Source organism: Enoplosus armatus, chromosome 11 (genome assembly GCF_043641665.1).
Source record: "Enoplosus armatus isolate fEnoArm2 chromosome 11, fEnoArm2.hap1, whole genome shotgun sequence".
NCBI classification, from domain to species: domain Eukaryota; kingdom Metazoa; phylum Chordata; class Actinopteri; order Centrarchiformes; family Enoplosidae; genus Enoplosus; species Enoplosus armatus.
In genome coordinates, this window is record NC_092190.1 from 11,271,151 (window position 1) to 11,332,098 (window position 60,948).

The window sequence follows — 60,948 nt, forward strand, 5'->3', positions numbered from 1 at the left end:
TTGGGAACAAGAGTGAGACTTTCTGCACTCAGTCTAGATGCACTTGAATAACACTAAATCTCCTGCGAACTATGTTTTTATGTGAAAAGAACTTGAAATCATAAAAGTTAAGTGAAAACATTTGAAGGTTTATGCTGTGTTAGAACACAACTGGTAGAAGTGCAACTGAAATGTTAAGAAAATTTTCTTTTTCAGTGTTTTTGTACTTTGCAGTTTACCTTGGGGCCACCATAAAATATTCCACTAGATGGCGGCATAGTATAGACTAGTGTAAAACTGTGTTGCCATCAGTTCACTTACTTTAACAATAAAAACAAAAACATACTCGTATACCCACATTTGTCAGTGAAACAGTTTCAAACAACATGTAAAATGTAGCCTGAAACACAACCTTGATCTGCAAGAATGAATCATTTACTGTATGGTGGTCCCTGCCCATGGCCACTGCTGCCAGCCAGCAAATGATGGGAGTGGTGGAGGAATTCAGCAGTGGTTTACATCAGTATTAGGGCAATGTTTGCTTGAGAAGAGTATCCAACCAACTCTGACCCATTTTAACTTCCTTAACATCATATTTCTGTTATCCCCTTGATTTACGTGTACAGGACCGTTTTAACATTCAGCCCACAGCGGATGGTTTCTTCGTGATGCATCCTGTATGCCGTGGAGAGTAACAGAGTTGCAGTGACCCAATTATCTCTGGAGGCAGAGTCACGAGGGTGTGCATAGCTGCTCTTTGTTTTTCCATTCCCAGAGTTAAGTCTGTCTGTTGAGTCCTCCAAATCAGGCCACTCCCAACTCTTTTCCCTCTTAACACCACCAGAAGTCAAGGGCAGCAGATGCAACACAATTTGCAGCACTGTTACTCTGCAGCTGGACTCTGTTTTCTCACTCCATTTCATGCACGTCCATCCACAGGGATCTAACAGTAACACAAGTTTCTTTCTCAAACTCTAGCTTTGTACACATGGGCTTGAGGAGATAACTAGCCTGGATGTAACTTCCTGCCCAGCCCCCAGCCGTGCGTGGAGCTGTTTTGTGACTGCCCTCCGCCTGGGGCCTCGGGGGGCAGTAAATTACATGAGCTCAGCGCTGCTTACATGTTCATCACTCCCCTTGACCGGCTGGCGTCGTTCACCACTGTCTGTTTTAACTCATAAGCACGGGCGATGCGTTGTGTTTGCAGAGCCTCCTGCAGCGACTGACAAACCTACAAAACCCCTCCAGGACATGATGTTTGTTTTGTTAAACTCCGTCAATAACTCACTTAATTAGAGGCCAGTTTCAAGATTCAATAAAAGTTGACATAATCAGAAATGGCCAGTCAAGTTGGGGATAAGTGCAGAAAAACATGGGATAAAAGGTTCAAACACAAACATTGTCCCTGAGTGGCATATGTTTTCAACTTGTAAGCAGGATTTAGTTTTATAGGCAAGTTAAATGGATTAAACTCTTTTGATAGCCTTTTGTGGGTAGTTGTAAACAATATAGTCCCTTTGTATTTTTCCCTGAAATGGCTATGAAACATTATTTTCCACTTCTTCTCAAATACTAAACCAGATGTCAGTTCCACACTAAACCTCATATGTTGTTCACTTCACTACAAGGTCTCAGGAACACTTGGAGTTGTTTGCTTACATTCAAATGAACAACACTCAGTCGGTTTTTGAGGAGGTGAAAATTTTCTCAAACTATTGAGGAGCAACTGACCCTTCAACTTCAGCAATGTTGGAGACAGGCAGTTTTTACCTGAGAGTGTAAATGTGATGATGAAGGGATTCTTTAACAAAGAATATCATCATCAGTTGCAGCCAGTCTTCATTAATAAGCAATAAAATGACACAATGTCCCTGTGACAAAGAATAAAGACACAAAATGCACAAGGATATATTTAAGAATATTTTATCTATGTTTCAACCATGACCTTTCTCGGAAAACTGTTCCTATAATATGAGCATCCACAGATTTAACCACAAAACATTTGAGTAGGAAGGAGTTTGCCTGCACTAACCTCACTGAGACTTTTCAGTAAACATGTGCAGTAGCTAAATATTTGCTGACACATTTCTTAACATCTGTTTACCCTGAGAAAGGTATTTGGAAAAACTAAGTTATCAGTTGAATTATCTTCAGCACACATTCAATACTGGACTGCATATCTCCCGGAAAAGGGATATTTTGTAATGCTTTGTGTTATTTTGAAACTAGAAGCTCTTTCAGGTTGTTTCATCACCACTATGACAAGAGAGGTTTTGTCATTCAAGTTCTGTTATGCAGCATTATGAGCCAACACATTAAAGGACGCTTTGCAGGCCAGAATTGTCTAACCAAGTCGTGTAACGCTGAATCTGATGCCAACTTCACTCTGAGTGTGCTTTACGCCGCCTCTCATTTTGAGCCCATTCACGGTGTCTGCCATTTTCCCAGTGGTTTGTAACCATGGTGGCTGTTGTGTTTAGTACAGCGCTTCAACAGCTTTTCTTTATTTGCAATTAGACGCTGCAGGATTACCTCAATTTGCCTCTACTGCCTGCCGTCATCCCTGTTTCACTGTGCTTATTCTTAATCAGAAACATGACATTAATTAGAACAGAAAAAAAACTGCTTCAAGAAATGTTCGGTCGTCAGCTGTAACTCATTATATTCCCTCTTTGGTAAGAAAAGCACTTAATAAATATAGTATTACCATATCTGATACTTTGCCCATATGAGATATTTGAGATATTAGTTTTCACCAATCAGACACTCAGTAAATCAGTGGGTTGACAGCTCCAAATGTCTTTGTCCAGGGCTTTGTGTCAGTGCTGGCACAACCTGCTAAGTGCCCATTTTTATTCACAAAGTGTTTCCAGAATGTCATTAAAATGGACATTTGCAGTGTTTTTATTTCACCTATTAATTACTAATATACTAAATGGCACTGCAATTATAAAAAATGTGTTCAGATGATAATGCTTTAATTGTGAGAAACACACAAACTAGCTGAATCACAATAAAAAAAAAAAGCAATTTAACAAACTAATGAACATCCTAGGTAACACTGAAGCTTTTCTGCAGAACAAAGTAAAACGTCATGTCCTGGGTGTTTTGCTCTATAAGTGACATGGCCATATGTACTGTGTAATGTCAGATAAAAAAGCTTTGTGTGATATGTTTTGTTTTGCCATGGTCCACCCTAATAACAGTTGCATGCCTGCTGTCTGCCAGCTGCCGTGCCTGCTGTAACAGCCAGCGCAGTGCTGGAATGTTCCCATGCGATCCTCCATTGACACACACACACTGACATGCAGCTCATGTACACCGACAGAAAGAGAGAACTTCAAAAAGCACACCAGAGAGCTTGTTGGACCTCCAGTCTATGGAGATTTGTAATAGAAGTCTCATGCTATATCAAATGTATTATGTACAGTACACCTGCTTACTGTATGTGGTTTACGACAAATCATTTAAAAATAATTGGATACTGGCATTGAATGATAAAATGAGCTTTGAAAAAATACAGATACATTGAATACAAGTGATCAAATGTATTTCTTTATCATGATTGCCACGTTGCCCACTCACAGATTTAGGTCATAATATGTTTGGAGGGCACACTGGTATGATTGGGCATCCACACAAGCAGATTTACAGCTGGAAGAAACACAAATGTGAAAATATTGACTTATTAGACTATCACGGCTCGAAAGTGACATGGAAAGCAAACAAATAAATGTGCATGTGGTGGATCAAAAATAATATATATTTTTTTAAATTAGTGAAAAGGGATGATATTGTCTTTGTAACTCTGAAGTTGACCAGTTAAATATTTGTCTTTTGGAGGCTTTTGTGTTTGCCATGTTGGGCAGATGCCCTGTTTGGCCATGAAACAACCTATTGAGAGTTGCCACTTGGCCACCAGTGAAAAGACTGAGTTGGATTAGGGGGTGCTCAGAACTCCTTGGATACCGGATACCAGCACACTGGACTGATGGTGATTGGCATTGTTTCTCTGAAGGCCTCATCTTTGTGAAAGACTGCAATTTATTCCAGTCCACAGAAGTGCTAATGTCGGACATGAGAGATATCTTTAAAATCAAACACCTTATGCACACATACATATGTGGGTATGCATGCAAGTATGTATGGGTTCTTTCCCACAGACACTGTAAATCTATAGATGTAAATGTATGTAATGTACACGTGTAGATTACTATGTGTACTGATTCATGCAGGTTTGCTTGCATATATGTATTTAAATGGGCACTGGGGCAGAGACGGAGTTGGAATGGGATGTTTTAGGGGTGGGGTAGGAGAAATGATCTGCATATGCATTTACAGTATTATGTAATACATTCTTTCAACATATGTTCATGTGGTACCGTCAAGTTAATTCAAGTTAAATTCAGGTTATTTTGTCCTTTTGAGACTCATATGAGGGCAGCATAATTATTCTAGCCCTGGTTTGGGCTTCTCATTTATTACCATTACATTCAAGTCACAGAGCTAAGCATCTGTTTTTCCAAAAGAATAAATCCCCAGTGATCCAGAAGGCAGGTTAACATTTACCGCTGTTCTGAAGGTATTTTCAGAATACTTAAAGACTCTTTAAACCATCCAGACAACAAATGTGCCATCTGTTGCACAATATAAAAGATCTTTAACCCATTTCCCAAGTTGCAACTGTATTTCAAGGTAGCCTGAATTGACATACTGTATGTCTGTGCTCAAATTGTGTGATGTGAAACAAAATGAAAAAGCTTGATGATCAATTGTATTTGCATATATTGATGTTAAACTGTATTATTTTACATTTTCATTAAAAAATAATGTTTTCTTTCCCTTGTGTTTTGCAATACAAGCTAAGAAATATGACATTTCTGGCTTCCAGGATTAAGAAATATAGTCAGAACTTGAGAGACAGGTTTAAAACCTTTATCATACAGTGAAAGGAATCATTATGTTTTTATCCAGATGGTTAGTCTTTGAGGATTCTGAAAAATAAGATAAAATAAGATAATCCTTTATTAATCCCACAGCTGGGAAATTCGCAGTGTTACAGCAGCAACAAAGGGGATTGCAAGAGGCATCAGTCTCCTTTCTCCCACCACCTCCACTGGGCCGAGGGGCCATCCCAGGACAGAGCTGGCCTTCTCAACCAGTCTGTTAAGTCTCTTCCTGTCAGCCGTCGAGATGCTGCTGCCCCAGCAGACCACAGAGTCAAAAAAGGTCCTTAGGAGTTCCCCCTGCACTCAAAAAGACCTGTGTCTCCTCAGCAGATAGAGTCTGCTCTGGCCTTTCTTATATAGTGCATTTGTATTGTCGGTACAGTCCAGTTTATTATTCAAGTGAACACCCAGGTACTTGTAAGACTGCAGACAACCATGTCGGACTTACAGTCCTGTATCCTCACATACTGTGGTCGATTGGTGGGGTAGTCGGCATGGTGACGCAGTGGTTATCACAGTTGCACGGGAGGTAGCGCAGCATAGAGCGGGTTGGGGTTTGATCCCTGGCTCCCTCCGTCATGTCGAAGTGTCCTTGAGCAAGACTTGAACTCTAAGTTGCTCCCGATGGAGACCAGCACCTTGCATGGCAGCTCAGTTGCCATGTCAGTTCGACACAGCTGAGCTTTAGTCATCTTTATTCTCGACATTGTCTTGCTGTGTGTTTGTGGTGAACAATAGCACAGAGAAACCTTGCTTGAGTTGCATGGTGTAATCTTGATTGAAATCAGTGTATTTGATCACCTGCCTGATAATGTGCATGATAATCCAGACATCTCCAAGTCATGTTCACTGGAGGACTTTGTGCACAGGGCTGCAGGAACGCTTCAAGATAAAAATGGCTCATAATATGTTGAGTGACCAGTGAAACTTCCTGATGAGGGATGATGGGGATGGGGGGGGGGGGGGCTCCCTCCTCCTCCCATCAGTAATCCCCTCTGTGGTGACGTCACCCGGGCTGCCTCCAAAGGGACGCAGCGTCGACTGTTTGAGCAGCCAGGCGGCCAGTGTGCATCCCAGGACGCAACATCAGTGTAGCCGGGGCTCAACTTTCAGCTGATCGCTTAACTTCGGGCGCTTTGGGAAACTTACAAAAATGGGTGAGTTTTTAGCAACAAGTGCTCACAGAGTAGCTGACAGACTCCGTATAAATGTCGCTTTTTCGCGGTGACAGCACGCCTCATACTTTTGTTATTGTCGCGCCCCGAAAGTTGGAGCGACAGTTTACGGTTGTTTTAACTAAACTGATTTGAAGTTCTGCACGTAGTGCTGCAGGGGAAGGGGCTGTTTACCTGACCCGGTTTCACGAGAATCGGTATTAGAGCAGCCTGCTGAAGCAACTTGAGGAAAGCGATTAGAGAGATTAAGTCTATCAGGATTCCTGCAGTCACTCTGTGCGAGTCTGCGGAGGTGCTAAGTCCAGATCAACTTGCTGCCTCCACTGTCTCTCTCTTTCTCCTGCTTCCAGTGGGGCCGTACTGCTGAGCTATCTGGCTGATCCAAACTTGGCTTCTCCTTTCATTATCAGCCTTTATTGATCTGGTCAGCAGTGATTGGTCATGTTTGTTAATGACTGTCATGAAGATGAAAGGTTGCTGTGGTGGTATTTCCTAACCGAGCTGATTAGTATGTTCTGCTGGTAAAGAATGACTAAAAGTTACTGGAAAACAGTGACAGGCAACATGTTTTATTAGTCAGATGCTCCATAGCTGAAGCCCCACATGCTGTGTGTTATGCTTGTAATTGCTATCTGAAGGGCTGAGCTGAGGCTGTCCCATCTTCAAATCAGTCCCAAGTGTTGGCCATCTGTGCGCCAAGCCTGGGGGGGGGGGGGGGGGGGGTGCATGGGAGGAGTGAGGCGCTCATGCCATGGATGCTTAGTAACTTCTTGCTAACTTTAAGGCTTTGAGACTGTGATAAACTGTGGACCAGATGGGATAGCACACAGGAAAAACTCAGCTTTCACTCCCAACTGTTCCCATCCTGCTCTGGACTACATATTTCTTACAGTAAAACGACACAGAATGGTTCCAGTAATTGTAATTCTGCCTCTTTGAGTTTCGAGTCAGTTTTCAGGCAGCATTTATTGGCTTGTGTTGTTTGCCACGGTGCAGCTGAGGCCAGGGAAGAACACTGTGTGCGAATGTGTATCAATGCTCATTAATTCGCTCTGAAGCTCTCACAGAGGCGTCTTTGTGCTCCTAATTTGGAGCTGCTCCTTTGTGCGACTTCAGTGGCTCTTAATGTAGAGAGAGAAGTTCACTGATTTGCAAGTTTCAGAGCGGATACCCTGTGAACTAATTCCCCACAGACCCTCTTTCACTGTCTCGTAGAGGATATTACTCTGCATGGCAATCGACCTTTGTGCTTTGTCCACTTGCTAAAGCGCCCATTTTACATTCACAGATTTTCCGTGGCCCTTTCAGGAGAAATAATATAGCCTGTTGATGCGGGCATGAGTAGATTAATTTGGAGACTTGCTCGTTGCTGTAAAGGTCGCCTTTTGTTGTGTCAGAGAAACGGATATCATACTGCTGTGCTGTGATTTGCCGTGTTTCATGTGAAATCGCTTTGAAAACAGAAAATGGATTAACTGTGTGCATGAAGCCCAAAATAAACAGGAAGTCTTGAAGCTGATTGTGTGTTCGGAGCTGCAAAGTGAAGATGTCATTCAGAGGTTATGTAACTTATGTCTGATTTGATTTTACAGTGACCTTCACCTCGCAGAGGGGCCACATGTTTTTTCAGAGAGCATCTCCTCTGTCCTCGCGGTGAACGGTTTAACAGAGCACTGGCCTGTGTGAAGGATGTGGGAGGATAACTTGGCGTCAGTCCGCTGAGCTCAATTCAGAGAGAGACAGCAGGTCATTTTCCACAAATATCTTGTTAGGTTCTTGGTGTTAGTCCTGTGACAATTACCCACCCAACAGTATTTGGTTGCCAAGAGCCTCCTTGATAACTAAACACACGGGTGGTTTTAGTTTGACTTGGATATTTCGTCACTGAGCCAAACATCTGAAGAGAAAGTGTTGGCCTGAAGATAAAACTGTTCTTTCTTTGCATGTGATGATCATACTGATTTTAGCAAGACAAGCATGACATGGCACTGCATAGAGAGCTTAATAGTTTTTCCTTGCTACAGATTGTAGCCTTTAAGCTATACAGAAGAAATCTGTGAAACATTAGTAAAGTTTATTTTTTATTTTTCACTAAACTTGTTGCTAGTGTTCAAGACACATTTGTAAACAAAAACAGATCAGAAGCTCTGACTCTCATATAGTGTGGAAAATTAACCATCACATTTTCAAGTTCTGTCTTTTTACAGATTCAATTCAATTATATGCTGAACATTTAAAGCTGTCTTATGACAAGAGATTGAACTAATCAAATACAACAAATTATGGACACGACTATGAACACTGTGTCTGTTCTTCTTGGAGCCAGACCCTGATGGCAAAAAAAAGGGGAAAGATTGTTTTTCCTTATGGAAACCCATGAACCTTCTGTTCAGAGTGTTTTGTATTCAGCGTGGTGGTCTTGTGGAAAAGGTCATCAAGGCTGGATGCAAACCAGATCCAAATGTTACATCATTGTTTTTGAGTAATTCAAGAAAAAGAGAGTTAATCACAGCTGACAGTTTTGAATGTGTGTTTAATTTAACATCTTGCTGTAGTTCAACTGCCCAGCTGTTACCGACGTGGTTTGCTATGAGTAGAGGCCTAAACCTGGTGTCAAATGTTAACAGTCTCTTGATTATAGTGAAGACTTCATGTTAAAATCCTGTGATTGATTCTGTTAAATACAAACACAGGAGTTGGACGGTGTCCTTCATAATGATTTTTACATGTGTGTCTGTGGAGTTTCTCTGAGGTGCATTCCTCCTCCTCCTCCTCCTCCTCCTCTCTCTGAACTAGGATGTCTGGAAAGTGTCTGATTATTTAGCTCACACATCAGCATGATCACTGTCACAGACACATGCGGTGGGCTGCATGTGCTGTGACCCTGCATCCTGAGTCTGAGGAGAGGAAAGACCCATGACTGCTAATGCTGCGCCAGCGGAGGTGTTTTTTTTCGCACTTGGAATCAACAACTTGTCAGCTGATGGCCGAGCAATAACAGAGAATCGGATCATTTCCCCTTTGCTTTTAGTCGACTCATGGCGATATTGTCCTCAGAGGCAGACTGTAGGTCATGCACATGCTTCTGTTTCCAAGAAATGCAGAGAAAAACACAGGACTGTGAAAATGAGTCACTGCAGAGATGGTCAGAGGGTGCTGAGAGCGAAACTGAACTTTGCTGTTTTGTGTTTGTTAGAATCAAAGCGTTCCCTTGTTAACTCCAAAACGATGGCTTCCTTCAATCTACAGAGTCTGAAATGCGGTTCAATCTAAATGAAGTATGCGCAAACCTTTTTTAAGACTGACTCCTCATTTTTATGTCACCATCAATAATTCCTAAATTGCTTTTCGTCTTCGGTTTGCGATCATTAATTACACTGAATATCCCCCATAATGAGGTAGCTGCTGTCATAGTTACATGATTTCTGGGCTTCTTTCCATTTGGCATAGGATATGACAGAGCATCTTTGGTAATTATGCAGCAGATGAGGCCCTTACTGTACAGTACTTTTTGCAACTGTGCAGCTCTAAAAAAGAGACCCCTTTTACGTAGTTCAATCAAGACTTCAGTCATCTCCTACTTCCCTTCCTGCTCCACTTTGTTTCCTCTGAAATCTCCCTCATCTCTCTCCCTCTCTGGGTGTCCTTTCCTCCCTCATCTTTGCTGCTTTCCCCTGCCTTTATATATACATATATTTTTTTTGTTTCTCTCCAGCCCTGCAGGTCTGCCAGAGCAGCCATGTTAATTGGTTGAGCTTAATAACTCCTTTGACAACAAAGAGGGCCATTGACTGTTGTGACATGAAATGATAGGAAGAGAAGCTCCTGAGTGGGGATGCTTGTTCAAGCATGTGCCTTGGCCGTCACTTTTACTAAAAGCCCATTCACAGTTGAACAGAAAGGATGCAAGTGTGTGTGCGGGTGACTCTCTGTATATATATGTGTGTGTGTTCACCCTTTTTAGAGAGATGTCACAGTCACACTGCCACATGGTAGAGACGGGATGACATTTAAATATCTGAAAATACCCTATATGCAAAAGACCACAGGCTTTCAGATATGCACAGGCAGCTGAACCCTGGTGTTGTATAAATTATGCCAAAGATACAATCTGGCCATTATCTTATCTGCAGGATTTCAGAAAAACACCCACTATTTTCAAGGTTAAACTGCCAAATGCATGCATAATACGGTCTAATATATTCCCTCAGTTTCACAATATATTGGCATCAGTGCATGTACAGTATGTAGAGTGCAGAGGTGATATTTGCCAGTGGAGCAGCAATCTGTATCGGTGTTTTGTTCACAGTCAGATGATTGTTCCAGAAGGCCTGTGGGGAAATAATAGGTTGGGGAAAGCAAAGAGCCCCTGCAGCAGTTGAACATTCACTCACTCATTCAACAGGCATCCAGCCCCACTGCAGGATTTTATGCTATCCACAGAAAACCACATTACAGCACTCTGTCTGACCACATTTGCTACGGCACCAAAAACAATGCCTATGCCAAGGTTTGCTCTCTCCATATTACATGAGCAGGGGACATTGATTAAATAGGTCGATAATGTTTTCCCAGAATTACCTATTTTCTCTTGCCAGTCGTGGGTAAGCAAGTAAATAGATCATAATGCAGTCACTGTGCCTATGGCAGAGAGGCCAGTGCTAGCTAATAACTCTGCTCTGTGATGGCCAGGATCTGGGCCAGAGGATTAGAGCCATGGGGTGACCACCAGGGTTAAAAGCTGAAGCCAGTTGCAGAAGCTGCACTCTAAGGTTGTGTTCAGACCGACTCCCAGGACAGCTCTCACAACGCAGGGTTGTTAGGTGAAGTAGTAGTAGAAGGAAACCCAAATCTAGGCTTCAGAATCTCCCTTCAGAAACTTTTTGGAGTTGTCAAAGATGCTATGTTGATATTTTTCCACACTCCAGAGTTGTAGGGTGAGGAGGTGTGTATGCCGAAAGGAGAAAGTGCACAAGTGCAAGCATTGTTTGTAAGTTTCAAAAACTTCAATGTAGATAATTATTTAGGAGCTTGATGTGACCACAGTTCAGATGTGAAAGTATTTAATTTCCCTGTAAGATCATCAGTGAGGAGTGAGAGCAGAATGCATTAGTCTGCTTTTCAACTGTGGGAGCCTGTAGGATTGAGCTGTTGGCTGTGTGCCCACTGAGTGTATTCAACCCTCTACAGATAGGTCTTTGTCCTCGCCGCTTTTACGCAGCTGCTAAACAACCGTAAGACAAAAGCATCTGGGGTACCCCGGCACACCAATGAGAAATGTTCACCATATGAAGAGCCGTGCCAGACAGCCTGAGACCATTTGGATGCAGCCAAATGCTACGCTTGGGATGAATTAAGCAGGAATTTAAATGGACACCCATGTAACCCCTTATGACTTTTTCTTTGCATAGATCTATATTCAGGATTATGTGTAAAATCCTACTTGAGACATTCAGAGATACTTTTGTGATAATACTGCCTACTAATGATAAGTGCAGACTTATTTCTTCACAGCTTATTGTGTTGCATGACTCCTCTTTGCTCATGCTGTCGTGATGTGATGTGATGTGGTGTTGCATGTGACACAGTGAAAACACTGGACACTCTCTCTCTCTCTCTCTCTCTCTCTCTCTCTCTCTCTCTCTCTCTCTCTCGCCAGGAATCATTTTCCTGCCCAAGAAAAAAGGTTTCCAAGGGAGAATTTTCATTGTCTGCTTATTATCCTCCAGAGAAAGGCTTGATAGGCAGGAAGAGGCACTTCTGCCAAGCAGATGAAAATCTGCAATAGCTGAGCTTTAATAAAGCGACAGCTGCAGGAAACCCAATAGCTGAGGGAGAGTGTTTGCTTCACAGACAGACTGTTTGGGGGATTGAGAAGATGGATTTCAATTAGACTAAATTGTTGAATGCTGTATTTAAAAAAAAAAAAAAAAAAAAAAAAAAGTGTTATATTCAACTTGGGTTACTCTGAACCCACACAACTGAGTCATTCAGTAATGTGTGATGCTTTTACCATTTGCACACTTTTGTGTCACTTACTGTATGTTCACTTCAGAGGAAAGGAGAAAAATGCCAGCCATCAGCAGCTTCAGGAGAGAGGAAATGCCAGATGTTTCTGTCTGAAAAACAGCTTGACCCCGTAACCACACGCAGACCAGAGGAGGGATCGGTTAGCAGTGTGAATATTACAGCTACACCACTGAGAGGTCTCATAAGTCATCTTAGCTTTTGACCTCTACTCTATTGGAAAACAATACTGTAACAATAGAGTGGACACAGCTGAAAAATGGAAAAGTAATGTGAAGGAACGGAGCATGTGGGATGTCCAGAGCGGTGTGTGTGTGTGTGAGTGTGTGAGTGTGCAGTATGCATCATGTATTTTCATCTATGGAGAATATCCACATAATTTGAATGATGGAGTGTGCACAGAATGCATTCATGAGAGTGTAAATGTTTAGACACAGATAATGGTGTGAGGACTGCATCACAGCAAATGGTGCCTTATATGGGTTCCACTTTGCACAGTAGATGCTCTATAGTGTCCAGTGTGATGGACAAAGGGTCATTATAGTCTCTGCTGTTGGAAAACTGCCTATCAGTGCTTAAAGCAATAAAGTAATGGATTGACCCACTCTCGCTGAGGTCAGCCAGGGGAGAGTATATACCGACTAGAGAGATTAGCTTCCATCTTTCTCTTGTGGTGAACTGTATTTGCCACTTATTGTTAAGCACCAGGTTTTTTTAACCGCTTCCATCATGATTCTGAGGACAAACACATCTCTGCGGGGGTGGAAGTGTCAGGTTCAGGTTATGGCCGACTCCCCCTGCTTCCAGGATCCAGCCGCAGGACGCAGGGCTTTGAGACACGAGAGGAGAGCCTTGAGGAACAATGGCATTAAAGTGATCTCTGTGTCGTCTGCTCTGTTGTCATAGCGCTGGCGATGAATCCTGACTTGGTGGGGTCTGACTGGCTGGTCTGTTGAGAAGCACCGGCTGGGGCTAAGAGAAGGAGGTTTCAGCTCCTTGTAATGGGGGGGGGTTTGAAAAGGGTAAAGTCTTGGGTCAGGGGTGAGAGGTTGGCAGCATGAGGCGGGGAACAATAAGACCGGCGGGAGCAACGCAGAGAAAGAAATCCCAGCAGCTGGGACAGACACAGAGGAGGGTGGGGGCTGTTCATGGGAAGCAACCCCAAGATTAGCTGGAGAGTCTCGTCTGATGTCTCCATGTCTCTGTGCTTCATTATGTCTCTATTGTGTGTATGCCCTGTGCAACAAGTAGGAAAATGAAAGACCCCAGCCCCGTGTTATTTGCCATCCCAGCAGCTGGAGTGTGAGAACATTTTGAGTTGTGGAGATCCTCATCAGTGTACGAGTGACATATGTGTGAGACATCATTGGAAATCTCTTGCTCTCACACACTTTCTCGGCCCCCTGACATGACATGCTAGATTTTCCTTATGAATATACTCGAATTCAAAAATCCATGAACCTACGTCTCAAACGATATGTCTAATGCCATCCATTAATTCATGATAGATTTTACAGGAGCAGATTTTTCAGGTTTGATGTTATAGGTAATAATGAATAATAACAGCATGTTTGTGTTGCTTCATTTGTCAACTGAATATTCATAATTCAGCCGACATATTATGTGCACATCTGTAGTCCAAGATGAAACAAATAACCTGCTAATTTCCTTATGATTCAAACTGACTGCTGACCGGTCGCTCGAGTAGCATAAACTCATAACTCTGTGGTGTTTGTGTTGAGCTAAATATAAAAATGCTTACGGTGATAGGTATTGTATTTAAAGGATTAACACCACTAAGGGAAGTCCCTGTGGGATTTATTTGTGCTCTCAGTGCAGTTTAATGGACCATCATACATTTCGAATGGCTTTTGGGAGGTGCTCTGTGTCAACATGACTGCAGGGTGGGTTCAGTTTGCAGTTAATGTGTTCAGAGAAAGATAGATATAAAGAGAGTAGACAGATTAAATCAGATTAGAAGGACATCTACACCTTAGAGGGAGCCCTGAAGCGGCTGTAATCAATATTTTTATTTACCACTCATAGTGACGAAACTACAGAAAATGATTACACCTTACTTTGCAGTTCTGCTTTATAGATATATTGTTTTGGCTTTTGTCGCTTCCAGGTATTTTCAGTGAAATGAAATCACAGTATGCTACCTGTTCGGCACCAATTGACAGAAAGTTTGCTACTAGCTTGTCAACATAGTGAAACATTTAGCTCCTAAACAGGCAGATATTTCCCTCAGGAGTTTGTGGAGACCAAAACGGAGCTAAAAGGAGAATGAATTTTTGCCTTGCATTCATCAGGTGACCAGTAACATGACTATACTAATAAGCTAATACTCCATATCTGTAAATAGGCAACTTTTTGCTACTTAAAAGGTGATGATATGTCAGTGACGTATTTGTCCTTGTTTCAGCTGCCCTCAGGTGGCTGGAATAATTGCAGGTTTAAGAATGAAAAACAATAAGCAAAATGTTGGTGTGTTGCCTTGACGGGGAGTGCCACAGCAATAGCCATGTTTTGGGGTAATTTCTTTTTCATAACTGTAGCCCTCAGTAGCATTAGACAAGATGATGCGTTGGGTTACGAGGCACATAATAGGCACATGACTCTTTTCCCCCTCGCGAATAATCTCTCCTGAGGCTCGTCTATTCCAGAGAAACTGCAGAATGATGTTTTATCATATGTATGTGTGTGTTTTTAAACCCCATAATTTTCTTACAGACAACTTTTCAGGGGTAGCTGGATATTTTCATTGCCCTCCACTTCTTGGTAAAAAGTATTATTACAATATATATTGAAAAGACAAGGGGTTATTATGTAGCATTACTCTAACTGGAGAGGTGTTTACTTGCAGTACCTCTTGGCTGGCTCATTGGCTCTATAATGTTAGCGTGGCAGACCACAAAGACAGCGAAGCAACTTCCAGACCAGCATCATTAAAATATTTAGTGCACACTGAAAGAAAAACAAACAATTACACAAAGACCTTTACTTTTCTCTAAAATGGCAGAAGTTCATGGCCTGTATGGGGGGTGGTGGGGTACAACTACTATAAACGCCTACTCTCTTTATTACGTTCTCTTTCACGCTCTTCCAGGTTTCAGTTTCCTGGCATTGATTTTCTCTTTTGACTCCAAACTGAAATTATGAAATTCTTACTTTTTACGTTTTGATATTGCATTGGTTTTCAGTCGGGCCAAGCCATAGTGGCAGTTTCCAAGGTACCGTAAGCTAGGAAGCCTGGATAATACAAAGCATCTGCGTCTCTCACTCTCCCTGCAACCACAGTGGCTGTGGAGGTGCCAGAGAGTCAGGGCTGTGAAGCCATTTTTAGAGGAAAAACATGGCTGCCAGGCATCCCTGAGTGGGTGTTGCTCCCTTTCCAGACCTAACACCGTAGTAAGACAAACATGCAATTAGAGTGCTGAGTCAGATACCTTGGGAATTGTTTGGTCGAACACTAATTACTCTAAATTGTACAATGGAAGAAATGCTGAGACATAAATTATGTCTCTATTAGAAATGGTTGACATTGAATAGCAGAGTTGGATTTCCGCTATCGTGCCGCAAGAAGTTGAACAAGAAGAACAATGTGTTGGTCCGTGAGATGATATTTTGCACCACAAACGGATTCAGGGGTTTGTTATAAGATTTTTGAGGTTGGGGGGGATGGCAGGTCATAAGAACGAGGTCTATGGTTCAAATGGTCCTCCAGTAAATATCTGGATTGGTAAACTCTCAGCTGGGTGAGACAATCCTCTACCCGCGACTAGAATTTGGGTGAGTGAGTAACTCAACTTCACCAACTTCTGGTAAAAAAAAAAACTAAATCCGGCGGTGTGGAGTTACTAAGAAGTGAGATCACCAGACCTCTGTAGCCTGCTCCTCATCTCTGCTTGAGGCTAGTGGCTCGAGGCTACATTAGCTGCTACCAGCATAACATACCAAAATCTCAGGCAGAACTGTCAGCGGTCAAGATGCATTGTGGGTAACCTAGGTTCCAGGACTTGACATGGAAGAAGAATGCGTGAAAGAAAAAAGACAATATTTCTGGTTCTGTTGCGTTGATTTTGGTACTTTTTGTATTAAACTGTCGAACATGACTCCAACAATGTTATAGAAGTGCAGAGCTAAATCGGTAGTATTTTAAGAGTTACAGACACCTGCAATAAAAGAGAAACATCCAAGTTCAAGTATAAAGGTTGAAAAGCCTTTTATTTAAGCATGTACCATAAAAGAATGAAATACCGTTTAACCTTCACTCTACTCAAACACTGAGTGTATTGGAGTTTCCTCCTTTTTGATTTATTTGTTTCTGCTATGTACGCAATGATGCCAGAGAAAAAGGGATTTTTCTTAGTTTATAGCTTTTTGACGGAGCCAAAAGAAAGCACAAGTCTCATTATAATTCAGCCCATTGTGGTTTTCCCTCTCACTGTCCTCATGTTTTGCTATAATCAATGTGGACAGTTACCATATTCATTTTTTCCATTGCAGAGAGAAGCTTTTTTTTTTTTTTTTTTCTTAGGAAAAACATACAACTGAAAGGCTCATGTTGGTTGGATTGGCTTGCTTAATCATTGCATGGAAGTATTAGTTGTTTTTACAGGGTGAGTTTGAGTCATAAATGTTGATATATTGACTGTTAAAACAAAATCATATGCTGAATTGTTCAGCAAATGTTGTACAGAGTTTGCAATGCTTTTGTTTGTAGACTCACGGAGGAAAATGGGTCAGCAAACAAGTGAATGGATCTGTAAAATGGGTTTGTGGTGCGGTGCTTTTATAAACCAATCAATGACTTGGATTCAGCACGCCAAACATGAAGGCAGACATACAGAGCAGATTGACCCATGAAGATGCCCTGCATTTAAATTTAGGTCAGCAATGCCACCACAGTACATATGAATGATGTTCACTGACTGCAACAAGTCGCCAGAGCAGTGTTTACAAGAATCTTGGTCTCCAGTGTTGTAATATGCCACTATGACGATCAGTTTGCTTTCCTGTTTTAGCTTCCCTCATACCCCATATGGGCCACCCCACACACCCATTTGGCTTCATCTGTCCTCCTCTGCTCTGGTGTGGTGAGCCTGCTTTCTCAGGCTGTCGCTAGTGTTTGTAAGTGGTGCTTGGGGCCTGGGCGCAGGCCTGCATCCCTGAGAACTCCTTTCCTCAGTGTGAATCAAGCAGGGTGCAGGTCTTCACGGGTGACTGAACACTGAGGAGCATTCAGAGCCCCCAGTCTCACAGCGTGAAAGGTTGACCCACAATGGAGCCTCCTCCATTTGTATGAGCTTCATCATCATTCAGATTGTGTCCTCAAGTAGGGGAGTGGCGCTGTCTCAACACTGGAGCTGAGCATGCAGCACTCAGGCTTTGCCTCCTACGTTCACATGATTATTCCCTCTCAGCCTGTCACAGTATTTTTGTTAAAGCTCCAGTCAGTCTTTCTGCTCTTTATGTGTCTAACAGTATCTTTTTTGCTTCATTCATTTGGTACCACTTTACATAAGATTTTGTCAATAAGTCACATGACTTAAGCTCACTGTTTTGATTTAAGGCCAATACATTTGCTGCATTGTTTAGTTTCTCTGCTCAAAATCAACCCTGTTTCCAGCAGCAGGCAGCTGTTTCCACACAATATGCTACCTGCCCAGAAAGGGCATTACGTGATTTATTATTATACACTGATAAAGTTATGTTTGACAGCTTTTTTATATCTGAAAGAATGTCCTATTATAAAGTGGTATCCCTATATTAGAGAACTCTTCAAGCCCTATAACAAATACACAAAGTAGACATAATTTCATACATTGGATCCCTAGAATTAGGCTTGCATTAGTTAATTCATGCTTCACAATCACTGGCTCATTCATCAGCTGCTTGGCCACCAGCTGACTAGTAATGTCCAGTAGTCGTATTCATGCAGTTGTACTGTGCAGCATGGCCATTATAACTTGACACTTCTCACAGTTAGTCTGCTGATACCTTTGTGCCAGTTGCTGCCGCACTTTCTGCCTCCTCGCCAACCTCCTCCTCCTCATGTGCTAAGATTTTTGTAATGTTGATTTAACTCAAATCTAATGTACATGTTTGTGATTAATAAGAGGTTAGTTCTCCCTGTAAAATCCTTGTTGCTGCTCAGATTCTTCGAGAGCTCCCTTAAAGAGCAGAGCCTTTTCTACCAAAACTAACTGGGTAACCATTTGCTGTAAGTGGTTTTCCTCAACATGAGTATCTCCGACTGAAACAGAAGTTAAGGCCAAGGAGGAGGATATGAACATCTTTTATAATGATCACATGTGTTCGTTTAGTTAGTCTGCAAACAACAAGTTTAACCGGGCTTGATCACATGTTTGGAATTTCCTTTTACATGTGCAACCATCACTTGTACATATGAACTGGAGTCTCTGTTCCCCACTTTACAAGGATGTCAGCTCTCCTGGTGTTTTACTGGGCTGACGGTGAAAAAGCTTGAAGATTAGTGCAGCATTTGTTGTTGTGGGATCCCCGCTAAGTTCACTTCCCTGACCCCTGAGGCTCCCCTCCCCTGCTGACCCCCCCCCCCCCCTCCTCTCTGAGGTCTGGTATCCGTGAGAAGACCCCACTCCAGCTCTGCTCCAGCAGGGCTCTCCCCCCAACGCTGAAAGGCCTTTCTCTCATTAGCATGCCCCTGGGGCTCCTCGGCCTGCTGTTGCCAAACAAACACAGCCAAGATCTTCTTCCCTGTCTCCCTCTCTGTCTGTTGGTCATCTCTCGCTCTCCGTCTTCCTCTTTCTCTGTTACAACTTGTTAAAAAAGTTGTTTCTGACTGTATCATCCTCTTAGCGTTCTCTTATTTCTCCCTACTTTATGAGCGCCTTCGCCCCTCTTAAAGTCCTCATGTTTCTGCCCTTCTAGTTCTCTGGATCTTCCATTTTGACGTGATGTTTCCTCTGTTGTTTGTATCAGCCCAGAGGACGCTCTGTCTCCTTGTTTAGGAAATGTAGATCTGCCTGCCTTTCCTGTGTCCTTTTCATGTGGGATAGAAGCCACCAGATGGAGGGAAGATAGCAGTCAGAGGTTGCTAATGTATGTTGCAGGAGCAGAGGGCATATGGTGCAAATCAGAAGATGAAGGGCTAACCCCCCCAACCACACCACAGCACCACAGCATGCACACACTCACATTCATGCAAAACAGAGAGACGTGAGCCTATACAGCACAGAGTAGGGTTTTCACCCACTGCACCCCCCTCTCTGATATAACAAACCAGTTCTCACCAGGCAGCTTGCTCTGGATTGCTATTCAGGGTTCTGCCTCGGGTTTCTGAGACAGGGACGCGTGAGAGGACGGAGTTTGGATTTGACTCCAAGCTGAATCCCAAAACAGTCAGCGCAAAACACAATAGATGCACATTTCGCCTGTGAAACTGGATATATGACTGGGGCACGCACTGAGCTCAGCCAAATCCCTTCTGACAAGACCTCTGCATCTTTGAAAGGAACTGTGGTGTACAGGGGAGCGGTGCCTTCGTGAGGCAGGACGAGACCAAAAGAGTGAACGTGGAGGAGAGAGAGAGAGAGAGAGAGAGAGAGAGGGGAAACGTGCGGGAAGGAGAGGGCGCGAGAGAGGAGAGAGTAAGGGGGAGAAAGGAAGAGAGAATTTGCTGAAAGGAAGCATTTTTGTTGGATGGGAGAAAAACAACCATGGAAACTCCATCAGAAGAAAACCAAGACCAGAGGCAGGACAAAAGAGGTACCAATGAGCGCTCACAAAGAGCCAGTTCAGTTCTTTTCACTGCTGTGTTTACTGGGGCTTTAACCTACTCCAGCCTGCTTGGTTTCACTTCACACAATAGTTGGGTAGATTTTTCTCAGCAGGGACTTCAAATTTTTAAATGTCAACACAGCATTCTTGTTTCAATGTTTGTATGCACATAAATTGTTGATATTCCAGTTGCGAACTGTGCATCGCTGCGTCTGTCATGCTTCCAGAGTGTTTTGTTTTTCTGCAGTGTTTTTGCTTGCGCTCGTTTTATGATCTAATTAGTTTAAGTATATGGGTTGTTTTCAGCAGACCTCGGTCCTGCAGCAGGAGGGATGCTGTGTCGCCGCCGGTCATCATCATGCTAGTGTCACTTTTAAGGACAATGAGCCTGTTGCAGAATCAACAGCAGATCAATCAAACCTCAGGGTGCGTCTGAGTTGTTCTTTCAGAGGGGGAGACCGATGATTAATGAGGTGGATGAGGGGCTGGCAAGGACAAAGATAAATGAACCAGATATTACCAGTCTCACAAATAGACAGCTCTGTGAGGAGTGTGTACACTAAAGAGATAGAGAGAGAGTCATTAACTTCCTCGCCCCCTTCTAGGAGGAATCAGCAGGAATCATTGATTTTTCTTTTATTCTTTGGTCTGAACATCTATTCCAGGTAAAATATTGAAGATTTAGAGCACTTCGCCCAAGAAAGGCTGCGGTGTCTCTCAGGGTGCTTAATAATGTTATAATCTGCAAAAGTAACTTTGAAACCTCTCTTTCCTTATACTTAATAATCTCCAATTTGTACAACTTCCAAAACTGTCACGTGTATCCAGGGCTGTGACTAAAGATTATTGTCATTTTCAATCTGTCAGAAAATGGAGTAAAGGTATTCATTTTGCAGTGATATAAAATTGAGAAAAGTGGCAAATCTTCACATTTGAAGCAGCCAATGTTTAGTATTTACAGGGGGGGGATAAACATTATGTTGATTGACAAAAAAGTCCAACCCCTTACTAATCCTAGTCCTACATTTTACCTCTCAATAGTACAATAGACAGTAGAGAGCTGACAGGAAACGAGGGGAGAGAGAGATGCAACAAAGGTCCTTAGCTGGACTCCTACTGTGGATGTTGCGATCACATGGTTGGGGCTCAGAGCTGTTCCTTGCCTTAGAAAGCTTTAAGGGCTGGGTCAGGAACCTGTCGGCCTGTGAAGCCCATTGAGACACTATATGTGATATTGACCTATAAACAGAGTTGGCTTGACTCGACTCTCCCAGCATTTACTCACACAGCAACTCATGTTCACATATTTACTCCTCTACTGTACCCAAACACACAGTTTATGAGCCATTACAGCCATCATTGCCTCTTATTGTCATCGAATACATACACACCCTCAGCTGCTTTCACGCACAGCCATGGGTGAGCTGGAGTCAACAGCTATTAGCTGACAGAGTACATGTTTCCCTTGTTAGATAAGTAAACAGTGAGACCACTTTTGACGAATTTGCAGGCTCAGATCTCCTCCGTCCCTCGAGAATGGCCATTATAGCCATTATGGCATTTTTAAGTATCGCTCCTCTCAAAGTGGAAGAGTGTGGAAAATGAGACTGTTTCTCATAAATGGTGCTTTGGCAGTTGCCCCAGTGAAGCAACAAACAACAATACTTAGCATTAGCTGTAAACAGGCACATCTGTTAGCAATGAGGCTAGATGTTAGATTAAAGCTGGATGGCGTTTTTGACGGAGCTGGAAGCCAGTTTGTTGTTTTGGACTCGGGGATGAGATGGACGAGTTGCAATGTCTTCATCAAAAATTGTGTGTGTCCAAGTGTGTTTGTTTATGTGAGTGGGGTTTGTTTGTATATGATATACATACTTTTACAATGTACATACAATTTATTTGTTGCTTGTATGTGTTTTTCTTGCATGTGATTCTTTGTTTGCGCTGGTGTGGGTGTGTCTGTGTTTGTGTCTGCTGCAGACATCAAAATAAAACAATGTTTTTCAAAATGTCTGCTGCTCGCTTGATCACATCCAGTTGGTATTTCTCTACGCAAATGTAGACATTTTTCCACTTTCCACTGAGGGCCCCAGCTGTTGGAAGATTTCAGCTTTGCCGTGTTGACAAGCTGTGTTAGCGTGATGTCTGTTGTTGAAGGATGGAGGGTGGTGATGAAGCAGAGCCAGCTGCAGGGGTCAAGCAAACTGTAGCGATGCATGCACGTGCTGTTGGGCCCCTGTTGCCCCCCTTGTACCAATCAAGTACACAAGTACAGTACACACAGCATACTATAGAAGGCAGCTTCATTATATTTTGCAGACAAACCAACCAACAACCGGTTGCAACGATTGATTTCATTATCGATTAATCTACCGATTGTTTTTTGGATTAATGGATTAATTGTTTGGAGTCCAAGGTGACATCTTCGTTGCAGCTCTAACTCCTGGGATATTACCTGGTTCTAGGTTTTCTGTTCGTAAGTATGTGCTAATTTGACAGCTTTATTTAAGAAATACATTGTGACACAGGGCCCTCTGCATAATAGGGCCATAAGATTATGTAATAATGAGGGACCCAGTTGATATTCTCCTTTTTAATTATGCAAATTCCCTTACAAATTTGCAAGTAATACAATTATCGAAAATCGGGCATCCTGGTGATCTGGGGTTTATGGCACCAATCATGAATTGCAACGTCCCTGGTTCCCTTCCGGCCGGGGGCCTTTGTTGCATGTCATTCCCCCTTTCTCTCTCCTCTCATTTTCTGTCACTCTCTCTAGTGTTGGCTGTCAAATAAAGGTATAAAATGATCATAAAATAACAAAAAAAACACCTGACACTCAGTAAACCTCTGGAAGTCTTGAATGTCTCACTTTGCCTGCTTGGTAGTCCAGCATTGTGGTTACAAGGCTGAGACTGAACCCTTGTTTTTCTTGGTCACTCTGTCTAGCTGTGCCTCTGTCTGTTTGTCTGTCTGCGGGTCTGTATGCCAGCTTGCCTGCAACTCCTGTCGTTCTTAATGAGCCATCTCATTCACACTTTGGATGATTTGAGATGCTTTGACAAACAGGATCCCCCTGGAGTGTGAAGTAGCTGCTGTTGCTCATTGTGGCTAAGCTATGTGTAGTGCTGGAGGGGCACACAGGATGGAGCTCAGCGGTGGGCTTGTCCTGGGCCTCAAGCCTGTGGGCCGGAAGAGCGGGCTGTGGTTCTCTGCCATTCTGAATGGCCCCTGAGAGTCCAGTGTGATGGACAGTCTAGGGCTGCACACACTGGCCCTTTGTATCGGGGCTTCTTGGACTCTCTCTCTGTCTCTATTTTTTTTGGTCTCTCTCACACAATGTCATACGTGCAAACACACACTCCCCCCCCCCCCCCCCCCCCCACACACACACACACACACACACACACACACACACACTCCTTGTGATCCCGATGTGGCAAATGTAGCCGCTGCTGTAAGGCCTGACATTGTCATTACAAACAGTCGCTAACTTGTCTGTATTTTGTTCTCTAGCTCTGTTTTTCATTCTATCGCTCCTCCTCCCATTCATGTACTGTAGCAGTGAGTTGGAGAGTGGAGAGTCTTGAAGTGGCTGGAGGTCTAACCAGGAGTATTAGTCAGGGACTGGGAGCATGTGAAAGTCATCAGAGGGAAAAAGGCCCAACGTGATTTTCATTTATGATGCTCCATTCAGAACAAGCCAGCAAGATCCATTAAGTACAAGCTTGTTGTTGAGAGTCACCAGCTCCTACTGTTATCCCCTGTGGAGGAGGATGGTTTGAGCTAAAGTCTGACCCGCAATATCCTGTGTGCTATGAAATCCCACACAGTACACAAAACAGTCCGTACTGTGCTGCGTGGTAGGTTTACTAATACAGGCTGTCTATCTTATAACTCTCAAATACACGTCCTACAACGTCCTCTATGAACATTTTGACAAGAAGATTGATATCACTCTCACATCTGTCTGATAAATACAGTATGAAGCTCCTGGTGTCTTGTCATCACAATGAGGTTACCAGGCAACCACCTGAGCCTCCTGCCATAAAATTGTACCGTATATAAATACTGTAAAACCATGAATTGAAGTTTTGTTTGAATTATACAAACAAGATATGCGTTTAATTAGTGAGCTTTAAATGTGCTGTGAGCTAAATTTTGTTAGCTTTAGACAGAGACAGGCTAGCTGTTCCCATCTATTTCCAATCTTAATGCTAAGCTAGGCTAACTGGCTGCTTGGCTTTAGTCCTATATTTAACAAACAAATATTATCTCAGCGAGAAAGCAAATAAGTTTCCCAAAATATCAAATTATTCCTTTAACCCTACAGTGCAGCCCCACCTTCCTCAAAAAGAGAACGAAAAAAAGTAAAGCTTTAGACGAGGACTGATTCTTAAACATGCAGCCTTCTATAAAGTATGCAGATTTCATGATAAGACTGCACGTAATATCTCACAGACCCTGCGATTACTTCAAAATCCTACCTCTGCTTTGAATCCATCGACTGAATGAGACTGATTTTACTGTGGTGCAGACTATACTGTTCCCATGGTACTTTGTGCAGGACTACTTAAAAGTGGTGTTGGGCTTTGATGTCATCTCTGTCTCCCCTGATGTCTAATACCAAGACTAAAGCTTTCACAGAGGCCCTTTGTGAACAGAGTAGTATTCCTGAGGTTGCTAATAGTTGAGCCACATCTGTCCTTGTGCCAGTGTTTTTTCAGTCAGCCAGAACAGAGTTATACTAACCTGCCAACATGTCCAGCCCAGCTGTGAAAATACCACCTTGGATTTATTGTGTTATTAAGCATAACAACCAGTAAGTGACACAAGGTTTCTCCATTGATAGAGCGATGTCTAACCAACATGCTCAGCCTGGAGGCTTCAAAAGCAAAACCACTCTTGTGGACTGGACACTAATCAAACAGATGGCTTATCGATTAGATTGGTGGCTTTCAAACATAATGTATGTTTTCTCTCTCTAAGTGCTCCACATTTAGACAAGCATGGCAGAAGCAGATATGTCAGGCTGACCTTCCTCATGTCGGGCTCCAGGATAGTTTGGTTACGTGGTCAACGTGACGTTTCAAAGCATTTGAAGCATTTCATACATTCAGAGACAGTTTTGTTTCCTCATAGCTTTAGACATCCCTATATATCTTCAGACATTTTTCTCCTCGTTGTCAGATCCATTAAAAATTCAGGCTATTAAGGCAGACTAACTGTCATAATGATATCATAGCAATCAGCTTTTTGACAGTTGATCTAATGGGAATAGTGATGCATTTGAAGGCAGGGTTTGAAACCAAACAGACACTTAATGAGTTTGACAGTCGTGTTGATTTTCATCCATGACATGTCACTGTTGGTTTCAATCAAATTAATTCTAAATAAATCAGTGTGACTGTTGTTACAGCCTCTGTCACTTTGTTCACATTTACACAAGAGATTTGGTAATGGAGATAAACTCTAACCACACTTTTCATCTGGAAATATTTCTTCTCTTCAGGAGGGTGAACTGTGAGAGCTAGTTGATTTATAGCAAAGATATGGTCTGCTACTGGATCAGAACTACCTGACAGTTACATCCACTACAAGAGCAGCTCTCCATTCAAATGGACTGTATTTACTTTGCAGCTGGGCTCAATATCCTGTGGAGCTCTGCGCTCTAACTCACAGCAGCCCCCCCCGACATGTTCATCAGAGAAATGTGGGCTGCGGTAGAAGTTAGTGACTCTGCTGTGGGCACACTCATTGGGTTGTGGTTAAAATGCTGCCATGGCAACTCCTATTCACCCACCATGGGACAAAATGGTTTTACCTCCCTGTACTACACAAACAGTCAGGATGAAGCGTGTGACTGCAAAAGTATTGGCCCAGCAGCACCGTATCTGTTGTCATTTTCTTTTGTCACAGCAACGAGCGCAAACACAGATGAACTTTAAGGATTCTCGCCTCGTGGAAGAGGCAAGCAAGTAGTTGGTCCGTTTTCTTCAAGAAAAACACAAAGTTGTGTTGAACTAAGATAAGCTCTGCAGCCCTCATTTTCCTACTACAGACAAGAAAGAGCAGAAATAAGAAAACCCTTTGTGATGGATTCACGAAAAAACATATACAGTATATAACGTCTTAGCCTCTATTTGCCCTATCATATAGATATATACACATACATTATATACTGACAGGAGCACAACATCACAAATTATTCATATGTATAACATGGTCTCATGCTATTGATATGTAACAGAATGTGCAAAGATGTTTGTGGAAATTTTAATCTGATTATTTCTACTGCATTGTAATTGTCTTGTTCCTATTACATATACTGTGCTCGGGTATGGATGAAATGCAATTTGCACAATCTGTTCTGTGAAGTTTGGTGCAGTTCTTTTAAACCCACAACATATTTAAACGTAATTTTTTAATCCTCCAATAATTTATGTTTTGGCCACTTGAAAGCAGTGCAGCTCGCTGACTTGTTAGCAGGCAATTGCTTATTTATGTATCCAGCAGATGGGGAGCAACAATTAGCATTAGTTTTACCAACTCCTGAGGGAAGTATCTGGCTCTGTAGCTGCTAGATGCTCCACTATGTTCACCAGCTAGTTGCTAACTTTGTCAGTTGCTGCTGCTTGATGCTGGGTAGGTAGTGTATCAAGGGTTTATGAGAGCTTAATGGTGCTAATGAGAGCGGTGAGAGTGAACCAAATCAGTAATGTTGCAGGGTGGAAAACCAAAACAATGAGCTTAAAGAGGCTAAATGCTCTGTAGAGTTGAGGGGAACTGTAGAGCCGGCGATAATTCTTTATAGGTTTGTCACTACAAACAACCTCTGCCACATACACATCGTCATTTTGATCCATTGTTAAACTAAAATTATTGATTATAGCAGCTGTAAATACTTTGGTTGCAGTGTGACATGCATGTGAGAGCTTTAAAACATTAACAACCATTGACCTGGATGTCCTGTGACTCAACAACATCCTGTCAGACACATGTGGATCTGATTGGAAGCACACTGTGGTTTGTTTGCGTGCGTCCACAGACAGTGCATTGTGGTGACTGGCTCCATTTCACAAGGCATAAGAACACATTGGATGAGGCAGATCCATCTGGGTCACTTCATTCCCTCATTGTGTGTTGCCATTGATTTCCATTACAGCTTGGCAGACACCCCATTGCTCTGACCTGTTGGATGGCCATTAGTTCCCTTTAAGTGTCGTGATGAATTGTCATATGGTACATTAAAGGCAGTGAGGACTGTAAAGCCTCCGCCTCACAGCAGCAAACTGTACTGTTTCCGGTGGTACTTTGCATCGCAGAAGTCTTGAAAGGAAATGTGTCTGACCACAGACACATTTTATGAAATCTATTTTGAACAGACTTGTCTGCTCTGTCTGTATCAGTTCCTTTGCAGCGTTGAGGATCTCTAAGTCAGTCTGGTGTTCTTTAATCTTGAGTCCTGATGAGTGACAAAACGCCATTTGGTGTTATTGGTTACAAAACTCTATATTGATCTGTTCAGGGTTGTACCCTGCCCCCTGCAAGTGAGACACAATCCCTTATATGGAATTGAGGGCTGATGTTGACTTAAAATTTACTATGTGGCCTTTTAAAGTAAAAAGATCTGGTATAAAACACTGTTCCATGATATCACTGACACAGTTTTTCTGGGGTTTTTTTTCCTGCAGGTTGCTTTGAGTGCTGCATCAAATGTTTAGGCGGGGTGCCGTACGCGTCGCTGGTGGCTACGATCCTCTGCTTCTCTGGTGTTGCCCTGTTCTGCGGATGTGGCCATGTGGCTCTCACTGGCACCGTGACCATCCTGGAAACCCACTTCTCCAAGGTCACCAGTGATCACGCCATGCTCACTGATGTGTAAGTGGCCTCATACTCTATGTATGCACTACATGACAGCTTGTAATGCTTGCCAGTGTCTGAGAAACAAATAAAAGTGATGACATCCTGGTAATATCCTCAGTGTGAAAATGTGTTCTTACATAACCATTGCAATAAAGAGAGGCCTATAGTAAGATAGAAAGCACTTTTAATGAGGTTGACTTTATGTACAGTAGGCTATTTTTAGCTGATAACGTCTCCCACGCTCACCTTATCCTGGAGAACAGTCCTAATATGGACCTTTTTTTAATCCATTAGTCCAGACAATAAAAGAGGAATGACAGGGCAGAGACAGGACTTCACATATGTTTTATGTTGCCGTAGATTTGGAGTGCACTGTTTAATTTAAGATGTCTGCAGAGGGAGTCTGTCTCTCGGCGGATGATTTCCAGAGACATGCATCACCTGTTATCTCCACATTTGGGCTTAGCGTCTCTCTTCACGTCTTAGGGAAGCTGAGCCACTATCTCAATCACAACCATCTGTTTATGGTTACACATGTTTTAAAGATTGCATGCAAAAAAATGATGAATGATCGCAAGCAGCTATTTTCCACACCAGACAGTGGTATGTCTTGCTGCTCCTTTACCTGACACTTTTAGTGGATTTCTCCAGGTGTTAAGTTTGGAGGCTAAAAACATGCGAGTCGTTGATTTGTGCTTACTCTGTTTTTACAGGCACTACTAAGCTCATGTGTGACGTTTCTCTTTAACAGAATACAGCTGATGCAGTATGTCATCTATGGCATTGCTTCGTTTTTCTTCCTGTATGGGATCATTCTGCTGGCTGAGGGCTTCTACACGACCAGCGCGGTCAAGGAACTGCACAGCGAGTTCAAGACCACCATCTGTGGACGCTGCATCAGTGGAATGGTATGGTACCTGATGTTTAAACGCAGAATGCTTAAAAAATACATACAAGGATGAAGACGATGATGGTCATTATAGGAACAAAGTATGACGGAAGAAAGAGGATGAGGAGGAGCGTAATTGTTACCTTTTTACGACTGATTTGGTTTCATGGTCATCTGATGACGCTAACGTTGTGCCACCTCTGTGTCCTCAGTTTGTGTTCCTCACATACATTCTGGGTGTGGCCTGGCTCGGTGTGTTTGGCTTCTCTGCTGTGCCAGTCTTCCTCTTCTACAACATGTGGTCTACCTGTGCTGCCGTGAGGTCTCCCATGGCCAACCTCACCAACATTGACTCCATCTGTGTGGATGTTCGTCAGTATGGTAAGATAATAACACTTTGTCCAAGAAGATGTCTTGTTAGGCATCACTTATTAGTGCACACACTGAGGTGGCTTAGAACCATATATTTATAATATACAATATTCTCATATAGGGGGTACCAACCTTTTTGGCTTTTAATCTCTTAAAACCAAGCAATGTCTACTTGTGAGCCCTCATCACCTGTTGCATATGTCTTTGAATAATTTTAAAAGGCCCAAAGAGGTAAAATTATCCAGTAATTCACAAGTTAAGAGGAAAGTCTTTAAAAATCAACATGATTTTGAAATATGTTATAATATATTCACCTCCATCTTATTATTATAATATATTCACGTCCATCTTTAGTATCACAGTAAACAATACTGATCAGAAAATAACAAGCCAAGTGTTCACTGGGATTTTTTTCATAGCTGTGTGTTCCATAAAGAAGTACTCAAACATCTTACTATTGCACCTCCATAAAGTTGGGGAACTTGAAAGGGACAGATTCAAATAAAAGAATACTCCAAAGCAGCAGAGGTCGTGATACTTCAGACTTTTAGTCTCTACAGGTCAGGCTCTAAAAACACTGGATCCTACATTTCCCATTATCTTTCATTAGACCCTCTCTGACTGATATGCCCAGGATTTTTCCACATGCCCAGTTTGTAATGCAGGCTTTCCATTAAAAATGGATTGACATCATCAGGGGTTATTCTCTCAGACTTTAAAAAAAGCTCAAAAGACATTATATAACTTCTCAGGCTTAGGAGTAGTCCTCATGATGACTAAACTGATTTTCATGTGTGAAATCGGAGCCCTACCCCCTTTTAAATCTCAGTTTAGCAGACATTTTAGCAAAAATAACAACAATCATTTTATGCTTTGAACTCAGTAGACTCTTGACAGGTTTGATCATTATTCTCATGGTACAATGAAGTTGAATTTCTTGGCTTTCAGGAATTATCCCATGGAATGCCACACCAGGAAAAGCCTGTGGATCTACGCTAGGTGACATCTGCAACACCAGTGAGGTGAGAGGTTGTCTTCTATCAGATCTATCTATCTAAGTTTTTTTTTTTTTTTTTAACTGAAGAGTAATCCGTGTTGCTTGTCTTTTTCCAGTTCTACCTGTCTTATCACCTGTACATCGTAGCGTGTGCTGGGGCAGGAGCCACTGTGATCGCTCTGGTAAGCTTCCCTCCAGTCTCTTCCGTCCCCTCCCTTTAGTCCATCTTTGCACGGTTTGTATCAGCAGATCATGTGTCAAGTGCTCCTCTTGTCATTCCCATATGGTTTATGTAACCACACCAAGGAAGATCACACATAGGCTTTTTCCTCAGCTCCAAACCCATTGCTTTTTACCATCTGCTTAGATGCACATGGCCCCGTTTTTATTTTAGGATGGATGGGAGAGGGTGTAGCTAAGGGCTTGCCTTTTGTGCGTCTTTTTCTAAAAATCATAATCATAAGTTTGAGCCACAAAATCTCAAATAGGATATTGTATTATGATCTCTAACATTTGATCCTTTTACTTTTTTTAAACTTTTACTGCTGGAAAATATTCGGTCACTTTACTAACTATGTCACAGTACTAGTGACGAGGAGGTCACCGGCATGTTCTCTTACAACCTTTTCTGTTCTCTTCCACCAGCTGATCTACATGATGGCTACCACTTATAACTTTGCTGTTTTGAAGTTTAAGAGTCGAGAAGACTGCTGCACTAAGTTTTAAACTGTTTTAAGAGCACAGTACAGCATTTGAGGCTGTACTGAGTAGAGACAGTTGCCACTGACAACAAATGAACTAAAAAAAACAAAACAAAACCTGAGAATAGAAAAATCAACATCTCTCCTTTAGTGTAAATAGCTGATTGTATGCTTCCTTTAGCATTTGGTATCCAGGGATATTTGCTTGTCTGAGGACACCTAATGAAAGTGTCTTCAGATTGAGGTGGTGTTTAGTTGACTGGGTTGTTCTGCTTTCCTTGGCACTTACTTAGACTTTTGTCACCATCAGATTTTATAGAAATGTGCACAGCTAGAAATCACAACACAGTGTTATTTATATTCGTAATGTGTCAAGCTGATTCTGACCGCATCTTGAGTATTTCAGATTTAAAAAAAAACAAAAAACCTACAGTATTTAACATGCAGTACCTCACCTTGCATGACAGGACGAGCATCAGTTGACTGCAGTCAGAGCTGAAATGCGAATTTGTGCACAAACTCCTGAAGCACTTAACGTAAGATCCCTGTACAGGTTGTAACACACAATTTTAAAAATGATCTAAATTGAGGTCTGATCAAGACACACACTGCACCAAGCACACGTAGATCTACAGTATAAAGCTCTGATGACAAATATTACAGGTGTTCTCAGGCTTTATGTTTTTCATTGCCAGATTAACAGTTTTGGTGAGACTGAATTCTAGTGATACATTTATAAAAGGACTAGCTACAGTGGCAAAGTGCCTTGTCCTTTATATTTCTTTGGTTTTTTTCCTTAGCCTTAAAAGTTTGGTGCCGACCCATGACACCGCAAAGTGTTATGCAGAAAACATTCAGTATTATTTCTTTTGTCACAAGTTAGACTCTAAACTGAACTAAAAACCTTTCATCAACTGTTTTATTCTGATGAGTATTACGGCGACCAGTTGTGTTTATTATAGATTTCAAAGTGACTGCACATACCTAGCACAGCACACTATGAAGGGTTAGGCCAGTACCAGGGGTATACTTCTGCGTGAGGCCCTAAGCCTCGCTTTCATTTCATGTATTTTATAAAACAAAAAAAGAAATTCTCCTATTTTAGAGTAGAGTAAATGTATATTTTCTATGGGGGCTGACGCTGCTATAGCCTCAGCTATGAAGTTGATGTTTTGTTTCATACATTTTCCTTTATTCTTTCTCAAAGTGCCATTAAAGAGCCATTTGTTTTTATCTTAACACTGAGCCTGCATGCTTACATTTTTTCAGATTCTTTGATCTGTTTATAGTTACTTATACTCCATATTTCATATATTTAATTTTCTCCTAAGTTTTTGAAGACTGTAGCTTTTACTTTCTATATAAAATAAACAATCTTTGTTTACAAAAGTATCCCTATGTGGTCTATTTCTTACAAATCCTACAGGAATATAATACTGAACCTCATATGGAACAGGATCAGATTCATAAAATACAAAAATCTCATGCTTTGCACTAACCTCAAGCTGCATAAAACTTGCACGCACAACCTTTGGCTCTCTTTCTCTTCTCTATTCATTCTCACGCCTTAAAAAAAAAAAAATCTATTTTCGGTAGTATTGCATAGCAAGTTAGTAACGTAACTCCAGTATTAGTAATAATTGTAACAATAATGTTACAATAAGTCTTTTTTTCAGTTTTATCCTTTGCCACCCTTGTGTGTAAAGTCTTTTTAAAAGCTTAACTTTATGTTTGTGTATGTCTGTAATGTACGTACTGTAGCTCTGACTCCTGTAGCTTGCTTTGCATCTTTGACATGCTCACCGGCCATCCACCTCACCCTTCTCTTCCAGATCCACTTCCTCATGATTCTCTCAGCAAACTGGGCCTACCTTAAGGATGCCAGTCAAATGCATGCCTACCAAGACATCAAAATGAAGGAAGAGCGGGAGCTGCAGGACATCACCTCACGCTCAAAGGAATGCCTCAATTCCTACACATAAGGATATTACACGCTCACACTCACAGTCCACGCAAACACACACACACACACACACACACACACACATAGACACATAGACGCTGTGGCCAACCACTGTGGCCCCCTTTGGACCGAGACAATGCTCAGCTAAAATAACCTGCCAACTGCCGTGACACTGTGCAGTACTAACCAGGCTCCTAACAAACTAATGCATCAGTTGCTTTCTGCACTAACTCACCAACAAGTGTTTTGGAACTGCTACTTAAAATTTCCATATATGCTGTTGTTTTTTTTTTTAAATCTTCTATTTTTCTGAAGGGATTCTGAATTGAAGTCTGATATTCATGTAGTGTTTGATTTTCTCTAGCCCTTTTTACAGCCAGTTTTTGCTGGTGAAGCTTGAGACATTGCACTATTCTTACACAACGCATAACAACGTCTGTTTGTTTTACGGTCTTGCTCTGTCTTTCTTTTGAGCAGTGGTGGCCAGTTTCCAACAAAGGGAATGTAACATTTTATTTGTTTGCTCTCTTTCAATCAAAAAGACGGATGAGTTACACACAACATGAAAGGCCTTACATCCAATCTGAGTTAGTGTGTCACTTCTAGATAGAGGAAACATCAATTTATAATGTACTGACACAAGACTGTGGCGTGTCACAAGATGTTTTGCTTTGACTTCGAAGTAGGGACAGAGGTTAAATATATAATGTGGACCCAGTTCTGTTGTAAAAGTGGCGGTAAAAGTATTTAACTGCATCTGAAACTTCGTGATAATCCTAAGTGTTAATAATTGGTTTTCTATTTTTCATTGTACAGCTACTTAAGTCAGAACATTCATGGCCTACATTAACACTACCTCAGTGTGGAACAAACACTTCTCCCTCGTAAAACTATGGTTTGGAAATCCCATTTTAACTGTAAAAAGATGCCTCAGACACATAGTATGTATCAGGGTATAGCTGCAAAGTAAACTAACCATACACACCGGAAGCTCCTCTACATCACAGTATCATAGAATTTAATTTTTTATGCTTAATGCCATACGAATAACTTGCTTGCTAAATGTGGATGGCTGCCAATAATGCGACAGAAGGATATTCAGTGTATTCGATATCTTAAAAAGTTTGGTTCATGTGTATTAATTTATGCAAATGAAAAAAAAAGATCAAGGCTTACCAACAAAAAGAGCTCTCTGATCCCTCATAAATGCTCATTATCTATTGTAATGTCTGATCTTATATTGTAATATCTGATCAAAATTTACTTGATTTTGAAAAATCCTATAAAACAAGTGTGACTACGTCCCATGTGCAATGGTACTTTGGAAAAACCTACAGATCTAAAGAACCTAAGGTGTGAAAAATGTAAAAGTCAGGATTTTGGAAGTGTTTTATTTTTGAAGATAAAACCACTTAATTTTTTTTCTTAATTTTCTATAATTGCACCTGTTTTTGATGTGCAATTGTCATAATGCTGACATAATTACTCATGTAATCTTTTATTTCCATTAGTTGAGTTACAGGGATAACTTGATGTTTCTTTGTTGCATGAAGACAACTGTTTCTGCAGTGACACATGTGATATACAGTCATGTATGCTGACATCAGTAGTAGGCAGTGTTTGCCTGTTTCCTTTTTTTTTCTAACTGAATACAAATTAATCCATTTTACGTAGCTGATTAGTTATAGGTGTTTTTTTAGGTTATTTTATTCAAGTCAAAAGTATATGAGTCTTATATTATTTTGTTGCCTGATAGTATACCTGTATTTTCTATGAATGTCAAGGGCTTCCTCGTGAATTACTGATGCGAAACTTTTAATTCAACTTTCAAATAACAATAAGTCATTTCTAAAATTGTACGGCAATCTAAATGGTAAGTTTAGCCAAAGTATGAGTGCCATTGTGACTCTCTGCCCAGTGTATCGGTGAGATATTGTAGTACAAAACCTGCACAGTTCTCTGCAGGACGTATAGCCACAGGTGTACAGTGGGCAAGGAGAAAGATGACAGATGTCCATGCAGCTAATGTACATCTCATCTTTGTATGCTGTGTTTCCTGTTGAATGAACCAAAAACTAAAGAATAGGCTACCTATCAATCACCAGGAGGACAACAATCCAGCATCCTGTCTGACCCAAACCCAATTTATGACATTACTCAACTGGCCTGTTGACTGTTTTTATGAAAATAAAAAAAATAAATAAAACAAACTTCTCTGTTGTGGTGCTTTTTTTCTTTTGCATGCTAAGAATATGTTGTTGTTGTGTGGTGTACAGTCAATCCACAAAGGAAGAAAAAAAAAATCCAGTATGATTTATTTATACATAATGCAGTTGATGTAAAAAAAAAAGTGTCAAATATACATACTGAAAAGCAAAATCTTAAAATATAAACAAATGCTTCACACTTGTCAAAACAGTACAAGACTACAGAGGCTTGTTCAATTCAGCAGTTTATCATAGCACTCTGGGACGCTTGTCTCACCAGAAATCATCGTCTTCATCCTTGTGTGAATATGCTGCAATGCTGGGAAAACAAGATCAAGTTAATTAGTGAAAGCCTCAAGGGACAGACATAAGAGACAAAGCAAAAACCAAAAATAGTTCAGTATTTCTCAATTAACTAATCATTACCACAACATAACTCCAGAACAAATAACATTTAAAAAAAACAGGAGATGAGAAACCGCAAAATAAATTAAATGTTTCTGGAAGAGGATTATGTGGGCTTATAATTTATTAAACTTTCCAACAGTAACAGCACAGCTTTTGAATTAGAAAACTTGCGTTGTTCCATTTTGTTGTCCGGCCTAGTCAACTGTTTTCAGTTACCTGTCATCTTTCTCCTCAGAGAAACTCTTGGCCTCTGGGCTCGTATGTCCTGTTTCTTCTCTTCCAGGGCTCTGAAAAACAAACAAAAACACACTCAGTTTCACACTTGGAACAGCTGCTACAAGGCAAGTGACAAAAAGCAAAGTTTCACATGAGTCTCAGACAAATGTACATGCAAATCACCTGTGCATGCTGCTTCTCCCGTGCTTCCAGGACCATCTTCATGTATTTCTCTAATGGATTTTCACCTTTAGACTCCTCCCCGTCATCATCTGTCTCTTGCTTCTGCTCTTCATCTCCTCCTTTCTTAATTCCAGTTTCTTGTTCTTCTTTTTCCTGTCCTGGTTGCTCCACCTGTTGCAAAAGCTGGTTAGACATTGATACTGTCAATATTTTTTCTTGGTAGACATAAATATGTAAAGATCATAAAGTAGGAATTTCAGAAGAACTTATAATATGATAACCATTACCATCTCTTTCTCCAGTCTCGCAAGTTCTTGCAGCTCCCTCTCTCTGGCTTCATCTTGCTCCCTTTGCCTCCGTTCTTGTCTTTCCTTTCGCTCTATTTCCCACCTCTGCTCCTCATCCTCTTCATCTTCTTCCCTAGCAGAGTCACCTGAGGTTTGTGGGACTTCTATGAAACATATGGATTGGCATGAGTCAAATCAGTTGTCAATGTGTCTCTTTAGTCTGAAGCAATGTACCCCAGAATGGCTACAATATGAGTGAAATATGAGATTCATACAGTCAGACTGATTGTGTACAGTAGAAGGCCGCCATTCTTGTCATTTGGGGTCAACCAAGAGGATAGGTCAGTAATGGGGGGGGCTAACGACTCACCCGCCTGGGCCTGCAAGTCTTCTATCGGGTCTTCTGGGAGGTCCTGTGGGCGGGGGACAGCAGGGCCGTCAGGGGCCTCCTCAGAGAGAGGGATGGCAGTGTCCAGGAGAAGCTCTGGAATGTGGCCGGGCTCTGGAGGGAGACATGCACAAAGAGATCTTTTATGCTCCACCATAATGCAACAGGGCCAGAGGACCGGCACAGAATACATAATCAGCTGCCCTTCATCTCCACCATTGTGCGCAGCCACTGAAAGGACACTTTGGAGGCCACACTCATTAAAAAACAGCCATTCCAAAATCCAAAACCTCCATACCGGATATATACTCCTATTTGTTACTGGAATTTTGTTTAAATTAATGATAATGAGAAATTCAGTGATTTTGTTTGAAATATTTTGTATGGACAGATGAAGCTACACAAATAGATCACACATCACACTTTTTTAGCACTTTTACACTACTGACATAATGCATAAAGGTCTTCAGTGTAATATAAAGAATATCTTATTTATGGCTGCTCATCCCCGGATGCAGTGAAAGCTTTAAGCTCAATAGGAAAACCTCCAGGTGCAGATTATAAAGGAAGCTAAGCTTTTGAAATGGACACCTAGAGGGCTCGTCATCTCTGCTCCATGTCTTCCAGACAGTAAAACGACTTGCAACTGAACTATAAAGACTATTTTACGTGCCAACATATTAAGAGATCCCCGTTGATCACAGTTCTGCTCTTATATGTCGAACGCAATTACACGACCAAACAGGTTTTCCATTTTTTTTTAGTATAAATCCCACTCCCATGTTGTATTTGCAACTGGAGAAGATCTAAACTGGGTCTCACGTCACCAATCGCATCACGAGAAGAAGGCTGCAGTGCATTAAATAGAATGTAATAAGTTAGTTGTGTTCATTTAAATTGTAGCATAGTTTAAACATTATGAAAAAACACCTACAAATACTAGTTTAGAGTACCTGACAATATCCCTGTGAGATCTTCAAGGCTTATTTTCTCAGGCTCTGGGGAAGACTCCAAGCTGGACAGCTCAGGCTGGTTTGGTGGACTGACAGAAACAGGGGGGCAAACATGAGGGAATAAGTATTCATTATCTCTATGTGAAATTGTATAAGAATGTTGAGATGTCCTTGAAAAAGCGATGCCAGATGGTACCTGGATTGGTCTCGTGCTGTGCTCTTGAGCTGAGGACTCCGAGGTGGACTGAGCTCAGAGGAAAAGTCACCTGAGGTCTCCACCTCGTCGTGGGGGGCGCGAGGGAGCCGTCTGTCAGACGACAGCTCCGGGAACGCCACCGGAGACACAACTGCTTCTATCAGGGGCAAAGACTTCATGACTTCAAAGACTGACTTGAAAAGGTGTGGACTGACTGTTTAGAATGTTTTAACAGTTTTTACGTTCAGGAACATTATTAAAATATATACAGTAAGTGTTAAATGTGCAGTATATGAGCACTGGCAACATCAAACTATTTCTTTACTTTTTTTCTTGAAAGTTAAGAGATTGATGTATCTAATCCCCTTTGAAGTGTTTTTCACAGGATAAAAAATTTTTGAAGGTACCTTCCACAATCTCTCTTTGACGCTTTTTCCTGGAGGAAGAGTATGGTGTGGAGGATAGACGTCTGGATGGAGGGCTGCTTCCATCCTCAGGGTGTCTTAGAAACATGGGTTCAGTCAATGAATGGAGACTGTGGTCAGGGAAAACTGTGGACTGGGGTTGGTTATGGTCTTCTGAGAAGGTCACTCTAGGTTGTACAGGTGGCACGGTGTTTCTGGTGTCATAGAGTGCCAAGGAGGGGGTTCTGGTGGTTTGTGGAGACAGTGGTCTGTGTGAGACCTTTGATTTGTGGGGTGAGTGGGTGTGTGAATGGTGAGAGACTTGTTTTCTTAGAGGAGAGTCAGGGCGATGTGAAGGATGTGCTCGTTGTGGGGAAAGAGGTCTTGAGGGAAGCATGTGTGAGATGGTGGAGCGCACTGCCCTCTGCTGGTAGTTCCTGTAGGCTTCCTCCAAGGTCTCAGCCTCCTTCTGCAGCTCCTGGATGCGAGCCTTGGCATCAGCCACCAGCTCCATGTCGGAGTCTGGAGAGTCACTCCAAGGCGACTTGTGTCCTCTCAAGGGCCCACCTGCTTCACAAACATCATCATAACCCACCCTGGCCCTCAGCAGAGCTCTGTCCACATAGATGTCAGGGGGAACCAGCTTGTCAGCGCTGAGCTCCAGTACTGAGCGATCAACAAGAGAGGGCTTGGGGTTACGCAGCACCTCGTTTTCAAGAGCTGCCGCCATCACATGGATTACACAAAAGAAATGGGAAAGAGAAGGAAAAGCAAACAAGAAGAGAGTTGAACACTAATACAAAAGACCAACCACCATTAAAGAGCACAAATAAGAAAAAGGGTTGCTATAAAGAACTCTTTACATGCATTTACATATAGGATCTGGTTGCTACTACTGTAACATGCTTCCTTTCTTGTTTTTGCTAAGAATATAATTATAGCTATTGAGCAAAAAGTAGAGTGATTGATGCTAAATATTTCCCTTTTATAACATTTAATGTTCAATAGAATATGCAAGAAAGGAAGCCAGTTTATGAAAAGCAGAAATAAAGTTTACTACACAAGTTAGGTATTACTGGTTGTAACATATATGACTACGTACCAAAACCGACATTAAAAACAAGTGACTAATCACACGAAGACGTGGCAGACATGCATGCACAGTCATGCGGTACCTTGTTGAGTTTGGTGAAGCTGCGTCTTAATGTCCTCAATGTGGTTAGTCATCCACTGTGACTTCTCCTCACACTCTATCAACTGAGCCTTGAGCTGAGCACACCGCTCCACCTGCAGAAACCAGAGGACTTGTCATATTGTTTGCACACAGGTATATCAGTATAGGTCACCGGAAACCCAGATTTAAAAAGGACAAACCCCAATTACACAAGAAATGTCCCAAGGTGAGAAAACACTACATGAAAAAAAAAAGAAAAAAGCTGACTACATAGTTTCCCACACTCAGCGAGAGGCTGCAATGTGACTGACCTCGCTCTGGAGCTGTGCCTGCAGCACCTGTTTCTGGTTGTCAGACTCTTCCTCATCCAGTCTGCGGGCGCTCTGCAGCCTCCGTAGCTCCATCTGCAGGGCCAGCTGCTCTTTGGACGGCTTGCCCAAATCTGAGAGAGAGTATCAGAGTCAAAACATAATCTAAAGCTACATCCTTTTTGTCAGTCCAGAATCTGGTGATCCACAGAAGTTGTTCTGATTTAGGGTTTAGGGCACTGTAGTGCTCCAGTTCCTGGTTTTGGCTATATGGATTTGACCATCATGACTACAGCACATGGGACTTGGAACCATGATGCTGCCTTTTGTTGGTGATGAGGAGAGAGGCCCAATGCTCCTCTGGCCCACCCTTAAACAATGTACAGTGACTGTGTCCCTCGGAGAGAGGTAACATTTTGGTTGTCTGCCATGGCCAAAGGGAGCCCTCTGTCTCTGCTCACTGTGCTCTCTGCTCCCCTTCACTCCACTTCTCATCCCCACTCCCTCACTGATTCCTTTTTAGAGACTTGTCTGCAGAGCTACAAATGCTGCACAGAGGCCCCACATTGGAAGGCAAGACACACTCAAAAAGACTCCGCTGAGCCAGAAGCAGTTGGACAGACTAACAGGAATGCTTCACAGTACCCTGCATCTCCCACAGCTCACAATGAGCCCAGACTCGAGCACTCTAAATGCAGCATAGGAACTGGATTTATCTCAGTTACCAAAAAAAGAAAGAATATTTTTGATTTGCTATATTTACATATTATACACAATAACTCTCAGACATTATATTTCCCAGCCACAAAGGAATCAGTTATACATCATTACAGACAGAAAACCCTGATGCTATTATTCCCTTATGGTAAACTGGATAGGGAAATTGCAGCATGCTAAGCCTCCTGGGAGGTACTTTATAACAGCAGCCAATCCTCACCTGCATGGAGAAGCCGGTTCTCCTCTTGGGCCTCCTCCAGCTGTTTCTTTAGCAGTCGCAGCTGCCCCTGCAGCTCTGCTTTCTCTCTTTTCAAGCTGGGGTAGTCACTCATGGTCTCCAGTCTTTCCCTTAACAGCTCCCTCTGTTGAGTCAGCAAAGAAAGCTGCTGCTGTGACGTGTCTAGCTCAGCCTGGGAAACAACAGAAGAGACATGAGACTGGTTGTGTACCATACAATTATCACAAGATCGCAGCACACAAGTTTTGTCTGAATACGAGTGTTCAATTAATCCATAGGACTGAAATATTGTGCCTATTGCCCATTGAAGAGGGTGAAATTAACACTTCCGGACGACTGGGGTTGTGTCGTTTACCTGCAACCGTCTCAGCTCTGAACATGCTCTACTGTGCTCCTCTAATTGGGCATTAATTACAGCGGACTCCTTGTGGATACGAGCAGTTTCCACTGAGAAATAAAAAGAATGGATACACAGTCAAAACTCGGGCAACAGCAAACAAGTCAGTAACCTTCCATTAATTTAAATACTCACCTTTGTTTCTGTTCTCATTCTCGGTTAGTTTTTCTGTTCTCTTGATAAATTCCTCCTTCAACTCAAGCTGATACCTAAATTTATAAAGACATAAGAACAGCAATCAAAAAGAGCTCTGAAACTAAATCAACACAAAATATCTTTGAAATCCACTTGTCTTTTTCCTATCACAGAAGAGAAATAAACTAAACCAGCTGCCATCTAAAGACTTATTAAAGCAAGGTATCATTTGATCAAGTGGATGATCGGGTCCCCCATTGTACTCCACAGTCATTGCTGCTGACAGCCGACCAACCAGTCTTAAGTCTGTATGTTACTATATAACTGCATAAGTCATCGTTTTGATGTAATAACAAATGATGAGCACATTAACACAGAAATTCACCTCATGGAGTTTGGGGTTTTAAATATGTGTAGAGTATCCAATTTAAACGTATTTACTGACATTCATTCAACAATTCACTCTGAGACTCACTGACAGCATTCAAACAGCTGGATCAAAAACATTTTGCTGTAAAATGGAATAAATCTATGACTGAATATTTCGACTTCACCCTACATACAGGCAGGGTGGGAAATTCACTTTTTAAAATGTGAACATCAACCAGCTACTGACAGATAAATGTTCAAATTCACCAGCCACTTAATAGTAAGTCATTATTTTGTGTCTGAAATTGAAAGTTTTACCAACATTTGGTTGGTGCCAATTTCCCACCCTGCATAGAGGATACGGTTTTTACTTTACCCACAAAACAGTAACATCCTCTGGTCACACAATGACAATATCCTTAAGAAGGAGAATAGAATGGAGATACTGTATATCAAATGAGACTGCATGTGTGTAACCAACTGAATGTGTCTAACTGGTGGTGACGTGAGCAACTCAACTCAACATGTTCAACATGAAAATACCTGGAAAGTTCGTTCTTCAGCCTTTGGTCGTATGTCTCCTCCATGGTCTTCACTGCCAGTTCTCTCCTCCTCAGAAGCTCTTCAGTGGTCTTGACCTTCTCCTCGTGAATTTGACAAGTCCTATCATCACAGCACAACACAGCAACAATCTCCATGAACCAGCGGTCACAGTGAGGAAGCATAGCACTCCTTTACTGACATGAATGGGGAAAAAAGCTCTTACTTTTCAAAAGCCTCCGTTCTCATCCTCAGCTCATTTTCTCTGTTGCGCTGTGTTTCAATTTCTTTCAGGATTGATTGTCTCTGCATATACACATTTTTTTCTTCAATCTAAGGAAAAGAGAAATACAAATCACATCATTGATTAGATTTATGCAATTGGAAATTATGCCAATGAATACTGTGAAGTTGAGAGCCTGCCGTAATTTCACATCAACATCATATTAGCAGTAATCTACCTCTTGTTGTTTTTGTAACCGATCAATGGCATTTCTCTCCCGGTCCATCAATGCCTTTGCCTTCATTTCATAGGTCCTCTCCAGCTCTTGCTTCAGCTTATCAAATTCTTTATGAAATTTAGCATTTTCTTCCATCCTCACCTTGGCAATTTCAACATCTTTAAAATGTTGCATCTTAAGAAACAAAAGACACAACATTGACCAGAGGGTAAAACTCTACATGATGAAAGATAAAGCATTTATACCTTTGTTAACTTTGTGTATTGCAGATATGAGCTGTGTTATGCCTGCTCACACAGTTTCTGATTCATTAACATTGTAGGAAAATATATTTACCTTTGTGTTCATTTCTGATTGCACCTGTGCTTCAATTTCTTTTCTATACGCAGCCAGTTTTGATTGGGCTGAAAACCATTTGTCCCCACTGTTATTGAAGCTCTCATATTCCTTATCAATCATTTTCATCTTCTCAACTGTGTATGGAAGAAACAAAACATTAAAAAACTGTGTGCCCGAAGCATGTGTGTGGAATAAAAATGTAAGACTTTTACATACCAAGAGACTCTCCATAACTTGCTACGCTGGTCGTCTGAGTGTCAGCATCATGGCACCGGCCGTGAGCATGATGGTGTGTTAGCTGTGTTAGAAGGCTGATCAGAAACCCTGACAGACAAAGAGAAAATATATCAAGGACAGGCCTTAGGAGCAGAAGCAGTTTTATTAAAAGGGAACATAATGCTGCACATACCTTTGTTAATGTACTCTTTGTTTGAGGACTGTAAAAAAAATATAATAACACTATTATTAAGAGATATTAAGAGATTTATTTCTTATTTCTACTAATTTCATTCATTATTCTACATGCTAAATCACATTATTAATTACCAGGAATCTGTAAAGGGCAGATTCAGGATTAATTTTAAGGAGCTGAAGAAGCTCTCCTTTGGTGGAAACCTGCAAAAATGGATCAGAGACCAAAATCTTAATTTGCAATGATGTTCTTTACATGTTGAGCTACAGTAAATTAAACAAACAGCCATGTAGTCATGCTCACCTTGTCTTTGCATAGGCCACTTTCAGGGTGGAATACAGAAAGGGTGTACTCATACCCAGAGTTGCGGAGATGATCAGCCACTATGCTGTTACAGGCTGAGACCAAAAGGGGTTCAGATTTCACAGGCACTGGTCTGGGAACTGGTTCTCCTCCAGTCAAAGGTGGGTGTTTTAACTCCTGGATGAGCTGATTCCGCAGCTGTGTCTGAAATAGATCAGATGAGTGAGATATCGAGGAGGTTGACGACCAAACCCTTTCTAACGCGTGGGTTAGAGTGGACTTCCAAGAACCGACAGCAACGCAGTGGTATATCTTACTTTGAGTGTGTCAAGCACTCCTTTACTTTTAAAAGTTTGATAGAGTCTTTTCCTCAGCTCATCTGGGGATAACGTGTCTTCCTTGGCCGAGGACATAGTTAACTGTCGAGCGTTGTTTTGTTGGTCCTGACAGAAGAGAAACAAAAGTAGACAACAACACGGTTACGCTGACATGGCGAGCTAGAGAACAAAAACCTCCGTTTTCAACAACTTTTCGACAAGTATTCTTACCTGGTGTTAGACTGTTATCACATTATCTTCTTCACACCTGATAGCCACCTCAAACCACAGAATAATTGATCTAGTTACCAGCCTGACGACCAGAAAGCGTCTCGGCGTCCCTTTCGAGGAGGTGTGCCTCAACATTTAAATCCGTCAACGGAAATTTGCGTTACGGGTGGACCCACAGTTATGACGTAATGAGACAAAGCACCAATTTGTTTTTTATTTTCCACGATTTATCATATATTTAATGCAATACTGCTACATGTGGAGCTAAGCTAAAAGAGTTGTCGTTAAACCGTTTTACAACTGATAACTGATAAATATATTTAGCTAATTGCTAACCATGTCGTCATCTTTATGTGACTGCTCTCCCTGCGCTCCCGGAAGCGAGATTAACAGGTAAACACATAGTCGGTTGTATCAAAGTAATAAGCTTTCCTTCTTGTAATTACGTTGCATTTCATAATCTTTCAAGTCGTAATATGTTTGCTGCAGTCTCACAAGAATCACTTAAAAGCTACACGACGTCAAACGTCTGTGGAGCACTGCAGCTAACGTTAGCTTGCTAGCTGAAAGGTTCACAATCATTTGGGTGATATTGATACTGATATTTGGGAAGATTAAATTGTTCAATTTGTTTCGTCTGGTTTGAATTGTTTTCAGGAGAGGTTGACTTTGCTAAGAAGAAGGGAAAACGATGTCTGGAAGTTTTTATTTTGTTATGGTTGGTCATCATGACAATCCTGTGTTTGAGATGGAGTTCTTGCCATCTGGGAAGCCTGAATCAAAGGTAACATGGCTTAATTAACAACACGAGCATTCATTCCAGTACATCTTGTCTTGTGCAGTAACAGTGGTAAAGAAAAAATGATATGATAGCATAACTGTCAGGATATAATCTATGAAGCATGTGACCACACTAAACTGTCTTTATTGTAGTGGTACATGGTCTTCATATTTATTCATAGGAAATGATAATGTCTGTTATTCTATTATCTTGTTTGATAATATTTGTTTCATTGACCACAGGATGACCATCGTCACCTGAACCAGTTCATTGCACACGCAGCCCTGGATTTGGTGGATGAAAACATGTGGCTGTCCAACAATATGTACTTGAAAACTGTGGACAAATTCAATGAGTGGTTTGTTTCTGCTTTTGTCACTGCAGGACATATCCTTTTTTTCTATTCCATTTGATTCTTCCCTTTTTATTCCCTCACAGAATACTTGTATTGTATTTTTTAGTAATTATGGTAAAAGTCATGGCTAGTATATGTCTGTAGTTTGTATACAATAATGCAAGATAACTGAAACAATGAGTGAACAGCTTTGGTAATCAATGAATCAAATTTTATTTAAAAAAATGCCAGATTCTCTCAATCCAGTTTCTTAAACATAACGATTTGTTACTTTTCTGTTTTATTTCATTGTAGATTGAATATATATGTAGTTTTTGACTGTTGGTTGAACAAAACAAGCTATTTAAAGAAGTCACTTTATTAAAATAATCAACAGATTAATTGATAATGAAAATAATTAGCTGTACCCCTACTGCCATTATGAACTATGTTAGTTTGCAGTATAATGTGAAGTCAGCCACATTGTTATGATACTGATGTCATATTCAAGGAGTTTATTGCTATGGTTGTTATTTTCTTTAATTATTTGCTGTACATATAAGATTCATCATGCTGCATGACGTGCGACAAGAAGATGGAATCAAAAACTTTTTTAATGATGTATATGATTTATACATTAAGGTAAGTTGTCTTCATTATGATTAGAATAACTTGGCATGAGGTAACATTTGGTAATTCTTTTCCCTTCAGTGTTTGATTAAATTTTTTTTTTTTCTGTCTTCCAGTTTGCAATGAATCCATTCTATGAAATCAATGCACCAATCCGCTCCACAGCTTTTGAGAGGAAAGTACAGTTTCTCGGAAAGAAACATCTCCTGAGTTAATCACTTCACATGCACAAAGATTTGAATGCATCTAGTCTATTTGTTGTATATATAATGTACCTACCACACTTGTTTGATGTCTATATGTTTGTCTTTTCCTGTTTGACAAATGTAAAATGTATTCAACTCAGATGTGGATTTTCTATAAAACATTTTCCTATCTGATGTAGTTTTTAATGTAATGTTTGTTTCTTGATCTCTTGCATGGAGGGGCTGTGGCTATGGTTACTGTATGTTGATTATCAACTTTAGACTTCAAGGCATAAAAATCTATGCTTGACATATACTGAAAAAAACATTTAATTAATACACACAATCTTGTGCCTTGACATAGTTTGATACGTGTATGTGTTATCTACCGGTTTAGGCATTATATCATTGCAGTGGTGAGAAAGCACATCAGAATGGTAACATTCAATTCAAACTTGGATAATAAACCGACAGTTTTCAGGCCTCAAAAACATGCTTTAAGAGACAATTCTCAGGGGGTTTATTTATCATTTAGCATACCAGCGGTACAACTTTGAATCTAAATGAAATCTGAGGGAGAAATGGTTAAGGCAATTGAATGGTTCACCATTTTAAATATTAAGCTGTGGGGGAAAAACTTTCAACTGTACGTATAAAAAATGTTAGAGTGCTTTAAAGATCAAAATCATTATTTAAAACAACAAACCCAACAATGAGGAAAAAGGTTTACTCAACCATGACAGCTACCTCATTACAACTCCCTCAAGGAAATATTCATTCAGTGACTTTTAAGGTAAAAACAGTTTATAAAATACAAAAGTCTCCAGAAACCTAAATACACTGTATGCCATGCATGTTAACTTTGCTTTAATATTTATCTTCGGTTAGGGATCTTGTCCCTCAGTGCTTCCAGCATCTAGCCATAATCTATTCACTATGCAGAATGTGCGCAAACAAGACCTAAAGGTGCAATAATCACGACAAGCCTCAATTTGTTAGTTACACAAAGTAGTGCCTTTGCTATACTCAGAAATAAGGTTATTGGGCCGTATAAATTATTGAGTTATGCTGTTATTTTCTGAATATAAATATACAGGCCATCACTATCTGCATTGGAAACCCCATGATAATCGCACTCCCAAGGTAGAACACATCTAAACACATACTTTAAAGAGTCACATTGTAATTTGCCTTCATAACATAATGGAACATTTAAGAGAGAAGTGAAACTTTCAAATAAATTGCCCCTGTTCCGTCATGATATATTTTTTTACCCACAGATAATGCCAACAGAAAATATAAGTTTGTTTTTCTGCTACCCCTCCAAAGCCTGGCCTTTGAACTGTGGCAGCGCTGAGTGAATGACTCAGTGATTTCATGTTTGTTTGTAATTAGAAACTTAGTGTTTCCTCTCTTTCTCTTCAAGCAGAAGTCCAACGATTAGCATTATGAACCCTTCAACAGTATAACAAATCATAAAGCCAGTAGCATAATTTGTTTAAATAAGATGTTACTACAGCATTGTAAACCTACAGCCTCACCACACAACAGGCATAACAGCAAATTCATGTTAGTGATAACTCCTGGATGTTACGAACAGCAAGTGGCAGCAGAGCGAGGCTTTCTGTGGAGCTTGACTGTGTCTGTGGGGATGAGGTGGTCCGTTCTTTCATCCAATGCCAACACTCTACGCACTGCCTCCTCAAAGGCCACCGCTACATTGGTGGCATCCTTGGCACTGGTCTCATAATAGGGGTAGTCGCCGTTCTCCTGGCACCACTGCTGAGCCTCCTCAGTAGACACCTGCCTCTCTGTCACGTCCACTTTGTTGCCCAAGACTACGAATGGGAACTTCTCTGGCTCCTTGACATCTGCATAGTAGATGAACTCCTTCTTCCAGTTGCCTAAGTTGAGAAAACTCTGGTTGTCATCTACACTGAAGGTGAGCAAACAGCAGTCAGAGCCACGATAGAAAGGAGTCCTCAGACTGCGGAAGCGCTCCTGGCCAGCAGTGTCCCAGATCTGTAGGGTAACCTGGTGGCCGTCTACCTCAAGTTCCTTGTTGAGGAACTCCACGCCTATGGTGTGGAAAAGGTGTGCATCAAACTTGTTGGTTACATAACGATTCATGATGGAGCTTTTTCCAACACCACCATCACCCAGCAGGATGACTTTCAGAAGGGATGTCTTTGTTGTCATGGCTATTCACTCCTGATCAACCACTTTTAAATAATTTACCTAATGGAGATATATGCAAAAGATATTTTCATTATCTGTACAACAACATTTTACTGCAGAAACATAATTTTTGGTGGATGTTTAGAGCCTTTTTGTCTCACCCCTGATTGATTTTGGCCTCCTCCACTTGTCCAGATCATGTGCTGTAGAACCTGGTCCTTGGTCACATGCTCATTTGTTTAATGTTGATGTGAGCAGCATTGTACGTAATGTTCAACCAGCTGTAACAGAGTGACAAGCAATCAGCTTCCTGATTAACAGATGGCACAGGACAGAAGTTACAGCTGAGAAGCCCCATTGCAATAAAGCATAATCTGGTATAAGGTATAAAGAGTTAGCTTGTGACATATAACGTACACTGTATTAAACGAATAGCTGTAACATGCTATCAGAGAGAGTCTGACCTGCCGGTCTATTAGCTAGCCAGGTGTTAGCTAAGCTAGGCTAACATGAAAATGGAAAACAAGGGAACACAGCTGGAGTTAGGCTAATAAAATACACTCAATTTGCTAGCTCAGCTTTACTTGCAGGCGAGACTGCTAGTAACGTACCTTACAGTTTGGACCAGACCGCTGCTGAGTCAACGAGAAATAAAACACGAAATTACTGAGATAATATTAATGCATATGTTTGACAGCTCCTCGCATTGGCGTGGCTCAAGATAACGTCAGGTCGCACCGTTTCCTGGTGAACTCCAAAGGCTCGGTGCTAACGCAGCTAGCTGCTAACAAGCTAACCGATACATCGGATCATGTGATCTTGCCAGACAGAAACAACCAACGAGCGCTGAGGTAACGTCTCAGGCCCTTACAACTTATACAAATAATATTATCAGCAGAGTACACATTAAAGTGAAAATATCATTCAATATTTACATTTAAACCAAGCGGGACTTTGCAGAGTAGCTACTTATCCGTCAACGGGTGTGAGCTAGCTCCAGCGTCTCTCCATCTGTGACATATCTATTACTCCTTTGTATTATTCATGCACAGCCACCAGATAGCGACATTTAGCTAGCTGTCCACTCGACCTCACCGAAAAAATACTGGGTGCTGTACCACCAAACGTTAGTTACTTGTTGAATAGTAACCAGATTTGTACAGAGATGTCCACTGCAGGTACGAAATGAATTTTACACCACATAACAACACCACAATGTAAAAATACTCCAAAGTTATGTACTCCTATTTTTGTTTTTGTAAAAGTACAACAGTATTAGCAGGTAAATGTACATTAAAAGTAAATATGTTTGTTATGAAGTAGCGCAGATGTAGTAAAGCACAAGTACCTTGGTTTGTTATCAAAGACAGCAACATTATTGATGTTATAAACCCCACAAACAGACAATGCCAAGCTGTTTCTCTTTAGAGAAAACAATCCACTTTTTCCCTTTTTGATATGGATAGCCATATTATCATGAAAGCATACTTTTCTCACTCAAATTGAGTGTAAATTGACTACCACAAATTAGCCATCAAGAATTTTCTGTGATAAAATACCACCTCTGGCATTTCTTCAGACAGCAGACTGGATTTCCTAAAATGACCTCCATACTTTGTCATATTACCTTGGAGTTTGTCCAACCTGTAACACTGGTTTATTATACCACCATATTCCCTTCCATTACCATTACGAGTCCAGGTGATGATAGATTTCTGTTTTCAGAAACCTACAGTAAGTGACATGATCAAGATTAGGCATCCAGGTATACAACCATACAATATGTGTGTGTGTGTGTGTGTGTGTGTGTGTGTGGGGGGGGGGGGGGGGGGGGGGGTAGACAGACCAGAGTTAGAAAAAAACAGATTTAATGTAATAGTACAGTATAATATGAAAGCAAAATTTACAGCAGCTATGCACTGATACTTTTTATCATGTAAAATAACCAGCCTTCTAAGATTGTATTTCAGATATAATTCACCTAATAATTCACATTACATGTCATAGATTATTTTCAGTTAACTTCAGCAATCACATACACAGCAAATTACTAAGCACAATACTGTTAAACCTAACTAACTGACAAAATTAGCATTTCCACCTATTCCTGAGATCTGAGTTATCTGTATCGTAAGAGATCACGATAGAGAATGTAGCAGGATGTGTTGATGTAGCAGCGTGGTGATAAAGTAAACATGCATGCACTGATTGTACATAATCTTCCACATGAGACCACGTGTCTGTATCTTTATGTGGATGTCCTGTGGCTAATCCATGAGAAAACATTGAGAAACTCCCCAGGGAAGAGACCATAATACGGACAGGAAACAGGAATCTTTGACATGTGTCAGTTAGGGCAGATTTTCAAATACTAAATCCTGGGTGGAGATTCTTAAAAGACTGAGCTGACGTCCTCTTGACAGGGCCCTGAGGTCAGCACGACATTGTCCAGCCCAATCTCTCCTCCAACACCGCTCCCACGCTGAGCTTCAAAGACAATCTGAAAGACATTCAATGGCACCATTGCATTTTTATATTGCAGATTCTAGTAGTGAGTGATCAAACATACTGTGAACCAAATGAATTTAACGTTTAAGAGAAAAATCCATCATAGCTAGTCAGATAAGTACTGCATAGACTTATGATACAGTGTCTGTGCTGTTCAACCTCCTTTGGCTGGTGCAGTTGTTATTATAGCTATAATTGTTATTAACAGTTACTGCCCTTCAATCATCTATCGGTAATATAATATAAAACGAGAAAATGACTCACAGATTCTGGGGCTTCTTCTTTCCAGGCCACAGTGAGGAGCTGTGTTTGCCAGCCCTGGTCTCTGCTTTGGCTCTGCTCCCATACTGGGTAAGCATTGTTATCCAGCAGCACCCGGAGAGTTCCCACATTATGGCCCACCACACGGTAGTCAAAGGTGAGGCAGAAGCTGCCCTGCTGGGCCCGGTCGCTGAGAAGCAACTCCAGCTTTGCTATATCCTCCTGCTCCCCCAGGAGCCCACTCATGGCCATGTAATACTGAGCACCTGAAAGAGTTTGTAGCACTTATAAGTGAAGTAGACTAAATTAATCTTGAATAACCTGTAAAAATTTTTTTAATATTTACCATCATCATGGTAGGCTACACTCCAGTCCATGTCATCAGCCTTGTCTTGGACCCACTCGCATGCTCCCTGATCAAAGTTACAATCCGTGATAAACTCTAGAGGGTAAAACGATAGGAGCACATTAGCAAATTAGTCACAAAAACAGTCATTATGTAACAATGGCTCATAAATAGATGTTTGATTACCTTCCTGAACTGGTGCTATTTGGATTTCTTTGACTTCTGTGGCCAGGCCAATCACTGATTCAAAGTCCTCTGATACTGTTCATTCAAGGTTCAAGGAAAGAAATCAGTGTGAATTCATGAATTTTCACCTAAATATACACCCACCTGCCAGGTTATTGGGTACACTTAAACAATTGCAGTCTAATATAACAGTCCTGCAAAAAAATTGTACTTTCATGAATGTTATAATGTTCACTTTCAACAAAGACTGAAGTTAGAATTTATTTCAAGACTGTTGTATTAGACTGCATTAGTTAGGCCTACAGCAAGGTGTTCCTAATCAAGTGGCGACTGAGTGTACTGAGCGTACTTTACTCATATAAATGACAAAGAACTTTTGTCTGTGAAGAATTCCTCTAAAAATATGTGATCTTACAAAAAACATTCCAAAATTATGCAGCAGAGAGATTTTCCAGGATGAAACAAAAGCCAGAAAGGGCCTTTTAACCAACAGGTGTAGACCTGCCCTGCCGTCACTCATGTCTTGAGTTGGAGCTACAACTTTAGGATACAGCCCCCCCAAGTATTTTAAAGCAGCAAACAGCAAACTACCCCCATGGCTAGCAGCCTTACACAGTCAGACGAGTGACAGCTGGGGTTATTGAACCTGCTCTGCCGGAGTGGCCTAGTGTAAGAGAGGTCTAGAGTGCTGATGACAGACTTTCCCACTAGGAGTCAAGTCTGTTTGCACAACAGCTGTTTTGGGGGAAAACATAATAAAAGGCTTTGGGGCTTCGTAACCTCCCTCCCTTCCTCACCCACCTCCCAGGAGCTGGGAAGCAGGCCCAGGATGAGTTGTATCCCTGGGCTCTCACATGCCGACAGAGTAAAATTCCTCCCTGGAGGTGATGGATGTCTCTGGGCCTGTCTCCTCTTGCTATCTTACACAGACTCGAGTGTTTCCATAAAGACTAGTGGTGAGAGGTAACCTCATTTATGGGGTTTCTCACTGAGGTGCATACCTCTGCATGACCACACTGCCCACTCTTGTCTTTTCTTCTGAGGAAAGTGTCTAAATTTGTTGCCAGAATGTACATATATACACACACGACTCACGGTGTGAATGACGTGCTAGAAGCCGTCAAGTCTCGTTATTGGTAGATTCAGATCATTTCTTAATTTTACATTGCTACATCCTTATTGATATCTTTATATTTTTTTATGTGTTTTAGCCAGTGGTTTGATATTGTGAAAGGGTTTTAAAAAATGTCAGCTTAGAGTCGACAGGATCTTAGGGTTAATGATCATATCTTTACACCGCTAAAGGACGTGACAGCATGACAGGTCTTAGTGGAAATAACCAGCATGACTGGGACATCTCTGACTGATCTGATTCAATGTGTCTTAGCATGTTGTTCACTAAAAAGAGTCATGTTGTAAATGTGTGTATCTCCGTTGTTAAGAAGATTTATACAGGTCTTAGAGGAGCCTGAGGTCGACAGGGCACATGAAGCAACAAGCCCCTTTCTCTTCTGGTCAAGGTCTTAGACCTGACCTGCTATTTTATACTTATTTCAGCTGCCTACTGAAAAATTGATAATTGTATTCAGATGCTGTGTAGACACGAGAGCCAAGTCTCTGTAGATATTGAGTTTATTTAGTCTGTGTATAGTTCATTCATGGTGGCCCACCCAGAATGCCAGAAACAGAATTACTTCAAGGGAGCCAAACGAAAGGATACTTACTGAAAACATCTCCTCTTGGATTGAGCTGGTTGTCTTCCTCTTCCTCCTCCTCCTCCTCCTCCTCTTCTTCCTGAGGAAATTCATCCTCCGGTCTCCCCCCAGTCGTGGCACCAATGTAGACCTCTCCATCATAGTCAAAAGGCTGCTGGCGGATCCTAGGAGGCGGCGTCGCAACTGGTTCAGGGATAACATTTTTGATGTCCTCACTCTCCAGCTTACCTCCCAGAATCCCGGGCCTCACTTGGGAGTCTGGGATGGCTGCAGGCAGGAAGAGGAACCGGATTAGACATGTGGAACCGCAATCATGAGTGGGAAATACAGCGTTTTACCAGGATTCAGATGCATTTGTTGTCATGTATTTTGCAGCTGCTGTTCTTGTTCATGCAGATGAAGCATGACAGCGACATTCATTGCATATAACTTAAATGAGTGTCTTAAAAGCACAAGCATTTTATTAGATACATTCTGTATATATATACGGTCATGCTGAGGAGTCCAGGTCTCATATCAAGGTGTATGTGCTGTGGACGTACAACATTTTCCAGCCATGAGCAAGGGTAAGAGTTTGAGGAGGTGTTCTTAAAAGTAGGCAAGAGGAGGGAGTGAATGGGGTTGCAGGGCAGGGAGTCGGTAGCGGAAGCAGGGTCTTGGATTCCACAAAATCTCACCATTGAGGAAATCATCTGCACTGCCTTTGTCTCCATCCCACGACCTCTGATAAAACGGCTTGACTACAAAAAATAAAGGCATCTTCATTTACGCTGGCGTATTCTGTTTAGGTCATTTGGCTATATGAGGCTCCACCTGTTACCTGGGCCTGGTTCAAAGAGTACAACACAACCTGTCTTTTCCCTTTTTCTTCAGATGGCTGGCTATTACACATGTCATATTTACACAGGTGTGTTTTCAATCTGCGTGTCTCTCTTGCTAACATCTGTAAAAATGAGTGGAGTGTGAAAGCATGAAACTAGCCTTGGCAGGACTGTTGTTTGCTGAAGAGTCCAAATGAAATATGTGGCAGTAAAACTGCTCCTGACCTATCTTACTGACTGCTCTCATGTGGGAAAGGCCTGAGACATGCGTTTTTGAAATCTATTCTGAATGGCTTTATTTGACAAGTTTTATTACACATCAAAAGGCATCCCTACAACTAATGAATCCATAATTCTGTGTAGCAGTTCTGGGATCTCACCGGAGCATTCAAAGCCATTGCCTCTGAAGCCAGACTTGCACCTGCACTTGTAGGATCCTTGAGTGTTCAGACAGACAGCATGGTGGCTGCACTTGTGGGTGCTGGCTGCACACTCATCAAGGTCTGGAATTGGAAGAAGCCTATTTGTACCTTTTTTTGGAGCAGAATTGATCATAAAATGTTTCCCCCTAATAAACTTGTATACCTTACCTACACAGTCATATTTGCCGGCAACATATTTCAGATCGTAGCCATCCTGGCACTTGCAGTAGTAGCTGCCAAAGGTGTTCACACATTGTCTGTTGTATGGGCAGAGGTTCTTCCCAGTTACACATTCATCAATATCTGAAGGGAAACAAAACGGGAAAAATTAAACGGCCTATGATTTTATATTTATCAGGGTTGAACTATTCATTTAGAAAAAACGCAGGCATAGTTGTACCTAGTAAAAACCTTGTTGCTGGGGCACGACCCTATACATTAATCAAATATGCACCCCAAGTGAACACGGAGAACCTTTAGAGAACACATGTCGCATTAGGCAACATTTTTTGCTTTTTCTGGTTCATTTCTGCTGCTCTGCACTCCTCGACACCTCCTGCTGACTATTTTCCTGGGTCGGGTGTAGACAACCGTGTGTTTCCTCAAATTCACACGGAGTCATCAGCTGCTCTTCTTTAACTTCCAGGGAGCTTCACCATCTTTGATGTATAGAGGGCATTACACCATCCTGGTGGTCATAAACATGATCCCTCACTGGCTTCCCACCAGCCATCACTGCCAATTTGTGTTTGATGTGATGCTTGGCCAAGATGGAAGCAGTAACTGAGCTATTGATGTTGTTGTGGATGTAATGAACTTCTTAACACGGGGGGAAACGTGTACAAGAAAGGTTTTTAAGCTAACAGTGGCGTCACCATTAGTAATGCTTTCGAATGTGATACCATGCCAAATACTCGTAGTCAGCCTATTACTGTAGAGACATCAGTCATATCATTTTGTTATTTTACTTATATTTATCTACCGGTATGCATGTTTTCACATGTTTCTATTTATGCTCAGCAACTTAAAATCTGGGCCTGCAACCGATTAGGGGTCTATCACATCTACTGCAGACTGAAAGATTGCTTTGTTTGTACTTTAAATGAGTAGAAACGACTTCATACTTTCATGATGCATACAGTAAATATGAGTCTTTCTCATGAGGGTTCATTATTTGTCTATTATAGTACAGTACACAGTACATCTGGGTAAAATTTACTCATCTGTACATTTTCAGAGTAAAAGTGTACCTCTATTTTTGAGTGTGTTGGATCCGTGGTAATTCTGAAATGTAATGCTCCAGAACTATTAGTTTACTTCCCCTCTGTGATCAGTAAGTCAGACTGGCTCTGTGACAGCTCAGGCAGTTTTGTGGGAAGAAATATAACTTAATTACATCCATCTGATTTACAAGCCAAGCGTGCAAAAGCCACATAATAGAATCATTACAGAATTGTTCCACCATACAAAAAATCCCAATCCATGAGACGGAAACAAGCCAAAGTCAATCCTTTTTCGGTCTGTATTCCTTATTTAGATCAGGGCTCTCCTTGCAGCTTGCTTAGGATTGTCTCTGATTGTGTATCATATTTGAGATTTTTCCTTGCATGACACTATATGCTTAAAAAACCATTTAATCACTGTGTTTAGTTGCTCACCTACACAAGTCCTCTCATCTTGCCCCAGTTGCAGCCCCGCAGACGGGCAGAGGCAGCGAATCTCCCCCTGAACTTCCTCACAGCCATACTGACAGTGAGCAAGAGAGCATGTCCTGGAGTCTACATTCATGAACACAAACACAGAAAAAACACACATTTATAAATATGCAAACTTGGCAATTTTGATTTTCATTATGTATCCACTTAGGTTAGGTATGGATAGTAGCAACATTACTCACTGGCACAAGATCCATCAGGCATTAAGGTGTAACCATTGAGACAGTAGCACTTGTAACTTCCATGGCTGTTCATGCAGCGATGCTCACAGGGACGAGGCTTCAGGCCGCACTCGTTCAGATCTAGAAATAATTAATAAGAGTCCCTAATTTTTTCTCCTGCAACACCTTCTTTACTAAAACCTAAAAAATATTTTAACTGAAATGCTTTTCATTGAAACAGGAGAGATAACGATTTGCTGAAAGTAAAACATTCCTAAAATTAGCTAGTAAAGTGAATTATTGGCTGGAAATTAGATTACCCTGTACCCAGTTTGACCCATGTTTTCCTGACCGTCTTCTCTGACCCCAAATACGCACCTTGATTACACGTCTTTCCGGTGTATCCTGGGAAACACTTGCATTTGTTGGGGCCAACACATTCTCCGTGCTTGCAGCCCTGCTCACATTGAGCTGGTAAAACATTTAACATGAAGAAAATACCACCAGAAATATCAGAGGTTTTATAACGATGGAATAAAATCAAACCACACAATTCTATTATGCAGGCAAGGTTTTCAAATCATTTTCTCCACTTCTTCTGGGTTAGGAAAATATCTTTCATGAAAAGAATAACAATTGTTAGGACATGGTGTGTTGTGGCAGTAAATATCTCTAGATACAGCATATTTTGCTCATTCAAAAAGCAAAATTGGAACAGTCACCTATTGGTGGATATTAAATGATGAATATCATTCATTATTACATATATCATAAACCAGTCTTTGAATCAATCTTACCCTCACACTGTCCTTTACTGTTTTTCTTCCAGCCATAGCAACACTCCAGTCTCCTGCCATAGCGACACACACCTGCTTGGTTTCCAGTAAGGACTTGTCGGTAGTGCCTTTGTAGAGCAAGAGAGGAGTAGAAGGTAAGATGTGTAATTTCTCTGTCTTAGCAAAAATTTATAGCCCACTCTGTTTAATGCATGGAACATCAGATAGCAAATGTGGCCTTCAAGCAAAATCCTAGTTTAAGTGATAAAAAATGATCCCAACACATCCACGTCTCACTAAGCTCTTCCAATAGAATTCTCAGCCATCCTTTTCTTCTAATTTTGGTCCCAATAGTAGTTGTGTGAAAAAACAAACAACCTAACTCAAGTGTCCCCTCACAGGGTCTCTTAGTGATAAAAGAGGGGCTCCCTGTGGAGCAGCAGCCAGCTGACAGGATGTAGGCTACAGATGGAGAAAAACACACTAATCAGACACTTCCTGTGTTGCACATTGATACCTTATGCACAACCATATGTCCTCCTTTTTTTTTTTAACTCTACCTTGATCTTCAACTGCGTCAAATTTCTGGAGTCAGATGAGAATCTACTGTAAAGTTATTCTCAGTTGTGGTCAGCGAGTCAGCATTGGATTCAAAATAACTTGCAGTACATATAGATTATATTGCATGTGTGTATTTTTAACCTGTAAATTAAATTAAGATGTTAAGGCACTGTTTGCCATTGACTTAGTAAACAGGTAACTTAATGTCAGAATCGCACATCCAAATCTAACTTTACTGCTTTCAGCGTCGTTATCTCTACTTTTAAGCTCCGTGCCAAACTCTTAATATCCCAGATGTTTTGGTGTCACAGGGGACAGCATCCTATAAGCAGCCTCGGCTCCAGCGGGACTGGAGGAATCTGAGACTTGATAGAAATCAACCAGAATAGCCCACATGAGAGGGGCTCTTAAGTGTGACAGGTGCTCCTCAGTTATTAACAGTTGCTGTGCCACATTTAGCTGACACACTGTCATAGCTCTCATAGTCCTCTGCTGGCAGGGGCAGCAGTGTGTACATACCATCAAAACAACAGCTTTCCCTCTAAAGATTTAAAGCACATAATTTGGTGCAAAATAGGGGGGTTCATGTTACTCATTAAGCTCCACTTAAAATAAAAGCATGTGGGGGAACTAGCAGTTAAAACGGTAGTAATTCCGTTTTTTGGCCACAGGAAGTGGGCCAAATTGTATATTATCCAGTTCTGTTGATGACATTGTTGGTTTATTATTGATGCCAGTGCATTTCAGAGCCATTGCAATGTGATAGAAACTTTATAATGCACATAAATGTGTCTGACATTATCCTGGAAGGTCTTTTTAATTCTTGACTGAGTAAATATCCAAGTAAAGATTACACCTGCTGCAGGTCTCAGGTCAGAAACACACCATACAAACGCTCTGTTGGTCTTGTTCATTGACTTACCTATGGGCTTCTGCACTACCGGAGGAGATGTGGAGCAGGAGAAAAAGAGCACCGACCAAGGTGAGCGGCTGCATGTCTGTGACCGTGAGCAGCCGGAGAGCTTTGTTTCCCACGGGGGCTGACTTTGGTTGCTGTGAGTTCCGACTATTCCTCCTGGGGGCTTACGCTCATTAAAATGCTCAGACAGGAACAGGTCTTAGTTGAGCTTTTACACAAGGCACGCCGGATTTCATGTATCTCCAGAGCACAAAGTCTCCTCTAGGGGTAAAAAAGATGTCGCTCTCTTCAATGCTGCAGCTATACTCCCATAATTTGTTTCCTTTTCTTCCTCTCTGAAATTCCAGAGGTGGGTTAACACTCTGTGAAATGACACTGCACTGGGAGGGATAGGTTGTGACTTTTGTAGGTAGGAGTGGGTTTGCGAGGGGGTGGGGATTATGTTTAGGGGTGCTCCTTCTTTTTCACTGAAACCTTATACAAGACCAAATGAAACTCTTCCTGTGGATCACCAAAAGGAAAAATCATACTGTTGATCTTATTTTGTTTCTTTTACATGCATTTGTTGCTTGACGTTCTGCTCGTGCTGTATTTCCTTTTTGTGTGGAGAGATGAATGGGCTGCATCAGCTAATTGTGGAACTCAGACATGCATAGGCCTGTCATTAGCAGCTCCGGTGCTCTTTGATGTCTTGCTCACAGGTAGCACATAAAGCTTCGCTCTCTCGCACATGCTAATTCCAAGTTCGGCCATAAAAATGTTTAATGAGTATTCGCGCTTTCAAAGTCAGCTCCAACATCTGGCCCTGAGCCTGTGTAGCCTTAGAAATGGACAGGTGATGTTTCTGTGGCAGCTTCGGGGTTTACTTTACATTTGTTGTTGAAATACTTCTCTCCATGTTTGCACTGAATTAATTTACACATTGCATGTCTGTCCACTGCCACATTGTCCAAAGAGGCTCAAAATGACTGAAAATGAAATGAAAATGAAAACTGCAGTGGAAATAGCTTTCAGATGGGAAGGACGCCTGCAGTTAAACACTGTAGTTGAGCTCAACAATACAAGTCTGTGATTATTTTGCCAGACATTCAGTTCTCGCAGAAATGCTTCAGCATGCTAAATGTTGGTTATGTTGAATTTTGTTTATACAGCGTGAGTTTGGTGTGGCTTCGCTCATGTGACGCTCCAGATCAAATCGGACAAACACTCCTTAACAGAGCGAGGGAAACACAACAACTATTAAGATTAACCTGAACTCATATTGTCCACATGCAGCAATTCCTAAATGCTAATCCAGAAGGACCCTTGGGGACCTTTGGGGTTGGGGGGGTAGAGGAGGTTTGGTTGCTGGGAAGCAGGCAGTGTTTGCCACAAATATGCAGCACTGAGTTGTGGTGTTGGCAGAAAGTATGTAATATCTGTTAATAGAGGAGCAAATATTCAGACAAACCGCATGGACAAAAACAATTACCATGATATTTAACCTTAACCAAAGTCTTTAGTTCACCATAGTTTATTTGTCTTGACCACAATCTTTCCGTAACCTTTTCCAAGTAGTTTTACTTTCTTAGGCGTAACCATACTACCTTGGTGGAGCTTAGTTGGTCACATGTGGACCACCTGGTTGTTTGAGTTAGGTTGTGGTTATATACAGTATAATTGAAAGGTGGTTGAAAGATTGACTTGGTCAGATGTCACATGCTCCATGTGACATCTGACCAAGTCAATCTTTTGTTGCCAAAGTTCACTCCAAGTGTGGTGAATATAATCTTGGTTGGATGAATGAATGACTGCTTTAAGAAGTTGAGTATGATGAATATGAATTTCACTTTAGCTCTTTAAGATGAAAACTTTTATAGAGCAAACATTGTTGGGAAGAGCCAGGCCCTTTTCACAGCAGACATTTTGACTTGTGGTATTACTAATAACATTAACGATGGCTCTGTTATATTCAATTGTCCCAGTAAGCCATGACAGTGTGGCAGTGAGCCAGCATGCACAATACCAGGACTCCAAAACCAGAGCAGTTAAATGGAATTCAGCCATCATTCATTTTATCATTTACACCTTTTCCTACATTGACCTGTCAAAATGTCTGCCGTGAAACAGACCTATTTTAGCAGGACCACCATGTATTTTTAATTGAATGTATTCGTTTGGAAAAGAAGTTGGAGTATATTTTCAACAAAAGTTTTACAAGAGTATATGTCAACAGCTTTTTAAAACTTTTATTGTAGCTATGTTTTGAAGGGATAGGTTTACACGAGCAATGTTCTCCTCCAATGAATTATGTTGGAGTAAAAATTCTCCCATGACAAATACTGGCTAGATTTTGGTGTCCAGCTAAAATTATGGAACGTGACAGAAGGATCATCTAGGGAATGAAATAAGAGCTGTATTCTCACAAAACAATGGCGTGTTGTGTTGTTGTGTTTTCTATACAGTGTCAGGCTCTACAGTAGCCTGTGCTATTGCATTAAACAAGAAAGTAATTGTTTGCGTACAGTACAGTTACATTGTAAACATTATTTACAGCAACTGTTTTCTAGCATGATTTGTAATGCTTTCTGTAATCATTAGTCCT

At 41.4% G+C, this 60,948-nt stretch overlaps 5 protein-coding genes across 7 annotated transcripts; 2 read left to right on the plus strand and 3 right to left on the minus strand.

The window, feature by feature from the left end:
• The first annotated feature begins 19,818 nt into the window (after window positions 1–19,818).
• On the plus strand, window positions 19,819–32,701 carry gpm6bb (glycoprotein M6Bb). 2 transcript variants are annotated; one of them, XM_070914281.1, is made up of 7 exons: window positions 19,819–19,882; window positions 27,589–27,775; window positions 28,512–28,668; window positions 28,862–29,030; window positions 29,970–30,043; window positions 30,135–30,200; window positions 32,552–32,701. In XM_070914281.1, exons 1-7 carry the CDS (start codon window positions 19,834–19,836, stop codon window positions 32,699–32,701), a joined length of 852 nt encoding a protein of 283 aa, XP_070770382.1. In that variant the 5' UTR covers window positions 19,819–19,833. The 2 variants fall into 2 exon arrangements, with proteins under 2 accessions (XP_070770382.1, XP_070770381.1); XM_070914280.1 differs by lacking the exon at window positions 32,552–32,701 and adding an exon at window positions 30,664–30,744 and having other exon boundaries at window positions 19,834–19,882.
• A 2,341-nt stretch (window positions 32,702–35,042) lies between these two features.
• ofd1 (OFD1 centriole and centriolar satellite protein) lies at window positions 35,043–43,961 on the minus strand. Its single transcript, XM_070914695.1, has 23 exons — window positions 43,866–43,961; window positions 43,635–43,760; window positions 43,318–43,521; window positions 43,149–43,217; window positions 43,012–43,039; window positions 42,819–42,926; window positions 42,600–42,736; window positions 42,264–42,437; window positions 42,029–42,135; window positions 41,806–41,925; window positions 40,894–40,967; window positions 40,717–40,808; window positions 40,344–40,533; window positions 39,410–39,540; window positions 39,100–39,211; window positions 37,928–38,644; window positions 37,521–37,677; window positions 37,325–37,413; window positions 36,354–36,485; window positions 35,984–36,147; window positions 35,697–35,879; window positions 35,514–35,584; window positions 35,043–35,208 (listed from the first exon to the last, which is right to left on the minus strand). Exons 2-23 carry the CDS (start codon window positions 43,728–43,730, stop codon window positions 35,163–35,165), a joined length of 3,201 nt encoding a protein of 1,066 aa, XP_070770796.1. The 5' UTR covers window positions 43,731–43,760; window positions 43,866–43,961; the 3' UTR covers window positions 35,043–35,162.
• Window positions 43,962–44,239: 278 nt separating this feature from the next.
• On the plus strand, window positions 44,240–45,997 carry trappc2 (trafficking protein particle complex subunit 2). Its single transcript, XM_070914572.1, has 5 exons — window positions 44,240–44,258; window positions 44,523–44,649; window positions 44,889–45,033; window positions 45,537–45,622; window positions 45,727–45,997. The coding sequence occupies exons 2-5, from the start codon at window positions 44,557–44,559 to the stop codon at window positions 45,823–45,825; spliced, it is 423 nt and encodes a 140-aa protein (XP_070770673.1). The 5' UTR covers window positions 44,240–44,258; window positions 44,523–44,556; the 3' UTR covers window positions 45,826–45,997.
• A 291-nt stretch (window positions 45,998–46,288) lies between these two features.
• On the minus strand, window positions 46,289–48,720 carry rab9a (RAB9A, member RAS oncogene family). The gene is made up of 3 exons (XM_070914571.1): window positions 48,585–48,720; window positions 48,135–48,254; window positions 46,289–48,033 (listed from the first exon to the last, which is right to left on the minus strand). The coding sequence occupies exon 3, from the start codon at window positions 47,992–47,994 to the stop codon at window positions 47,386–47,388; it is 609 nt and encodes a 202-aa protein (XP_070770672.1). The 5' UTR covers window positions 47,995–48,033; window positions 48,135–48,254; window positions 48,585–48,720; the 3' UTR covers window positions 46,289–47,385.
• A 1,570-nt stretch (window positions 48,721–50,290) lies between these two features.
• egfl6 (EGF-like-domain, multiple 6) lies at window positions 50,291–58,441 on the minus strand. 2 transcript variants are annotated; one of them, XM_070914178.1, is made up of 14 exons: window positions 58,368–58,441; window positions 58,302–58,304; window positions 56,906–57,012; window positions 56,487–56,579; window positions 56,130–56,249; window positions 55,891–56,010; window positions 54,401–54,535; window positions 54,191–54,313; window positions 53,667–53,729; window positions 52,999–53,256; window positions 51,275–51,349; window positions 51,089–51,184; window positions 50,746–51,008; window positions 50,291–50,473 (listed from the first exon to the last, which is right to left on the minus strand). In XM_070914178.1, the coding sequence occupies exons 1-14, from the start codon at window positions 58,439–58,441 to the stop codon at window positions 50,366–50,368; spliced, it is 1,638 nt and encodes a 545-aa protein (XP_070770279.1). In that variant the 3' UTR covers window positions 50,291–50,365. The 2 variants fall into 2 exon arrangements, with proteins under 2 accessions (XP_070770279.1, XP_070770278.1); XM_070914177.1 differs by lacking the exon at window positions 58,302–58,304.
• Window positions 58,442–60,948: the final 2,507 nt, after the last annotated feature.

Excerpts from the sequence above, each read along its gene's own strand:
- gpm6bb (XM_070914281.1), top strand. The coding sequence starts at position 19,834 with ATGGAAACTCCATCAGAAGAAAACCAAGACCAGAGGCAGGACAAAAGA. Across the intron at positions 28,669-28,861 it reads GACGCTGCATCAGTGGAATG|TTTGTGTTCCTCACATACAT; the intron begins GTATGGTACCTG and ends CTGTGTCCTCAG. Across the intron at positions 30,201-32,551 it reads GAGCCACTGTGATCGCTCTG|ATCCACTTCCTCATGATTCT; the intron begins GTAAGCTTCCCT and ends CTTCTCTTCCAG.
- ofd1 (XM_070914695.1), bottom strand. The coding sequence starts at position 43,730 with ATGTCCTCGGCCAAGGAAGACACGTTATCCCCAGATGAGCTGAGGAAA. Across the intron at positions 39,212-39,409 it reads AGGCACAGCTCCAGAGCGAG|GTGGAGCGGTGTGCTCAGCT; the intron begins GTCAGTCACATT and ends TGGTTTCTGCAG. Across the intron at positions 36,486-37,324 it reads TCTCACAGGGATATTGTCAG|AGCCCGGCCACATTCCAGAG; the intron begins GTACTCTAAACT and ends GTCTCCCTCCAG.
- trappc2 (XM_070914572.1), top strand. The coding sequence starts at position 44,557 with ATGTCTGGAAGTTTTTATTTTGTTATGGTTGGTCATCATGACAATCCT. Across the intron at positions 44,650-44,888 it reads CTGGGAAGCCTGAATCAAAG|GATGACCATCGTCACCTGAA; the intron begins GTAACATGGCTT and ends CATTGACCACAG. Across the intron at positions 45,623-45,726 it reads TATATGATTTATACATTAAG|TTTGCAATGAATCCATTCTA; the intron begins GTAAGTTGTCTT and ends TCTGTCTTCCAG.
- rab9a (XM_070914571.1), bottom strand. The coding sequence starts at position 47,994 with ATGACAACAAAGACATCCCTTCTGAAAGTCATCCTGCTGGGTGATGGT.
- egfl6 (XM_070914178.1), bottom strand. The coding sequence starts at position 58,441 with ATGCAGCCGCTCACCTTGGTCGGTGCTCTTTTTCTCCTGCTCCACATC. Across the intron at positions 51,350-52,998 it reads TCCAAGAGGAGATGTTTTCA|TATCAGAGGACTTTGAATCA; the intron begins GTAAGTATCCTT and ends TTGAATGAACAG. Across the intron at positions 51,009-51,088 it reads TGTAGCCTACCATGATGATG|GTGCTCAGTATTACATGGCC; the intron begins GTAAATATTAAA and ends AAACTCTTTCAG.